This window comes from Acanthaster planci, linkage group LG19, assembly GCF_054643075.1.
Source record: "Acanthaster planci isolate LZ-2023a linkage group LG19, COTS_SCS, whole genome shotgun sequence".
Lineage (NCBI taxonomy): Eukaryota > Metazoa > Echinodermata > Asteroidea > Valvatida > Acanthasteridae > Acanthaster > Acanthaster planci.
In genome coordinates this window covers 9,539,911-9,600,858 of record NC_141795.1, presented here as the reverse complement: position 1 = coordinate 9,600,858, position 60,948 = coordinate 9,539,911, and the positions used below count along the sequence as shown (strand labels likewise).

Here is a 60,948-nt window from a genome sequence, read left to right as displayed (position 1 = left end):
TTGGAGGGAAAGCACACACCCGTCGGCCAGACTACTCTGCTGTGCCAAGTCAAAGGCAAGACCAGACTTTACAGTTCCTCATCTTGGCTCAGGGGGAACCTGCCATAGGCAAGCATGCCTGTGAATCACTTGGCCTGGTGGAACTTGTCTATATTTTGCTCAGCCATGAAAGTGTTCTTGAAGGAGGGTGGTGTCTTCATGGACAAACAGTCAACATCAAAATAGATGAAGCAGCCACTCCGTACTGTGTCACAACCCCTCGTCATATCTTCATCTCTGATGCCACAATTGAAGGAGATAGAGAAGATACAGAAACAAGGCATCACTGAGCGTATCACAAAACCTACTGATTGTTGCTCGCCAATCGTGATTGCACTGAAAAAGAATGGTCAGTCTGCCTGTGTCTAGACCTCAGACGGCTGAATATAGCCATAGTCAGGGAGAGACTCACCATACCTACCGTTTAGGGGAAATCCTGGGAAAGGTCTCTGGTGCCCAGATATTCTCCCTGTTTGATGCCAAACATTGCTTCTGGCAAGTACCCCTGGCAGAGGCCAGCCAGGAGCTAACTACCTTCATTACGCCATTCGGGCGTTTTTGCTTCACGCGTCTGCCATTTGGCATCACGTCGGCTCCATAAATTACCAACAAATAATGAGTGACTTTTTGACCGAAATCCAGGGGACGTGGTATGGACGACGTGCTAGTCACTGGCCGCACAAAAGAAGAACATGACAAGCGACTCGAACGCGTTCTTGGAATCGTAGAGTGCTGGGCTAAAGCTTAACCGAGAAAAATGCAAGATAGCCCAAACAAAGGTGAACTTCCTTGGCATGAAGCTGGACAAGGAAGACATCCAAGCTGACCCTGAGAACATAGCAGCCATTATCCAGATTATACCGCCAATCAACAAAACCAAAGTGAAACGTCTGGTGGGCATGGTAAATTGGTTGGCCAGATTCTATCCTCAGTTGCTGCACCAATCAATGAGTGATGTCAGCTGGATGTGGGGACCACAGCAGCAGACAGCTTTCCGCAAGATAAAGACACTCCTGACATCAGCACCTGCCCTCGCCTTTTATGACCCGACAAAGCCAACCCTGATCAGTGAAGATGCCTGGACGACTGTATTATGCAGCAACAAGATGATTAATACAGGAAAACAGTGGCCCACTGCTCAAGAAGCCTCAACAAACCAGAAAGCCAGTACGCCCAGATAGAGGAAGAGCTGTTGGCTTCGGTTTGGACATGCGAAAGGTTACACGTGTACTTACGAGTCCTCCGTGTCAGCATTCAGACTGATCACAAACCACTGGTTCCACTCATCAACAATAAAGACCTCTACGATTCTCCATTGAAGTATCAAAGGCTCCTCATGTGCCTCGTGAAGTACAATTACACTGCTGTGTACACACCTGGGAAACTTCTCTTAGTGGCTGATATCCTGTCTCGGGCTCCTCTGAAGACAACAGCCACTGACGACGATTACCTTACTAACGAAGTAGACACACATGTCTGTATGGTCACTACTCTCTGGACAGTTTCCCAGAACAAGTTAGAGGAGATCAAACAAAAAACTGTTTGCAATGATATCATACGTAAGTAATGGTTTGCCAAAGTACTCCAAAGACGACTTCAGCTTTGTTCACGGACTCCTCACCTTTGGAGACTGCACTGTAATCCCAGCAAAGAGGCAAAAAGAGATGCTGTCAAGAATCCACGAAGGTCACCAGGTAATGTTCAAGTGCAGAGCTTGAGCTGCTCAAGGTATTAGCATGGATGTTGCCCAATACGTGGAGAATGTATATATTGTGAATCCAGGCACCTGGCCCAAAGTGCAGAACCGCGGATCTCTACCCCTCATCCAGACAGACCTTGGCAGCGACTTGCATGTGACTTCGCAGAAGTCAAGCGTAGACACTATTTAGTAGTACATGTAGTGGATTACTACTCCAGATGGATTGAGGTACACCAACTTCACAAGCCATTATCACTGGCAGTGATCAATATTATTGGAAGGCTATCTTTGCCCGATTTGGAGTACTTGATGATCACTGATAATGGCCCACAACTCCTCATTAAGTTTGAAGAATTCACGAGAGAATATGACATTCAGCACTGCACTTCCAGCCCTCACTATCCTCAGTCAAACGGAATGGCTGAGAAAACAGTGCAAATTGCTAAAGCAATGCTGCACCAACCTGATCCACTGGGAGCATTGCTGACATACCATCCACACCAATTCCAGGCCTTAATCTGAGTCCTGCAAGCCGACTCATGGGTCGAGAACTACGTACCACATTGCAGACGCTTCCTCAAAATCTTCAACCCAAGACCGGCAACACACACCAGTTGAAGCCCGCAGACAGACTTCGGCTTACTTCGACCAGAAGCATGGGGCTCGACAGCTGTGTGAACTGAAACCAGGTGACCCAGTGCGAATCCGTAACAAAGCGCACTTGAGTTCGGTGGAAGAGGTGGATCGAAAGGCAGGCCTTCCTCGCTCCTACATTGTCAACATCCAAGGAATGGAGCATCGCCGCAACCGTTGCCACTTGGTGCTCATTCCAGAACCAGAGCCAGTCCTTGAGGTCCAAACACCACCTGACCAAGCCAACCAACCTGAACAGACCACGTCACACTATGAAAACCCCACAGTGGCTCCAGGATTATGTGATGTACTAAAACTTGGAACTGCAGCACTCATCTAAGAAGTCAAATATCAAACCCAATTCTTGAAAGAACTGGAATTTCAATTAATCACAAATCTGGACATTGGCTTGACTTTGTATTTCGACAATTTATTCAGTTTCAAAACATGAGCCAACTTTCATTTTGAGCTGAACAGTTGAGGACATGAAAAAAATGAAAGATAACTTTGATTAACAAACCAACACGCACAGCGTAAGTGAAGAATCCCCAAACCGCTTACAATACAACACCACTTGAGAGAATGCATCAGGGAATTAAGGCTGCGAACAAGAGCTCACCAGGTAAAAGGGGAGAATTGCACAAGGCTGGCCCTGCCTTTTATATTGGCAGGCCGCGCGCAGGACAAGGCTGGCACTAGGTCTATCCAATGTTTGGTTACACCGCCTGACCTTAAGTTTGGTCTGTATTTAAAGTGTCACAATTCCTCGACAAGAATACTCCTAATTACTGTAGACTTCTATTTGTGGATTACAGTTCGATTTTTAATACTATCACACCTTGTAAACGTTATGATAAGCTTAGACATTAGAATCTTAATCCTTCTGTTTGTCAGTGGATTTTAGATTTTTTATTGGACCGCTCACAAAGGGTAAGGATAGGACGTCATCTTTTTAAATCACTTGTCTTGAATACAGGAACACCACAAGGCTGCATTCTCTCACCTATGCTGTACTCACTGTTAACGCATGACTGCGCTACCCACTCTGATAACAATTTTATGGTGATATATGCAGATGATACAACACTTGGTGGCTGCATTTTAAATGACGAATTTTCTTATCATGATGGAGTTAACCATTTAGTTCAATGGTGTTACGACAATCAGATGAATTGTTGAAAAGACCAAGGAGATCATTATTGACTTCAGAAGAAATCTCAGTAATATTCAGCCACTGTGTATCCATGCATCTGAGGTAGAAAGGGTTGACTCCTTTAGATTTTTAGGCGAACATATGACTAACGATCTAAAATGGACAACCCACTGTGATTTCTTGGTAAGGAAAGCCCACCAACGTCTGTTTTGTCTCAGAAGACTGAGGAGTTTCCGGGTCAGCCAAGGTCTACTTGTGAAGTTCTATCGGGCAGTGGTTGAGAGTGTCCTGACATTCTCAATCGCTGTCTGGTACGTTTATTGAATGTACAGGTACAGGTGCAATCAAAGTCCTAATCATTGATCCATCAGATTTTATTGTTATCTTAATCTCATTTAATTTATCAATCGTTATTTTGCTCATGCTGTCTGAAGTTAGCTGTTGTCATTTTGGTGTAAATTTTTGTAGCGTCGTTTATTATTGTTTTGTATTTATATTTAATTTTGATTATCAAGTTTTCAACGCTCGCAAAACCACAACGAATTTTCAATAATATAACCCAAGTTATATGGATCGACACAAGAGGATGACTTGGGACAAAGTTGTACTGTAGTTGATGTGATTTATTCGGCTGGCTCGATGTGCGGCTCTCTGCCCGATTGCCAGAGCTCATAGGGATTTTATACATTTGCTGGATATTCCATTTTTCATCCATCCTACAAGTTTCCTTGCCTTATTAGGTATTGGCTACTAGTCTTTGAATATTAATACAGCGTGCATGAATATGTTTGGTTCATTCGGATTTGAGGGTAGGGTTAGTCGAATTAATGAACACTGACTTTTCCTTATAAGGCAGGTGGGCTGCCTCATGGCCCATCCGGTCCAGCCCTGCTTTCCTCCCCAAGACCCTTGTGGTTCAACTAGTCATTCCTTAAGTGAGTCTCATTACTTGGAAAGCAGTTCTACTCTTGAAGGTCAATCCGAGCAACTTAAGTAGCAATACTACATGTGCTATTGTAACATGGTGACAGTTCACTGGAAGGTCGTGTTGTGGCAGAATCGCGGAGAACGCTGTGTACCGTCCTGTGCTGTGACTGTGGGGTAGCGTGGACGCTGCACCGGGAGCGCTGCGTGTGGATAGTGAGCTGCATTGGGTCTAGATCAGTTAATGGTAGAGCTGAGTGTACGTAGTGAACCAGGGCTGCAAACTAGTGGTCTTTGCTGTTGGATTGCTTATCGTCTGTAAGCACCGTTAGTGGGGTTACGGCTGGAACGCAATCCTGTTATCATTGTGCTAGCTGGCCTTGAGGTTTACTTGATGTGTTAAGATCGCTGTGAGGATAATTATCCTTTCGTTTCGTTTATTACTCGGGTGGGGCTCGAACCCACGACCTCCTGCTTACTAGTGCAGACATCTAGTAAGCTTGTGACTTTTTTCGCAAGCTCTCGGACAAGCACTGAGCATACAGTGTTTATTAATATATACGTTGGGTAAGGGCAAAACCGTTATATAAATTAACATCTTCCCAACGCAAAAATACATTTTGTAAATAAGCCTTGTCATTTATATACCTCATTAATTTATTATTGCAATAAAAAGTTACTTGAATAATTGGCCTTGGAAAGCCTGTGTCGCTGATTTAGGTTTCCTTTCATTGTCTTAATTGCTCTATTGTCTTTTCTAACTTAGTGGTAAACTTCCACCCAACGAACTTCACCTAGGCTTAGTCCGCCGTTCGTTAGCTGATATCCTCCCTTGTGTCTGGATAGACATTCATCTTTGCGCACGGTTAATAAATATATTTGTGGGGTTAGGCCAGGCATGGATCTCCGATCAAGCCGGTCTGCTGGGTCCGCCACAAGAGGTGACAGTTGTCCCGCCCCAGTAAGCAGTGTAGCATAGTAGTCTGACAGGCACAGTTCTGCTCTATACACACCAGACTACACTCCAGTGCATCTAATCAAAGACCAATAAGCCTTTTGCGAGTTAAATTTGAATAGAATCTTGTACACTGACTTCTTTAAATTCACGCGAACATAACAATTTGAATTCTCTATACTAAAAGCACTTGCTATACCTCGTTATTCGGGGCAAGCCTTTGCTTAGTTACATAAGAGACGCCTTGAAACAATAAACTGTTTTCAATGGATAAGAAGGGCACATAAGAAGGGCTATGCAAAAGCTTGCCCCGAATCACAAGATATATATAGCAACCTTGGAATTCGAATTGCTACTTTTATGTCCAATCTCATAACTCAGTGTACTAGATTTTATTCAAATTTAACTCGCAAATGGCTTATTGAAAGATTCCAGCTGGGTGTACTTGCCACAGAGGTGCAAAATTTACAACCTAAAGCCTCAAATACCTTGTGTTAAATGCAAATTAATGACATCAGAGGCTAAAATAAGTAGATCAAGATCAATTGCGCAAGTTTTCAGAAACAACCAAAACTGGGAAACCAATGAAACACATGCACGTTTGGGAAAATAAACCTTTAATTTATCAACAATAAAACAGGCTGAAGTCTGACACTGACGTAACGCCAGTTCCTTGCATTTGTCAGAGACTGTATCTCTGCTATTTGTGTCCCGACAAACACCTTGTATCTGTGTCGGATTTAAGCCAGCAAAGTACATGCACTGAAGCTGAATTGGGTGGTGTGCAACACTTTGGCAGACGAAGCTGTGGTAGGTCAGCCAGTTCGCGTTCCCATTTTGCCATCTGTTGAGGATATTTCCAGACTCTATCAGGTCATCCCAGATTCTCTTTGACATCCACAGATCCTGGACACTTGGCTCTTGCAGTGAAGGGTTCAAAGAAACCAATTGGATCATTTTAGCTGGCCATGATTTTGTAGACGGTTCTGAGGTTGAGCATTTTCTAAGTAACGGGTCGATGCTTATAGCCAAGGTCATCTGTATCACACTTTCACCGTAGCCCAAGTGTGGCCTCTGCTGTGTCACTCTGGCCAAAAACATTAAGTCTCATCCGTCTGCTCTGGTAGCAGGTGGTACCTGCCACCACTGAGAGGATGTTGCTTGCCCACTGACGAATGTTGAAGCCACTTCTTGCAAGCATTGTGGGTATCTTCAGGACCATTTTTTTTAGCACAGAGAGACTGTCCAGGCAGTTGTCAATATAGAAGGATTGCTGGACAGCACACGCAACTTCTTTGTTTCCCTTCTGGTGTTCAAGTACATGCCTTAGTGGGGTAAAGAAGGCGCAACAGGGGCTAGAGGTTGCGAAAGAACCTGCCACTCATGGACATCAGGGTTAGATTCTCTGTCCCTGTTCCGCCAGATGAATCTCAAGAGAGACTTATCAGCTGGAAGAAGTCGTAACTGGTAAAACATCGGATGGATATCCCAGAAATTGCTGCCATCGGGGGCTACCTAAATCTGAGGAGGACTCCAAGGAGGGATACTCCATACTCGGGTCCGGGTGGAAGATGTTCAATCAAAACCTTTCCATCATGTTTAAATAAGCAGTTGAACACCAAACGTAGTTTACTGCAGGTTTCAACTATGTGATGTGGAAAGTACCATGACTTCTCAGCCTGCTGTTCATCACTGAGGACTCTCACATTGCCTGCATCAAATAGCTTCTGAATCTGTTTGTGGATCCTAGCGAGGTCAGGCTGTTTCTGGAGTCGTCTCTCGGTGCGCTTCAGGTTGGGAGAACTGCTTCTTTGTCAGCTTGGAACTGGTAGCCATCATTACTACGCAAGAGGAATAGCGTAGAGCTCCCTCGGTGCAAACTGATTTGCTTCAAACAGTTCCTCTGCATACTGGTTCTGCTTGGAACGGGTTACAATCACATCAGCTTTCCACAACATTTCGACTTACTGTATGAGGTCATATGGTTCTCTTCGGAAATGGTAATCTTCAAATACTTCTGCTCACTCAATTGCTCCTTTAGGACTCTGGCAGTTCCTTGGAGTCTCCTACCCAGTTTGGTGCAGACAGCCACTGGCGCTCCACTGGAGCCAAATTTCACAAGTTGCTGGAGGGTTATGAGATCGGAGTAGTTGGAGCCAATCAGCGTCAAAGGAACTTCATTATTGATCAGAGGCAGTGCAACTCCACGTAGGTGTGGTCAATGCTTCTACAGAGCTTTAACTGGCTATAGTTATAATCTGACAGGCAATAAATTATCGGCGATGAAAGCTCCTTTAACCCTCAAAGAGCCGGGTTGTTTTAACCCATCTCACAGCCAGGGACGGATCCCGCCCCCCCCGGAACTCGACTGTGCCATGCCCAATTTTGGACACTTCGTATGCATGCATAGACACTCCTTATCATTACAAAGGTGAAGTTTCAACTCAATCGGACCTATACTTTTGTTGTTACGGTCATTTGAAGTTCGTGGCTACATGCGTGCCAGTGCGTGTGCATTGAGCACCGCAGTGGAAAAAGTATAAATTTTTGGCTGACCAGTCTCGGAAAAATGCGCGCTGCGCGAGAACGGTATGTTCGATTTTTGCAAAAATGGTGTCAAAATGACTGCAAAGGCTCAACTCCTGAAAAAATGCACTGCTGCGATATTGGAAAAATGTTGAGGGGGGCGGATTCCGCTCTTTAAGCGTTAATGGTGTCAGGAAAATCCCTTGCGGACAATTGAAGATTGACTGATTGACGGTCACATCGGAAAGGCAGATGTTGAACGGTTAATAGGAGAATACTGTCTTTCTCCCCGGTGAGGTTGAGTTGCTGTTCAGCTGTTCTCTCCGGCGCTGGGCCTCTCCGTCAATTTTTCTCTGTCCGTCTTCAAGCTGCAAGTGCTTCTTCCTCAGCAGCTATCCGTACCTCATGGTGCATCATCAAATCACCTCAACTCGTCGTCAAGTTGGCTCTCTTCCTCAAACTGACGGTTTATCTCCTCCAGATGTTGTCTTTTCTTCTATTCTTGCAGCCTGGCCTCCTGGGCACTGCTCAGTGTCATTAACAAATGGCAACGCTATAGAGCCTTTATCTGAACAGGAATCAGATTGTTGGTCATTCTCGTCTACTCTGGACTGGAAATGGGTATTGTAACTGACAGCAAAGTCATCGAAATGCCCTGAGATCATCCTTTCCTCATGGGACGGACATCATATGTGGATGCCACCTCTTGCGGTTCTTGGTTTTCTCACTCTGGGTCATCCATAGGTCGCTGGTTTGAGTCCGGCCCGAAGGAAGTGACTGGGTTCACTTGGAAAGGGAGGCGTGGCCCAAAAGGGTAACACAACTTCCTTACAGTAGCGATTAAACTGATGAGGACGGGGTATTAAAAATAACCTTCTGCATATGATGCCCAGATAATCAGAAAACCCAGTGATTGACGACTTGCAATAAGCCTTTTGAATAAAATCGGGTACACTGAGTTCTTTAAATTCACGTGAACCTAAAAATTTGAATTCTCCATACTAAAGACACTGTTTCTATACCTCGTGTTTCTGGAGGTTTTGCTCAAATACATAAGAGACGCCTTACCCCAATCCAGGTTTTCCAATAGATAAGAGGGGCACAAAGGAACCAGTCCATTCCAGAGATGGTGGTCGCTATGCGAAAGCTTGCCCCGAATCACACGGTATAGAAACAGCGTCTTTATTAGTCTGAAGAATTCAAATTGTTATGTTTATGTGCAATCACGTCACTCAGTGTACAAGATTTTACTCAAATTTAACTCACAAAAGGCTTATTGACCAGAGTAATGTGGCGGTCTCCGTCGACGGAGCCTCTGGCTTGCCCTCGGCCGACCCAACGAGCGGCTGAAGAGGCGACGAGGGGGACAGGTCCGTTTGGAGGCAGTCTGCTGCAGGTGCCAAAGCTGCCTGGTACACTAGAGGCTCGCTACTCGGCAGATTAGCGATGGGGCTTCAACCTATAGGTTAGGCCTTCTGAGGGAAACTCTGACACAAAGTGCAACAATGACATGGGCCGGATTCTTCTGATTAGTGAAAGTGCTCCCCTATTCAGGTGATTCGGCTTATAATTTATGATATACAACTGGTCAATAAGTAATCACTCGAAATACTGGCAACTAACGATTAAAATGCTGAAAATTTATAGTGGTGGGGATGCTCAACCGAAGCTGACTGGGTCTTGCTTCACTCTAACGGACAGACGTTGCCATGAAACTAACCTACGGCGCTGTCAATCTCCTAGCCTGTTCCCGCGCCGGACGATCTTTTACAGAGACACCGATCTGCCCGTGCGTGGTTCTTAGCAGTCAACCAACGGAAGAGACCGATCTGGCAGCGCAGCGTGAGCTGGCAGCGTGAGCCTTTTATAACCACTTCAGCCACAGGGTGCTAACAAGGCCAGCGCTCTAAATCGTGCAAAGACGTCAAGCAATAAGACTCATTGGCATAATTTTTGCAGAACAATTATGGGATGTAAAAAAACCACTAAAGGGGGTGCATGGTTTGGCTTTCAGAGATCCTGCACGTTTGGCTATTTGGGGGTTACAAGCCTAATCACTGAATCAAGACGATTACGTCATTGGTAAACATCCTCTAGTAATTAACATATTCCGTTCAGGAAGAAGTAATCATGTTATCGGTCTTGATCTAGAAACTGCATTTATGGTTGTATAATTAATAACTGTTTTTGTGAGAATGTATTTGGTGGTTTTTAAAGGCAGTTGAGAAACCAAACTTTATAATTAAACTTTTCCGTTGCCGCGCGATACTATCTGTGATGCACCGTCTTGGTATGTGTGTACGTGCAGTTTCTTCCCCTTTCTAGACCGATCTTCAAACTGTGAGTGCTGTGGATATTTTCCTCGCACAAAATGCATAATTTTAATAGCTAAATAGGGCATTTCCTGCCTAACCATCGGCTCACATTCTCGCAGCATTACCAATTTAGTCTCTGTGTGAATCTTGAGTACATATTTTGGTTATAAAAATGTGAATTTTATCGTTGATTTGTCGACTGAATTCGCGGCGAACTTTTACGTTCACTCACTTGGTCGAATGTAGTGCACTCCCACATGATATGCATACAGCACTGTACTATCGTTGTAGAACTAAACCCTGGGTTGGTCTCTTGGTTATATTGCTTCATTAGAGTGTTTGGTGTGCTTGACAGATTTAGCTTGGCGTTTGGGGAACTGAACTGACCCGAATGGAACTGAATGGAACTGAACTGAGTCAATCAGATTAAGAACTTACACGTAGGCTAACTAAACTACATGCATAATAAATTATACGTATAAATTCAGATATTCATAGGGGTTTTTAATTCATGTCTATCATCTGGTATTGAAAATGTGAAAGTCATTGCATATTATCACTGTTCACAGTGCCAGACTGTTTGTCAGATTCGGTATTCATTCATTTCTCTGTCAATCGTCAAGTTTTTGAGAGCCAATCAATAATTAAATTATTTTGATTATATTCTTGTATGGTGGGATATATCTGACTCCTGTTTCAAAGTTTGTATTGTCTGTTGTCCAACCCGGCCTTTGCTATCCGTAACTAATTACTTGGCGGGCCTTCCTACCCAACATGTGGTGTATATAACATTATCCCATGGTAATTCCCATGGACCGCAGATGTCGCACCATTGCTAGGTTTGACTCAAGTCGGGATCCTCCGTGACGTTGTCTGCGTTTATGCTTTTGATATGGAGGGTGGGCGGCGTTACTTGCTTTGCGCCCTCTTGTGTCTACTGGTTACTGTGAGTTGAGAAACCTTGACTTGACGAATCTGCAAACCGTATGCAGACAGCGAATCAGCTCATCTACCAAAAAGTAGCAGCCAATCAAATTGCAAGACTTGTTTTCACATCGTTCATACCTCCCTTATTATTTTGATTGGAGGAAATTCAAAGTCAGACTACTTTGATTTGTGGGAATTCCATATACATTATGCGAGATCATGTCGTTCATTTGCAATCATGAGGAGGATGGAAGGAAACTGACTGGTTCTTGTTGAGAAACCCAAGCGTTGGGATGAGACGAATACCATGGGGTTCCCATCGACTGTGGCCATCTGTGATGGACAATGCTTTCAGTTCACTGCCAAGCCGTGAGGTGGTAACTGCTAGTAGGAATGCCAGTTTCACTGATAAGTTGATCAACGATGCGTCGCTGAGAAGCTAAAAGGGGGGCAGCAAGCAGTTGGAGAACAGCCGACAAGTCCCATGACGGGATTAGTCTCTTAGTTGGGGGACGCTCAAGAAACATTCCTCGGAGTAGATGTGTCAGAGCAGTATTGTCGGACACGGTCGAACCATCTGGGAAGCCTTCGTGTATAGCCGCAATGGCTGACCGGTATAGTTAAGGAGAGTTGAAACCTGGAGATCTGATTTGAACAGGTGCACGAAGAAGTCAGCTTTAGAAGTCACAGAAACTTCGGTCGGAGAAAGACCTCGCTCTGAACACCACAAAGGAAAATATCGTAGTCTGGAGTCGTTGATGCTGCGAGTAGACTGGCGTTGACACTTCGGGACCATTTCGGCAGCTTCATCAGAAAGTCCTGCTGATCTGAAGGACTGTTTGACAGTAGCCAACAGGTCAGGTGCAGTGACGTTAGATGAGGGTAAAGCACGCCTGACTTCGGTTGATGTAGCAGATGCAGTTTATTGGGTAGGATCACCGGTACCTGGACGAGAAGTCTGGTCAGATGCGGGAACCATGGGGGCGATGAGAAGGACATGGCAGCGTTCCCGCTCAATCTTGGAGAGAACTGCCCGTATTAGGGATACTGGAGGGAAAGCGTAGGCCAACATCCCTTCCCAGTTTATTTGAAGAGCGTTTGTTGCCCAGGCTTGTGGGTGGTAAAATCTGGTGCAGAACACTGGCAGTTGGGCATTCTCTGCCAAGGCGAAAAGATCGATGTACGGTTTCTCTATTATGGCGAAGATCTGTTCGACTAAACTGGTAAGCAGAGTCCACTCCATGAGATGTACCTTTCCCCGAGAGACAGCATCTGCGATGGAGTTGTCGACACCAGGAATGTGAGTCGCCTGGAGGCAGATGCCACAATCCTGGGCCCAAAGGAATATGTCTCGTCAGGAGGCACAAACGAGGGGAATGCGTGCCTCCCTGGCAATTGATGTATGACACTATTGTGGAGTTGTCCGAGCGTTTGCCTATGATGCTTCGGTGGAAAGCTTTCAGTGCGTTAAATACAGCCCGAAGTTCCAGTATATTGATGTGACTCCCTTGGAGCTGGAGGTCCCATGTTCCCGATGCTTGAAGCGGCGGTAGGGAGGCTCCCCAGCCCAGATGAGCAGCGTCCGAGGTTATAGTTATTTCCAGGTTCACCTTGGGGAAGGGAACTCCCAGAGCGAGGTGTTCCTTCACTAACCACCACTGGAAATGGGGGCGGATGAAGTCCAAAACGGGGACATGGAGATTGAGTCCCAATTTTGCTTGTAGAGCGCTAAGAGATGAAGTTGTAGTGGACGCATGTACAGCCTGCAGAGGGGGATGAGGTCCACCATGCTGGCCATCAAGCCTAGGAGACGGAGCCTGGCGTGGGCCGCAGCAGACTGCTCGGTAGAAAAGACTTTCACACAGTCGAGAAGATTGTCGATGAAGTCACTCGTTGGTGAGATTATGCCTTGTTGAAGGTCAATAGATGTCCCCAGATACGTCGGGTATTGCGTTGGGGTGAGATTCGACTTCATGTGGTAGATGATGAAGCCCAGGCGATTCGTGATGTCGAAAGTAAGGCAGGTAGAAACCTCTGCTTTGTTGAACGATCTGCTGACAATCAGCCAGTCGTCAAGGTACTGGAACAGCATGACGTCCCACTTTGGAAGGTGAGTGGCAACAATCTTTGCAACCCTTGAGAACACTCTCGGTGAAGTGGAGAGGCCGAAGGGGAGAGATGTGAATTCGAAGAGGTCCCAGTTGTATAGGAAGCGTAGGTATTTGTAGCTTCGTGAGTAAATCGGAATGTGGAGTTGGGCATCTTTCAAGTCTATGGAAATGACCGAACATGGAATCTGTAGAGATTGGGAGACCGTCTGAAGGGTCTCCATGCGGAATCTGGTATTCTTGTTTCTATATGTTGTAATTATGATGTATAGAAATAAAAACCAAACCGAACCAAGCGGGATTTTCAGTGCTCTGTAAAACGACTTTACAATTGTAATTTTTCCCGTGCGCATGAGATTGCCCTATCTAATCCATTCTCTTTTCGTGCTGTTTTATTGCAAAAACGATGAATGGGATTTTCTGAAGAAAAAACTGAACAAAGCCAGAAAACCTGAGAGAAAATGATCAAAATCGCACCCCTTTACGTTTTCAATGACCCGCTCACATTTGTTGCCGCCAAGGCCATTTGTGCACGAGTGCATAATTATACATTTATAAATGAAAAGGTCTTTTGGTCGCGAGGGTTATTTCATAGTCAGTCAATTTTTGTTATAGCGTAGGTTTGTATTACATTACCGGTCGAGTATAACATTCTCGGTCCAACCAAGGACGAGATGCGCCTATGCTTGACTGACCCTTAATAGAATGTCCTACATGACAAGCAATGCCAGCCGGCCAAGTCAGTGCAAACCCTAACCCCATACACAGGGAGGGTTGCAAAAAAAGAACCATAAACTACAGGAAAATTAGAAAACCCGACACGAAAATAATGGTTTGGCAGGATCTATCATCAATACAGAATTTAATGGAATAGAATCTATAATTATATAAAAGTTGACTGCAACAAAAATTTAACTTACTCCGGAGCTCAAACGAAGTGTGTATGAAGGACAAGACATGACCAACCGACAGATGACTACTGAAGCCATTTGGGGCTCCCCAAAGCACTGATTCAGTTCCATTTCCAACTTCACCTGATTTGCAACTCTTGATTTTGGAGATTTTAGTTCAGTAAAAAAAAAATCATGAATTACTAGAGAATGAACCTTCTGCTACAACCCAGAGAGAGAAGTATGCACATGCGGCGTAGTAACCGATGCCCTTATATTCACACACATGCAGAATTACACATACAATGTACATGTACGTTTGTAATACACATGTATATATAATTTTAAAAAACAGTTTTGACAGACTGTGCACAAAATGTGCCATCTTGGTGAAAGAGGATGCAGTAAAAAATGGGCAGACAGCAACAGTAAGTGGAAAACTCTCAATGACTTCAAAGAACCGTATTTATTAGGGCTATGTATTGTACATAATTTAAATGAAGGTCCTTACAGGGTCGGGTGATGCTAAATATTGGCATATAGTGCACTGACCCTTGAAATCATAAACCTGAACTCCACAGCCAAACTTGACACAAAACTGGCAGGATATATAATCTATTTTTGTTTGGCAACCTACAGATCATATTTCTTGTCAGACGAATTATTCCAAACTTTAAGCAACTATATTCCCAAGGCGGAGACAAAAACGTCAATCTTCAACTACAATAAAATGAACATGCATGAGCTGTTTCAACGAAATTCAGTCAATCAGGTTTTGATAATTCATGCACTGATTGCAGCTTTGGCACAAACACATGTCTATGCTCACAGCAGACAAAGAACTGATATTATCAAATTCTTATTTCCTCCCTACTTCTAAGTGTCACACTATGAGTAAAGGGATAATGATAACATTTAGGGCTTTTGATTTATGTGAGTTATGGCCAGAATTGAAGCAGAATGGGAGGCGTTTACCAGTAACACTTTTTCAGACATGTACATGCCTGTGATCAGTACATCCTGATCACAAAGACATATGGAGCACAGACGAATTCAGAGAGTTAAAACAAAAGTTAGCAGGAGCACAGAGGGTAATGTAAAGAATGATGCACTTACTCTACGGGACACTGTGAATCACAAGAGGGTAAATTCTTATGGAAAAGGTCATAGGAAATTAATGGAGATGAGAAGGACGTGTGGTAAGAATCAGTGACCACAAATGGACCAAGTAACTCTAAGAATGGCAGAGAATATGAGAGATGATAAAACAACATCTATGAAGACAGCATCAGGGGCAAAAGAAGCAACAAAAAGAGAACACTGGGGCTTGAGGAAGTTTTTGTCCCACAGTGGATTAACTTTAACCTATTAGATTTGACCTATTGTTTAAATGTGCATGTGCGTGCAACTGGCGAACTATAACTTCAGGACTGAAACATTCAGCAGATGGGTTGCGACAATGGCAATAACATTTCATGACTCTTCACAGCTTTCAATTGCTAAAACGGTATGAGATCTCTCTAAAATGCCTATGGTAACATGAATCCTGCACTTACAGTTTTATAGAAAGCACAAAGTAGTAAAAGTCAAATGATAAAACTTGAAAAATCATACTAAAAATTAAGTAAAAACGTTTTGCTTCCTATAATGTCAAGAAGAAAATCCCCAGTTATAAACTGACATAATTGTATCATCCAGTCATTTAATTGTTGGATGTAGGCCTCAGGTAATCCTTGCTTACAACTTCAAATTCACCAGAAGGACCTTGGAATGATTGCACAGGAGAAAATGCACCCCTTTTCCAAAAGCCACTGTGCACAAAACGATACTTTCCAAGTTCAGCATCTTCCGGGATCATCCACTGCACCGTCGCACGGCTCTCTTTTTCTTCCTTTCGCCAAAAGATTCTCAAGATAAAAATGCAAACAATAAAAACATGAGTGCATCTGCAATCTTAGAGGTTCAAAACCTTTCCTAAAATTACTACTTTCTGACAGAAAAAAACTCAAAGATAGCCATCCCCCATCTTTATAAACTCTGCATAACTGGAGGGGTACAAGTTATAGTAATGTCTCTCGTAGTTGGATATGTCATGTCAAAGTTTAAACCAACATGCTACAAACTATAGCAGCCAAAATTAGAAATATGTGACAATCTCATCTTTTGCAAATTCAATCTTTGGTTTCTAGGGAGCTTCCTTTTGTTTAGTGAAAGGTGGAGATTTTTCAAATCAAATACAGTACGATGCTATTACAACAAAATGCTGTACCAAATGATTGGGTTTACCAAATATAATTGGCTCTCAAATATTCTGTGAGCTCTTAAACATTGAAAAACTGCTTCAAATTTTCATTGAACTTTTAACAAACAATGAAAATTTGCTTCAACTAAAAGAAACATATTTAGAAGTGATGACAATGAATCAAAGTCCAAAGTATAAATCTTAACTGCGAATTAATGACCAATGATCAGCAGGCGGCACGGTCTGTATTGTTGGTGGGTACATGTGTGTATGAATCGACAGCACTGTAGAACTAGCCCCCTTGTATGTGTGTGCAATTATGGCCAAAAATCCTGCATGTACTCACTGCGAAGGTAAGTGTTTTTGCCTTGCAAAACTCAAAACAGAGAATACATATGTAAATTGACATGTTTGCTTTCACAAATAGCTCCTAGAAATCTTTTTCAATATTTTGCTAGTTTTGATCATTTTCAACAACACTTGACAACCTTGGTCCTGTGCCACTAAGACTACAGTGCTACTGAATGGTTCCCATGATATCTATTATAGTTCCATGTTTGCAATGAGAACCAGTACACTCGTACTACATGTCACATGTAATTTTTAAATGAAGACTCAATGAAAAATTCCTGGGAAACTTTATTTAATTTTGTGATTTGACTTCACTTGAGCACTACCCGAAAGGAGAAAAGATGGAAAGAAATGAACATAAAGTGAAAGAAATACATGAATTTCGGTGTTATTTCTTTTCAATTAGATTTTTACTTTGGAACTTGGGATGGATTGCCTGTTGTCTTGCTGGAAGACAGTGTTTCGGGTAACGTGAACACCTTATGCAATAGGCTTTCGTTTTTGTTGAGGCAATAGGGCGATGCATTGGTAAAAGTATTCACAAGTGAAATAACAGTAAGCAGTATGATCCAGCTTACCATTGAACAGAGTGTTTGTAGTGACTAAATATTATCTTATAGTAATCTTTTTCCTATGTTTTACAAGGTGAAATTTTCCTTGGGCCTTATGTTAGATGTGATCATAATGTTTTAATGTGAAGTGTCTCACATGGTTTTTTTTAACATACCATTTTCAGACCAATGGTGCTTAAAGAAGCATGACAGGAGGAACATCGGCAATTCATTACTGGAGATCATTTTGCTCCTACTTCATGGTAAACACATAGTTCCAATAATAAAGCGCACAACTTGGCCAAAGAAACCCTTTATTTGGGGATTCGGTTTATTTTTTGTTGGATTTCATTGGAGGCACACCCTTGAGAGAAATGATTTTCCAGTCCTATTGTTTTTACACGAGTAATATCTTTGAATTTTGTACATAAAGTGTACTTTTTATGACAGAAGAATAATGACCTACATGCAGTTCAAGGAAATATCTCAATTAAAAGAAATGTGGAAAGTGAGCGAATGGGAGAGGTTCACAAAGTAATTCATGACCATACAAAGGCCAAGTTTAGCATACCGTGGGAAAAACTCAAAAAGTATTCCTTCCACTAGCTTTTTAAAAAACATTTGAAAAAAAGATCTATCTGCATGTAACACCGAAGAATGGATGACCATTAAATTGTGCACATTACACCGAAGAATGGATGACCATTAAATGTAGAATTATGAAAGCAAGGATGAAGCCCGTGAAGTCAAATCTGACATTGTCCCTAGTGTAGTGTTTTTCATGTTTTTTTTGTCACTTAATTACCAGGGGTCTCGTACCTGACAAGAGTTGCTTTTTACAAGACCCCTCTTCTTTCTATTGTTACGGTCCACTGTACATGTTACATGTAGTTATTTATTTTTGTGTTAACGGAGTGCATATAAAGCGAAACTGCAAAACTGAAACTTGGTAAGTGGCCTCTTTGAAGCCAATTTTCTAACGATAAACATACCACGAAATTCCTGCCATTCATAAACCTCCTCAACTGGAAATGTTAATGGGTATTGGTAGAAGCTCTTTGGTATCCATGTAAACAGACTTTATCTGAACAATCTTAACTTACTTTGTGTCCCAGGCAGCATCGTTAGCAATCTCATTCCAGTTGGTGCCATTTAGTTTCTCCACAGAAAAAAAGGAAGTACCCAGCTGAAATGGAATGATACAAGATCTCATGGTGTCCTTCCACCTCATCTACTGAAATATGCTTTTCCAAAATGGGCAGGAAGATTTGTTTCGCTGAGAATGATTTGTTGTTCAGTTCCGAAAACAGTGTAAACTTCACAGTTAAGGGCCTTTTTAACAAAATTTAATAACTGATAAGATTATGAAGTATGTTGAAAAGAACTTCATCAGCATTTATGTACAGTTCCAGTTTTTTCATCAGAATCCTTGCTTATCTTTAATTTCTTTTGCCAACAATACACCATCAAAACGTTATTCTGATGTCAAATGCAACATTCATGAGCAAAAATCTGACTCCATTCTGGTCAGAAACCTCTATGTTAGTCATTTCAGCACAAAAAAGTGACTCGAATTTTACTGTTTTCAAGAGCTCTTTATTGAGTGTGTACAAGTAGGTTAGTCAATAAGCAACCCTTTCTCATATGTTTTCCACGAGTAAATTTGGGTTAACAATTTGAAAAGCGTCTTCCCCAAATAACATCACGGCAACAGCACTCTTGAGATATCCAGAAAAAAAACATTTTAAATGTTTCAAGCAGAGCACTCCTCCTCAAAAATAAAACTAGCCAAAAGGACTGTCAAAGTTTCATACATATAAGAAAAAAGACTACCGTTAAAACGGTTTCTCAGAGAAATTCATCGCATGGACCTTAAAAAGACATAACATATGTCGTTTTGTCATCAATTTCAGCTTCGTCCAATGGTGACAGTATCAACACTTAGCACAATTGGTAAAAACATGACTGACATTCTTATTCCTTTTGGAGGCAAATTTCATTAATAAAAGATGTCATTACCGACTTGGTCGAACCCCGTTTGGGATCAGCAGACCAGAAGATTGCCTCTGCCAAAGAGCCCTATGAAAAACAAAGAAATCAACCAGAAAGAGGTACTATGGGGCATCCCAATAAAGCACAAGCCCAAGTTAACCTCCATTTTCTCCCATCAAATTTGGCATCAAATTAAAGCTCAAAGTCCTTTCTTCTTACACCAAAAGTTGAAGTTTAAGTTTCATTGCAAAAAAGTGCCCCAGCACTCCAGTGATGACTAGTGATACAATACCACTGCATGCTAATCTGGCCACATTTGAAAAGACACCACTGCCATTCAGCAATGTACTGGGCCAATTTCAGGAACAAAGGAAATTACACAACACCGAACAGTGCTCTCGGCAGCAGGCCCGGCTGCAATACTCGGGCGTCAATGGAGATTGCCTGTCAGATTCGAGTAGCCACTAGACAGTCATTGGTGTGGGTGTAAGCGTCCAGTAAAGACGTTATGAATTTTTGAAGAATTTTGAAAATCACCCGGGAACTCGTCCCACATATGCTAATTCCACACAGCAGGAAATGTTAGTGAAACTGACACTTATCTCAGAAATCAATGGCTGTTTAAGAAATTGTGCAGTTTTATAGTTTAATGAGTATGTCTCAGAGGCAACAACTGGAGTTGAAGTAGTGCAACTGTAATATGCAAATGGCAAACAAATGAAAAGATTGATTCCGAATTGTCTACAATGGCCCTAGGTGCGAATGTTAAAACGAGGCATTCTTCCAGACTGTCATTCTGCAATGTTGCTACCTGGAAACGTTGTCCTTCAAGTCCAACACCCTGTTCTTGGTACATATTTACATACAAGTGAGGAGGAGAATTCATGATACAATGTTTGTTTAAATGGCAAACCTGCAGAGTTTTCACATTCACAAGGTGCCTCTGGGCCAAGTTTGTTTCACGGGGATCAGGACCGCGATCAGTGATCCGTCGCTGGTTCACTTACGCCAAAACCCACCTAATGGATGAAGCGAGCCAGCGATGGGATCACTGATCCAGATCCCTGTGAAACAAGCTGGCCTAGCGTCAGCCTGACCGCTTGGTTCCACGAGGAAACAAAATGGCAGATACCATGCCCAAGTACACAGTGGAAATGAAATGGCAGGTACCATGCCCAAGTACACAGTGGAAATGAAATGGCAGATACCATGCCCAAGTACACAGTGGAAATGAAATGGCAGGTACCATGCACCTGTGCACACTGTTGACGGCTATTTCAGTTCTGAAGTCTGATGTTGGTACTACTTTTCTAACAAAACAAACCCCCTCATACCTGCCGATATTTAGCATCAACTTTCTGGTTTACATCTCCGACACTTTTGCCGGAAGGAAACGCATCACTGTCAAGATCGAGATTCACAGGAAGGCCTTTTGATGGTGGGTCTGGGCCAGGGTTTTCCACACCAGTACCCTGAACAATTTTGGAAATAAAATTACAGACAGATATTAACTTAAATTACGAACACATGAATACATGGTGAATTTATTTAAGCTTCAACTCTATCAAAAGGGACTGTGTCTTTTAATTTCTACCTTGAACTGAAACCGTGTTTGCCTGCGGACAAAGCTACATCAAACACACCGTGGTCTATTGCAAGTGTGCGATACTGCATGTACTGTGCGCTATGTACATTGTACATGCATCGTTCTGGCGATGACGTCATCCAATCAGCCTGGGAGTGCAAATGGCCAGAAGGGGATTTTTGTGGGCGGGGAAACGCAGGATCTTTTTATTTGTTTTGTGGTCACAATTAATGGGGTGAACATTAAATTAATGATGTTTTTGAAATGATTACGTATTTATTGTTATTTTGAAATACTTCATGCGAACTAAATGTTTTCTATTTCTGTAACCCTTTAAAGGATGAGAATCTAAGGAAAATCTAGGTTTGGAACTCGAGCCCTTACTCGAGCCCTTACTCGAGCCCTTACTTGAGCCAGTTTCTCTGCTAGCATTGAGTACTGTTGGAGGTAGGCATCTAATGTATGTGGACCATACATGGTTGACGCCCCTTCATATCGCTGAGCCTACGAGAAAAATAGTCATCAAGTAAGAAATAATGTTGAGATTTTAAGGTGAATTTATCAATTTGTTTTCCCTATCATTTAAATTTAATGGCAGGGAAAAACTGAACTTTCTTTGTCAAGATCTGAGTATCAGGCATGTGCTTTATTGCCAGAGATTTTAAATGGTGTCATCAGCACTATACATTCCTGCAAAATAAATGATATCCCTTAGTGATAGAATTTTATGATGTACACCAATATCATTATTGGTAATTACCAATCATGAAATTGGCTTATATCACAAAATTCTGCCAGTTTGAAAGCTACTGCAAAAAAAAAGTGAATTCATTCTTGCCAAAGACTCATTGCACACACTTAGAAAAATCAGTAACATACCCGGTATTCTTCAAAGGTGGTCACATAGTTTGTATAGGTGTTTGAAAGACTCGTGATCATGGTCACCACATTACTACTCATTCCGCTGTCCATCAGTTTCTGTTGAGAAAGAAAGGTGAAGCAGAAAGAAAATATTATCTCGTCACTAGATACCAAAGTTGTCACCTCATTTAACAGACCTTGGCTGTAAACAACATTCCACACAAAAAGGAATGTCAATCATATCCGCCCCGAGCTGAAAATTTGGTTCCAACACCAAATTCCAGGGTTGGCGATTTTTTTCAATTTTTGTTTATGGTTAAAAATCAGATTTTTTTATTTTTGTGAAAATTGGAGACAAGTCGGCTCAATCATCTATTCAAAAGCAAGTTTTTTTATTCATCTCTTTTGTTACAAAATTAAACAAATCTGGATTTGAATTGAGACATTTCGTGGTGTGCCTGGCAAAAGGTCGTAAGCACTTATGTCCTTGCTTCCAGGCACCCGACAATTTAAAACATGTAATTTTTGATTAAATTCACAAACCACGTTGAATATTGTCTAAGTTCAGGTGTAACACATGCAGTATAGCACCTAGCAGTACGTGTACAATGTGCCTGCTGAAGACTTCCTTCCTAGACAAGTACTGGTACATACATTGTACAGTACCGAGGATGAAGTGCATACCCAATTTTAAACCGAACTTTACAGTTTTGACAAAACTAGAGTTCATAAGAATTTGTTAACAGATTGCTCATACATATGTCTGATAACCAAAGATCATATAGCGCCGAAGGCACAAGATGGATAACTCTGCCCAAAAGGTGTAATTACCATGGGCACCATTTGAGCAAGCGATACGCCTGCGCAGTTTACCGTAATGCTTGGGTGCAGGCTCACCAGGTGCACGTGCCTGCCACAGCGCCTGCGCCTATGCAGTAATGTGTACTGCCCAGGCATATCGCTTGCTCAAATGGCGCCTATGCGATTACAACGTTTTACATGTATTCGTGGTGAAGTTCTCCATCTTGCGCCGGTACTCGGCGCTATACGATCTTAGCTGATAACTAATGAGTAATGAACATGCTACCAACCACACGTACATGTATTGATTTGAAACGGTACATGAAGTGTATGCACAAAATTTCACCTCAGGTGCTCTAATGTGCGCAAAAAGCGGTTTTGTTTTGTCTGTAATCCATCTCCTTTGTGATTAATATTATTAACATTTTGATATTAATATTAAAACTCACTTCATCAAGAGCATGTTGTTATTGGTTTTAGTTTCACCGCCTGATGACCAACATTTCTAATCTCAATAAAACACCTGTATTTGCAGAAGGTTAACGGCTGCTGATACTTTATCATGTCAGACTCTGAAGTGGGTAACTTAAACATGAAGTGAAATTAAATCAGGATTATAAATCCTTCACATCAAATTTATACACTGAATCCAAAAAGCTGATTTGAATGCAAACAAGCGGTTTGAATTGAGGAAAAAAAATCCTACTAACCAAACTGTAACACTTGTGCATTCATCCTTCTTATCAATACTACAAACTCAAAGGCTCACAGACAGGGGGATTTTAAAATGTGCAAAACTTGTAAAAATTACTAATCGGTTGAACAGAATTGAAAACTTGAAACATTTTTGCCTGTTTTCCAAAAGAATTTAACGGAAATTTAAATCAGTGATTTTTTTCTAATCAGTTGATTTCATTGTGATTTAAATCAGTGATTTAAATAAAGGTGGTTTACATATAAATCCGCCAATTCTGCCAAATTTTAAACGGCTTATAGCTTATCCTCAGAGGCAACTGAACAAATTGAAATGTGCACTGTACCTCTTTAACTTTATCCATCATTCGTCTTCCTGACATTGTTCTGCATGGACAAAAATTCAAATTAAATTCATGTCATTCATTGACGGTAATTTGTACTTCATGCAGAAACTTCCAGCTAGGTTATCGTTAAGAATTACATCAATGCTTACGAACCAATATCACTTCCAAGTACCTGTACTTATCTTGTGTATCACCATGATATCACCTACCAATCATCACACTAATTGGATCAAGGCCTCAGCAATGCAGACTGTACGATGCAAAGCTGTACCTTCTGGCGGCAATGTTATGTTATGTTCAGAAAATTTTAATTTCCCTCAACCCAAGGCCTAGATATGCTATTGTACTTCTGTGAATGAGTGCGTTGTCAGCAGCACATTAGGTTTATTAGGAACAGCATTTTTTTTGTTCATTTTAATGGAGAGGGAGGGGAAGATAATTATGGTGTTCATTAAAATATGACAGAAAACTCACGTGATCTCTGCTGGGGCTGGAATGATGACAAATTGGCCGATGCGCAAAAGCTGCGTTTCTACAATGTCTGGCGCCATTGGATCACTAGCCACTAGATTAACAATTAGCTTAATTGCTTCAGGCATATTCTGTCAAAGAACACGATCAACATCACATGGAACTGTTAACACTGGTTTATTCTTTCACAGAAATGCACGATTGCAATACAAGAAATTCAATTTTAAAACGCATTTTTATCTGAAATGTTAATAACCTAATAACTGCATCAGTAACCGACAATATCATATCAAATATATGTACAACATACACCTACAAAGGGTCCTGAGATAAGATTCAAGCAAACCCCTTGTTTAATTGTTTCATAAAACTTGAAAACCTGCTTAAATTGCACTAATGAGCCAGTTCCTTTGTTCATAAAATGCACGGTCATTTGAGGACAAGGCCCACCAACTTGACCAGTAGATGTTCAGTGCATGTGAGCCTGTATACAGCCTCACTGATAGGTCTTGTGCATGAACATCATTGCTGTTAATGATCTACCATTATGACACTGCACTTCATTCCAGCATGCACGGTTGAATACCAAACTGACTCACAGAAATCTGGCTGTTTGCTTCATATGCAAAGTTGATACTGTAATACTGCCTACAAATCTGTCCAGTAACAGACCATTCAGCAATCTGTTCATTCACAACAATATGTGAATAGTTTTACCACACTAGCTTTCTCACACCTACATACAACAGGGTGATATTGCTGTTGGACATCAGTGTCCAATCAGTTTAATACATCAATGCCTGAACATGAGTACAATTTGTAAAATTGTGCAAAGGGAATGTAAAGTGAAGCATTTGACAACCAGTTCTACTTCTCACACTGTTCTTAAGAGCGTGCAACCAGCACTGGCATGACCAGCATGTTTTTTCCAAGAGGGGTGCAGGGGTCAAAGCACTCATCAGCCTCAAACTGACAAACTATGGAATGTGTGGAAGGGGGTCAGTTTCGAGGTATTTTCAAGCAAATTGTTATTTTCTTTTGCATTTTTTTCTATTTCCCATTTTTCATTTTTTTCGGAGAGGGGGTCAACCATCTCTTTTCATGTACATTGAGCCTAAACCCCTAGGGTGTAAATGCACGTAAAATCATATTGAATTGGAGGAATGAGGATTGTTAGGACTAATGATTAACCACTTCCTGCCGGGGACTCCGGAATCGGAGACGTATGCTTTATATGCATGGCCGGGGTCTCCGAACTCGGACAAAGGAAACAGGGCCCTGTAACAAAAAAACGTACTCCGAACAAAAGACCAGGCTGCTGGGCATTATCGACATTTTCACTCTCAAAAGTGGTGATAATCTAGCCTTGTTTTGAAACCGTATACCAGGGTTTGGGGCATTTATGGCAAGGGGATTACCACCGGGGACAAAAGCACTCCCCCACGCTAATCTGGCCCCTATTGAAAAGAGGTCAGCATTGCCTTGAGCAAGGTTCATGAACATGAGAAAGTTACATAACACCGCACACTCTGGGCTCTTTTTACAAGGCTACAGGCCTGGCTGAAATACTTCGGCGTCAATAAAGGTTACCTATCAACTTAGAGTAGTGCCTAAAGATTACTTTGTGCGGCTATAAACGTCCGTTAAATGAAATGATAAATTTTTGAACAATTTTGAAAACGGAAAAAATGATAATTATGCCGGCCCAGCATCATCGACATTGAAAAATGCCCCGGCATGAAGTGGTTAAAACAATTCACTTACAGTTGTGTTGAGATAGTCCCCGACAGGAAGAAGCACAGGTTTTGGTTGTTGGCAGTCTTGGGTTTCTTCGTAATCATTGAAGAGTGAACGAACAAGACCATCCCAAAAGGGTGAACCTTCCGTCATCCCTGGGTCCCCAAATCAATAATCAAACAGAAAAGCTTGGGTTAAAAGGTTGTTTCTACATATCCCGTCACAGTTTCATCCGTTACCAATATTTCAGGAAAACAGTTTGGAGAGCTGAAGACGAGAGAAAGTTGTGGAATATGAGCACGATGAGTTTACATGTACTTACCATTGATGAATGATTCTGCCAGCAGAGCATGAATATGCACAAATTTGATGAGTCATCTGATTGGCTGATGGAATGAGCCATGATTTGAATGTTGTCATGACAGCTTTGAGCTTGAATCAGTGACATGAGAAGACATCTTTTGAAAAGAAATAAATACATATATTTGACATTTTCTAGAAGGGATACAGTTGTTAATAACAGTTTCAATTTATTTAACTTCAAAAAAGGTCTACGCACACAAAGAAAGTGTATTACTAAGGGAGGAACTGCAAATCTACGGAGTCGTGCGACTTGGTCGCTTTAAATTAAGTTTTCATCCAACACCCGGAAGGGAATTCTCCTGTTTTTTCCCAAAAAAATTTCCCAAAATGTTTTGTTTTTTGTAGGATTTTCGCTCTCCCCCATTTGGCATGAGTGTCATGGTTGCAGTAAACTACTTGTCGTTTTTTGTTTATTGTGCATTTTGCGTGTGCTTTGTCTTTCTAGCAAATATTAGCATGTTGATATCCGTGTGTTTTGGTGTACCCTGTTAGAGATGATGGAGTTGGTGTTTGCATATAATTGTGAAGGTGTCTAATTTTCAAGTTTTTATTGTATATGTATCCTTTTTATGAGTGTTTGCAAGGCCCCAATGGAAATCAGTTTTGGTAAACTGTTTGGGCTTACCCTGGATAAATGAAATAAATAAATGACTGAAAAAAAAAATGGTACGAATGTAGAGACTGTGTATAAAATACTAAATGCTTCCTATATATGATTTAAAGATCAAATTTTGACACACACATCTACGGTTTGAATGTTTGAAATGCGAATGGTTGACACGAAACTGCATTACGGTCTCTCCATGCTCTACACACATTGGAACCCTAGTGCAAATCTTTGCAGTCATGTTAATTATTTGTGATGGGATGGCACCCCGGTCAACAATTTCAACTGCGTAGAATGTTTCTTGGCATCTAACACATTTTAGTGTAAAGAGCTAGCCTCATTTCACGACTCAGGTAACAACAGAATTAGGCTCTCAGGTTACTTTGAACTTGAAACATCAACAAAGAAATTTGACACTAACTATGAAAGCACAGTCCTTAGTTTGGATAGAATCCAACCAATCTACTCTGACTTTAACCCCCCCCAACACACACAAGTGGGTATTTGCCTGCAACTGGGGACCCCCTATTGTTCCTCTTTTGTTTGTACTTCAACTTTTTTAGAAAGCCCACCCATATGTTTTGTACACAGTTGTCATTGGGGACCCTATGTGAATCGGGGACTTTATTGTCCTCTATTGTTCAGGGTTCCCAATTGAATGCAAAAGCAAACTCATGCACACAAAAGGTTGGGAATTGATTCAATTTCACACCGTGCGCACATGCAAAAACTGTACATTCCAATGTAAATTGGTCTTGCATTCTCAGCACATCTGACGCCAAACTTGTACGTGTATAAACCTGTGCACATAAAGTCCCCATCAAAGACCCATTACGCTACATGTATGTGAATGCATGCGATCTCCAGTTCCAGCACAGAGTGGATAGTAAACAGAGATTCTTTCTTTGTGGCAAAAAGCACAGTGCAATTTGTCCCTGGCATTTACCTTGTGAGAAGCTAGAAATACCAGGACCATCTGTGGTGCCAGCAGCAAAGCTGTACCCAAGAGCAGGTGTGCAGGTTGTAAACTGCAAGATACCAACAATTATTCATGTTTAATACGGTGTCAGTGAAGAACAGCAACACATGCATCCTAATTTCTCCATGCACTCTCTTTATGAAGTCTCAAAAAGTACCACTAAAAGCTAACCACTCCTGGCTCAGCCTTCAAAAACAGTTCAAACAAGGATTTCAAAGTTCCGCATCTTCAGTGAGATTTTCCATAATGTGATCTGATGTCAGTGAAAATCCATCACCCCAGAAGCAAGGAGAATAAAGATATTGACTTCAGTGCATGAAATGTACAATCTGTGTACGGTAGTGTCATTCAATGACCAGAATTAGAAGCCATAAATGTAGTAGCACAACGCTCGTGGACAGGTGGCACAATGCTCATGGACAGGTGATACGCACATGTTACATGCCTCCTTGACCAATAGGGTGCCTTGATTTGCCAAATACGCTTGTCAAGCTAAAGAATGTGAGTGTAAGTGTAGCGCCACCACATTTCTGGCATCTCCTCAGATTAATCTATAGCTCTACCCACTTCACGGAAAAAGGAGGCAATTGTGAAATTTTTCATTTGATAATTTCACAATTTGCTGAATAAACAACTGTACTGTCAGTTCATCTGTAAGGTAAGGTCAAAACAATTTTGCATATTTTAATCCTGGAGCAATAAACCATTTAAAAGCCAATATGTGACCTGTCACGACAAAATGAGCGTAAAAGTATATCCTGTTCTAGCCTATTTTTAGGCTTCAAAGTCATATTGAAGTGGAGATCAATATGGGGGGGTGGAAATATTTGGAAAGAGTAAACCGTTTTTCAATGTAATTCCAAATGTTTTGCAGGATAATATATTTCATTTTATAAATGTCATTTTCTCAGCAATTTTTCTGATAGCATTATTCATGCCCGGTCAGAAATGTTGAAACAATGTCAGAAACAAAGACGCAAAGCAGCCAGAATAATGTCACATTGTCACCTTATACTTCTACCCTAAGTGTTCCATGTACATGCCACTTGAAAAGCTCTGTTTCTGCGGAAGTAAAAGACACCAATACCTCAACATTTCAAAAGACTGACTTTCAGCTCATTTTGTAGTGACAGGTCACATATTTCACAAGAACAAAATTTAAACTCTGATCAAAATAATTTCACTGAAAAAAATACACATTGAAAAAATAATTGAAATATTGAAACACTATTAAAATGAATGAGCATACCGTTTCATTGCCCTTTGTAACCCTGAAATTAGACATATTCACATACTGGTGAATGGAGGATACTGGTCCGTTGAGTGGTGTGCCTGGAGCATCATACAATTCCTGCAAGAAAAATCAACGATATGATTTTGATCAATATTCTGTAAAATGATCTTTTGCAAATGTCCTGTGCCGTAACAGTGCACTTCCAGTTTTCTGACTAATCCAGCGTACATGTATAGTTTGTATATATATGAACGGCAACTAGAAGCGTTTAAACTGCCTGTCAGTCATCCCATATGAAGTATCACTGAAAATCACAAACCGTTATTGTCTAGCCCTGTTTTAGAAGTCTATTGTAAGCCAAAATATTTAGAAGTGAAGCTCACGCGCATGTGAGCTGCAGGAATACATGAATCATGTATGTTCTTTCTCAAAGAAATAACTACTGTATGAATGGTCCCTACAAAATAAAATTACCAGTAAACAATGAGACGATAAATGCCAAGACTACCTTTGCTTTTTCATAAAGCCTCTGGCCAATCATTCTAGTGTTCTCATACATGTCATTGCCTGGTCCTCTCCCAAGACAGTTAGCCACCTGTGAAACCCCAAAAAATGAGCATTATCAAAGCACACAGAAATAAGACCGATTCACAAGGCACATTGCACCCCTGAGCAATTGCCACAAATGTCAGGGTCAATATCTTGATATATCCCCCTACATTTGACTATCCCCTTTGCCTTATCCACAATAAACTCCAGCTGAGTAAGCCTTTTGCAAGTTCAATTTAAATTAAATCTGGCACACTGAGATGTCTGATTGCAGATAAACATAACAATTTGAACTCCCCAGACTAAAGACACTGTTGCTATACCTCATGATTTGGGGCAAGCTTTTGCATAGTGACCCACCATCTCTGAAATGGACTGGTTCCTTTGTGCCCTTCTCATCCATTGAAAGCAGTATATTGAGGCAAGGCGTCTCTTATGTAACTAAGGAAAACCTTGCCCCAAATCACGAGATGTAGCAACATTGTCTTTAGTGTGGAGAATTGAAATTGTTATGTTTGAGTGAATTTGAAGAACTCAGTGTACTAGATTTATTCAGGCTTATTGCTTGTGACAAAAAAATTCTCGTGCAATAGGATTGCCTTTTTGTTTTGGGGGATCGGTTGAGTTGGGCTTATATGCACTAAGAATTAGTTTCTTCATGGTCACCTTTCGGTGCTGCAATGTCTCGCGACTCATTGTAGTACATGTACATGTATCCTGCACCATCTCATAGCACACCATTTGCGATACACCATCTTATTAAAAACCCACAGATGCATTATGGGAAAACACATGACAGGTGTTAACCATGGCCAATACAGAGTTGATACAAAAACCATAAAGTGATTAAGATTCAGTAAGTTAAGTGCTTAGGAAGGACAATACAGTCACAATCATTCGTTTTGGAACACTGAATGCACCTCTTAAAGGTGAACTTGATCTGAAACAGGAATTTTCAAAACAACCCAAAGACAATAAAAAAAAACTTAACAACTGCATTACTGTCAGCCTATCCATCAAAATGGTACAGGCTGCATTTCTGATGAACCAGTGATAATTTCCTTCTAAACAATAATCAAATACAACCCAAGAATTACATGTAGTTTCAGTTTTATTCCCCGTTCATTTTTCATTTATTGTTAAGATGCCACAATTCCTGCAAAATCGTCATTTCAGAGATTGTCTGTTCCTGCATTATTAGCAATTGTTATGACAAAAGGGGAAAATGGGAGTATGTAATGAATACCCTCAACAATGGGGCAGCAATTAAATTTCCGTCACTGTCCAAAATAAATGATGATGATGACTTTTTCAAAGATGGTCCTTTGTTGGTCTCGCTTGTTCGTGGTATATTTGTATTTTGAAATTTATGTCTGCAAATGAGCAGTGACAGAAATTTGGGGCTCACTACTAGATCTGCTTCTGGTAGACAGTTCATTCAGAGGACAAGGATATCATGATGTCGTGTAGGCCATCATCAGTTTTTTGAGGAGACAGTAATTGCATTCACTGGAAGGAAATTGACATCGGAGTGGAACTTCAGGGAGAGGATGCATGTGACAGCTACAACGTTTAGCTAAGCATACTCGTCTGTATTTCATCCAGTATCCAATCCTGTTTCCATATTCTTCAAGATGTTCTTCATCCAAGGTTGGGGAGTGCTGCTTCTAGTGAGCTCAGCGATGATTTCCTCATGGGGTTCTGATTCTTGTATCTTGAATGCCAACATCTGTAAGCAATCTTGGCAGAGCTGGAATGGGTCCTGTTACTTTAGCACAGACACTTCTCAGACCTGGAATGAGAGCCATGAAGTTTGCGATGCCCAGGGAGGCAAGATGGCTGCTCCTCGGTCACATGAAGAGGCCGAGTTCATGAATACTTTAAAACCCCAATGGCATCACCACCTGTGGATTGCCTGTAGTAAGCTCAACCAAGAGCACATACTAGAGTGTGAGGGTCAAAAGAAAGGTCATGCCTTCATCAACAACTTGTATAGAAATCCCTCCTATAATGGAGACTGCGCTGCCCTCAAGACATCCAGTGAATGGCATTTACATCAATGCACTTACAAGTACAAAGCTGTTTGTGTTCAGCCAGTAAGGCCGCCTTGCGTACGTCAGCAAACCTACTCTATTAACAAGGACACCGACACTCTCAACCACTGCCTCGTCAACCACATCATCAGAGAAATCTCCATCAAGGCCACACCCAAATGTGCTGCTGCCTGCACCAAGATGTCAACATGCCGCTCCTTCAATGTCAACACTAACAACCAAGGAGACAAAGTATGCCAACTGAATGATGCTACTCGTCTGGATGACCCAGCCAGTTTCCAACTGACAGGCACCAAATGTTTGTACTACTCCAGCAATGAATAGCCTTGCACACGTGTACATACGGTAACACTAAAAGCACTTGGACTGCTTTTATAATTTGAATTACTCTAGCATCAGACTGTATATTACTTTATCCCTTAAGCTATAGCATTTATGCCCACCTGCACAGACACTATAATAGTTTGACCCTTATCAGACATTTTATGCCCACCTGCACGAACTATATATTTCAGCCTTTATGAGACATGTTATGCTCATGTGCAGACTGTATAATATTTTAACACTTATGAGGCATTTTATGCTCACCTGCACAGACTGTATATTTTAACCCTTATGAGACAATTTATGCTCACCTGCACTGACTGTATATTTTAACCCTTATGAGACATTTTATGCTCATGTGCAGACTGTATATTTTAACCCTTATGAGACATTTTATGCCCACCTGCACTGACTGTATAATATTTTAACCCTTATGAGACAATTTATGCTCACCTGACTGACTGTATAATATTTTAACCCTTATGAGACAATTTATGCTCACCTGACAGACTGTATAATATTTTAACCCTTATGAGACATTTTATGCCCACCTGCACAGACCGTTTAATATTTTAATCCTTATGAGACATTTTATGCCCACCTGCTCAAAATATTGCACTGATGGATGATTACATGTACATGTACATGGATCAGGTTGTCAACACATCAGCCTACCACAAATATTCAAGCCATACTAATATCCTATGCTGTCAACACCAAGTACTTTTTTCTGAAAAACATACATGTACCATGCCTTCATTCAGTGGCCTTAGATCAAATTAAATGTACATGTAATATGGTCAAAAGGTAGGACACTGAGTTAGACAGTTACTGGTTTTTCTCACAAACCCTCAGGTGAGTACGGTACTCACTATTAACTATTTTTATGAAAGGCAAACCTGATATACGGAAGTAAATTCAAGCAGTAGAATTTCCTCAGAGAAGAGTTTAAAACAGGAAAGCATCGCTATAATGAACAACGCTACCCAAAACATTGGGGTATATCGGATATCCCCCATGGCTTCCAAAATTTCTGCTCGCCGTTACTGAACATTGCAAATTTGCTTTAGATAGAAGAAACAGATTTCAGTGTGATGTTAGCAACTCCAAAGTTGAGGAAAAATCGTACTTGCGATGGAACAACAGCCAACACATGGCGTGGTGTATATTGTTTATGAGTACACTGCATACATGTACGCCACAGGTGATCATGTGGACAGGCTGCTGAGCATGTGTATGTAATAGTGCCAATACTAGTGTGGAAAACTTTGCATGATAATCACCACAACGCCAAAGGATTTGCCCACAAAAAAATCACCAGAATTCTAGAAATTAAATATGCAGATAGACAACTCACAGAAATCTTTGATAAATATCTTGATAATACATGTATCAATACATATCAATCAATGGACTATTATTTTCAAAAATGCTTGCCTAACATTTTTGGGCCGACTTGAGATACATATGTGTATGTGCCTCCACTGCTACTGTCTTAGAGTGGTTCCTGTCCTGCCCGATTTATTAGAGTGCCATTTTATCCAAATCCACAAGCACAACTGTACTCCATGTCGCATGCTTTGTTTAAATGATGACCCAAGGAAAACTTGATTTCTTCTGTAATTCTACCGTACATGTACATCCAGCGAGCAGTACATGAAAGGTGAAATGAGATAAACATGCATTTAACAAAATGCAGGAATTTAATTGTTTGTCATCTTTAACTTTGTATTTTGCGTGTAAGTGTTGGCCCAAAGTCCTCATACCCAAATATTTGTGGCCCACGCCATCACACATTTCAATGGGCTTGAAACTATGACTGAAAATCACTAAACGGAACATGATGACTGTAATATCAAACACTTTGAGAGGACCTCGTCATGTTCGTTACAAGAATATTTATGAAAAGGAAACAAACTCCGACAGTAAAATTTTCTCTGAGAAGTTTTAAATATAAATGAGGATTATGTATACCTTACAACACTCCCCCCCAAAAAAAATTACATGGTAACTGAATAAATGCAGATGGAAGAACAATTTTACTTCTCAATCCTGGAGTGACAGTTTGAATTTTACATGGAAACTGCTTCACCAACAGGTTTTATATGCTCTGGTTACTAATGATCTCCCTGAATGCATTTCCTTGTGTTCAGTCAGGGTAAGATGAAGAATCCTTACAAATGGGGTAAATCAGTTTATTTCACGAAACGCCACGCAACGGTTTAACTTCACTTCTGTCATATAATTTGACTGTGTAAGTTGAGCAACAAATTATGGCACATTACCTGAGAGTTGAACATTGCGTAGGTCTGCAACTTGTGTAACAAATTATGGCATAACTGACCGGTACACAGTCAGTAAGAGATTTGCCGCCCAGTTCCAACAAAGAAGAAAACTTTTTCAAAATGGTAGGCAGAGCTCATTTGACAACTGTTCAATCATTGCTGTAGTTTTACACAGTAACTGCAAAAGTGGTGGTCTTCCTCATCTAATATACTTTTTAAAAAAAATTTAAAAATTGGTTAAATTTTGTGAACTGAACCGTATTATATTGGTCAGCCACACCACAAACGCTACATGAAATCGGTTACTGACGCCATGTTCAACTTGGAAGAAGTTGCCAGGTAATCATTTGAATGGTTAATCCATCAGGCCAACTACTGCCAGCAATGTGCATGTCATAAACATATTCAATAACCACACGAGGCAATGATGCTACCAACAACATTCTGATCTGCTGTCAACATGCATTGCATCTCTTCAATTCACATAACAGTCCGTTAACCCTAACCCTCCTCAATCCTTCACCTGTTGGAGGACTGAGGAGTGTTAGGGTTAATGGTTACCTCTCCTCCACACGTGCTTGTCTCTACATCGCAAGGTTTTCCCGTATCTATGCAGATTGTTCCATTGACATGAGGGGTTGTATCACCGTGATTGCTATTTGGGAAGGCAGCTACAAAGGAGCCCTGGGATGGAAATTCAGGAAATATCAAAGAAGACAACTGTCTTTCCGCACACATAAAAATCAGAAATGTTTTCACTATCCCAAAATTGAAAGATTATTACAACAAATGCATGGTCGGATTTAGGTCAACATCAACCAAGTGAGTCACGCTTTTTCAAAGTGGCAATGCAAACTGATTAAAGATAAACACAAGAGTCAACGAGCTGTTCTATGTCTGTTTGCGACTCAACACAGGGCTTTTCCACATTTCGAAGATAATTAGAAAAATGCACTTGCCACACACGTACATGCATGTACTGCAAAACATATTGAGTAACACACGTGTACAAAATCTGTAGGATGAGCACATGTACATGTAGGATGGTTTCATCATGGCATCAATACAGTGAAAACACACTTTATGAATCTCAACTTCATATCTGTACAAAGTCTGAAGTGGATTGGATATGAGATCTTTTCCTCGGTCACATTTTATTGTAATATGAACTTGTTTTTAGTCGAGAGACCAGTCAAGAGGAGACATACACAAAGCAAATAGGTTTGGTGAAGAACAAGGAGAAGAAAACCGATCTGGACAAAAAGAAAGACTCTTCCAAACTTTGGAAAGCTAATAATGATACATTACCTGGCCCATCTTTGAACCTGGGTTCATGTCCTTCTCAAAGAGGTAGGAAGCATAACCTTTGTTGTCACTGCTGATAAGCTTGTTGGTGTTTTCCATGCTCACTGGATGAACAGGAAACCAGCTAAGAACAGAGCACCATGCAAGAATTAGGTTCAGGACAGGTGGACACAAATGGACGATTCAAAACCTACACACATTGTCCCAATATCCAATCCATCATTGAATTTCTAAGCATCTTCAGACTGAAGTTTACAAACATAAATCTTTCAAATGGTTTAGCCCTCCTTTGGTTTTACAGCACAAATATGCAAGAGTGCCTGCAGTCACTCTCTTGCACAGGTTCGGTGTGCACGCAGTTGGTTGCCAGCACAAAATGACCCAGGGTCCTTTGTGCAGTCCTCTTCACTGCATTTGGTTTACTGCACAATTATGCACATGAAACAGTGAAGCACAGTTGTTGGGCGGCACAAAAGTGCAATCTCATATTCCTGTGAGGGACAGTTGGTGCAGTGCACAACACAACACAGCTGTGCTTCTTTGAGGTGTTTACCAAGTGACCCAAAGAGTGACTTCAGCATAGGAGGGTTAATCTTAATTTCTTACTTATACAGTTCAATAAAAAGGGAACCCAACATCTGGATATCAATGGAAAACAACAGTCGGTCATTTTGCACTGAAGTATCACTTGTTTGGTTTGAAATCTTCTTATGGATGAGTGAAGATTTCCCAGTTTCAAAATCTACTGACTTGTCAATCATTAGAATATGGTTCTTTGAACATATTTTTTTCACAGCCTCCATGACACTTTGAGTTGGGCAAATCTTTCAAATTTAGCATCCATTTTGTGCATGCAAAAAATCAAGCCCATCTCACCAAATGGCTCCTAATCCACTGCCGTCTTTATCTTCAAACTTCAGCACCGTCATGTCTTTGTCCACATCATATTTGTACCTGCAACACCGAAAGAACTGATTGCCTTTAAGAACCGTTCAGAAATTTATACTTGAGACAGTTTAGCCATTCCTTATTGGTCGGTTGATAACGCACTGGCTGGCACTGCGCCAGCCAACACATATTACATCATGCATTTGCCATTCCCAGTGTCCTTTAAGGGCGATGGTACGAGTGAATTACGCAGCTTGACCAAATTGGGGCCAGAGCTTCTCCTGGTGAATGCTTCAACTTGTTGAGGTTGGAATGTCCAATGAACAATTTACTTGCATGTGATGAAGTGCACCGTTATTTTCCTAAATGGCCACCGCCAGGCATGTGCGCATGGTGGCTGGTCAACATGGCGTCCGTGCACGGTAGCCTCACACGTGCCGCCGTGCATGTGCGGATACGGACTTCTGTGATTTTGTCTACGGTGTCATGAGTGCATGGTTATCACTAAGCGCTGTTTTCTTACTGTTTTTCAAGAGAAATAACAAGTATTATTATATTTACTGGGGAAAAAGGACAAGCTCGCATAATACAGGTACTAAACTTGCATAATACGGGTACTAAACTTGCATAATACGGGTACTAAACTTGCATAATATGGGTACTCAGTTCCTCCACTTATTTAGGGAGTACAGTACTCTCCCTCTCATGAAGAAGAACATTACAACACTAAACAATACCGAGGGCAAAAGAGTACTTTACGCTAAGCAAGGAAGTGGGTATTGTGCTCATGGCTTGAAGAAATTTATCTAAAATCCCCGAGCATGGCTGATTAACTGCTACCAATATACATGGGGAACCAACCTCTTCAAGGTAATCACTTGGTCGCAGAGTTCACCACAAATTATTCTCATTCACTTACTTATTTCTCTCTTCCTGGGGATTTTGCAAGTAGGCTGTTGGGCTCCTGTTGATGTTGGCACCCAATAATTCACCCGTGCTATACAAGATGTTTCCCTCCTGTAGGTTGCCATGGGCATTTTTGATGCTCTGAGGGAGTTACAAATGTAAAAAAGACACAGACAAGCCACTGTTACTTGGAGCTCATTTCAGAAAGCTGGAAGTGAAGAACACGCAGCAATTTTGAGAGTTTGACAAGGCATGGTGATACAGAGCCATACATCCGGAAGACAGAAATAAGTCAAGGTCATTTCTACAGCTTTCCAAAAAAGGAAAAACACAACAGATTTTTCAAACATAACTTCTCTGGAGAACTGACACAGAAAACTGCCATATTGGGTGGCCACCACCTTCGGCAGTTACTATGCCATCAACCAGTCTTGATCACAAGTAAGTACCAGTGATTATTACAACTGCATATAAATAAGGACAGTGGTTGACTGGGGAGGATAATCAGAAACAAACACAGATGTCACACTGAGATATGAAACAAAACATGATACTGAGACTGTAAGTTACACACGGGTTAGGTTGACCAATGACAAAAATAGCTGAAAAAAGGTCTAAAGAAGCTGAACTGTGAACATCTCCTATACTTTTGTAGACAGCCAGTGAAGGAAAAAAGCTGCAATCCAAAACAAAAAACCTGAGATCAGCTAAAAAGCTGAGAAATCTCACCCCTGGTTACATGAGCAGCATTTCTGCACTGGTCATAAATTTCCGCCATTACTTCAAGACATTTCATACACGTGAATTAGTGCAAAGTGTATCATTTGAGGGAAGCAATGGTGCGGTTTTTATTTTTAGAAAACTGTTGTTCCGTTTTGACATCAAAAATGGATGGAACAAACTTTACCTGCAAGCATTTAACTCACACTGCATATTGATAGGTGATGAAAATCCAGTGGCATAAATTTGTGCTGGAAATTGGAGGGGTGGGGATTTGTGGGGGGGGCGCTTGCCTGGACATGGAAATTTGAATGGGGAGGGGGGAACATCACATGACAGGACACGAGGGGCAATGTCCATAATACACTGGTAATATGCATTTCATTCATGCCAAATCTTACGTCAGAATGGCTTATTTGTGGATTTTTTATTGTTTGCCCTTTTTTGAGTGATATTGAATCCATCTTAGTCACTGGGAAGTCCATAAAATTCTTCACAATCCACTTACTTTCTGTTGCTCCCTCAAAAAAGCGGGCGGGGATGAATCAAAAGCCCATCGGCCCTCAAAATGTGGGGGGGATACATACCCCCCCATCCCCCAGGGATTAGCCTATGTGAAAAACACTCTTTCCTTTCATGCCAATCATAGCTTGTTTTTGATTCACAACAGGTTGTGGAGTTACCAAGTCCAGGTGAAAATGTAGGACCATCAGAGGAACACTGTTACCACTGATGGATTTGGTATCACATACACAAAACTGAAAGGATTTATCATTCTCTCAAATACATACCTGGACAATGCCTTCAAGGATGGCATCGATGCTGGAGCGTTTCATGCCAAAAGCAGTAATGGTATATAAGCTGTACTGAAAGTAGCCACCTGGGCCAGAGTGGGTGTGTGTGCCACTGATAGCAACGTTCTCCTCAGTGTAGCGACCGCTGTATTCCTTTTGCAGTTCTTCAATCACCTGTGCAAATTAAGAAGAAAGCGATCCAATTATGAACAATGAATTAAAGTGACAAAATGCAACATACATGTACATGTACAGTGATACACTCCAATCCAGAAAGAGCAACTTCTTCGGTACTGAAATATTTTTTTATGAGCTCAAAATAAAGGTCTAGTTTATAATTTGGTTGTTGGTGATCATGTGTATAAAAATTTTCAACTTTATCCAGCCTTATGGCCAAAATAATACCAACTACAAACCATGATCAATAAAGACTCTGAGTTCAAGAAACAGTAACGACAGTTGTTCCAGGATTTGGAAATACTTTACCATGCAACAAAATGCATGGGGGCTGCTCATCCCATCTCCCAAGATGTTCTTGACGACAAGACATCATACTGTGGCAAGGGGTGATTCTATCACCTTAACAATTTCAAAATACATGTACATACACACGTACGTGTACATCCACTAAGTTCAAAAAACAAACACACACAAACAGAGATCTGTTTCAAAACTACAACTTCTTTACAGGAAAAACCTTTTACGGTCACCCCTCAAGTCCCATCAGTTAGACACAGCTTGATCTCCGTATTATTTCAGTTTAACACTAAGTTGCATTGGAAACACTAGTGTGATGATGATGATTTTCATTTGCAGATTACGTCCCAACCTGATTCTGTGGGTTTTTCCTGGGAGTATTATTTGGGGGTTTTTCCTCCTGCTTCTTAAACTGAAAATATCTTCCTTGTTGTCTCTCCAGGTTTCTTAAGCCTTCAGGGTGCTGTGCCTACGGACTTTTGAGGAACCCTTGGTTTCATTTCCACAAAGAATAAAATCCATAAAATGTGTATGGTGGGTTTGCATGGCCGCCATCTTGTAGGCCGGTGCTTTTGTTCCACAGGGTGTACAAAAAAGAGGTTTCCTGTCACTGCCTGTGGAACAAAAGAAATGCCCTGCAAGATGGCTACTATGCAAAACCTGTATACCAGCATACTTTTAATTTCAAGAGTGTGGATGTCATTCCAATGTCGCGCTGACAAACACATTGCATTCCGTCTCATTCAGATCACAAGTGATGAATGCCCGGCTGAAAAGTCTCAGATGAATTCCCTCGGAATTCTGGCTAAAACTTGCATAACCCATCTGTTGAAGGAGAAAGTGGAGAACGGTACAAAAGGAAAGTGACTGAGAGACTGAAGGCTAAAAGTCTGCCACAAAAAGATGAAAGCAAAACCTTTCCTCAGTGGCACCACAAACAGACAAATCATGGTTATCATGAACCGTCATGTCGTGTGTACAAAGTCAAAAGATGGCAAATCACTTAATGGTAAACTCAAATAATTGCATTCATGTACGTCAGTACGTGATGCAGCCGATGATTTGTAAGACTAGAAAACAAACATGAATATGAATCAATGTCATTTTCTATTTCCTCAGTACTTTCCTGGGCATTTTTTATGAGTAGCCTCATTAAATCCTAGAAAGTCCACCACCCTGTAGATTCTTAGACTATGACACAGCATTAGTCTTAAGTCACCTGTCATTAATGGTTACCATGCTCTACCAGCCTAAATCCTTCAAAATCCCCCAAATCATCTTAGAGAATTTAAACAACATTGAAGGGCTAGGATTAGTACATGTATATCTGAAATACATGTAATTCCATAGGGCATTGTATAAAATGAATGTCCCTAGTTAAATTCTCTAGACCAACCCATCTAGCCAAGGAGATTGGCTGTTAATGTACATGTAAAAGTTTGTATATTACCCTTACCACCTGGGCCCTTTTTCCTTTAAAATCCCCCAACTGCCCCCCTGAAAAATTGGGGGTAATCTGAGTCCTCTAAAATCCTCCAATATTTCTTGTTCTGTGGAAGGGTGCCCATCACTGCCTCAATAGTTCCAAATCCTCTGCCAATTCCTTTCATTATGTTGAGGCAGAGCGAATGGCATCCTGGAGCAGTAAGGAGGATTTCCAATATAATGTGGGTATGAATTTATGCATGGCTGAATATAAACAACACAAGGTCTAATCCACAACCTTGAGGCAATGCATCCTTCATAATCAGCAACGCAATTTCGCCATGTAGCCTCAATCCTCCAAAATCCTCCAAACCACCTGGAGGCTTTTGAAGGATTTGGGATGGTTAGGGTTAAAGGTAATGTGCAGTTGCTCACCCTCTGATAACTTTATTCCCACAAAATATTTAAGCCAGCAATGCAAAACTGTAAAAATGTACTGCTTCTGTTGACTCATTTATTTTTTAAAAGAGGTTCGATTACTGGTATATTAGGGATTTGTTTATCAACTCATAACCTGGACACTCATTAAAACCCGGTTTTAATGATGCACCGTATTTTTGAAGCTTGTGCATGTTAGGGCCTGCAAGTTTGCTCTATCTGAAGCTTGCATTGGCCTTGTGGCTTTATAACAGAGGACAATGAACTGAATATTTATGTACACTGTATTTGCATATTTCTTCTTCTAAAATATTGTCATTATGTCCCCCCCTGTAAAATAAATATTTATAATATAAAAATATGTAGACATAATGTAAATGTATATTAATATATCAAAAAGTACATGTAGCAAAAGGAGGGGGTTACATGTACATGTATGTGAACATGTACGTCTACATGTACTTCAATTAGCTTAATGTACATGTGTACATGTACATTACAGAAATCTAAGTATTTAATGATTCTGGGAGTTAGTCAACATGAGGAGCTCCACGGTTAACACAAACACTGAGTCACTACTGGCAACGAACAAGTGCTGAGAACACCGATGTGCACAATATTCACTTTGGACCATAATTTGCATTGCTGATGGCCTCTGAGCGATATCACTAAGATAAGACTAGGCTATCTGAGCATGTTGCAAAGTCTGCCGACAACCCCAAGGCATAGCAACTGTACCAACATGATAACGTTTGACAACACCAAGGAAAACACAGTGTTACTGTTGCCTTTATGTTTCCCTATGACAGCCCATCCATAATCTACAAAGTGCAACCTGCAACATTTTGTTCAAATGACCCCGCTTTTTTAGTCTTGGCTTTCAAATTTAATTGCCATGTACTATTTCTCCATTAATCACAATGATCCAGAGTTGAAGGGTAACAGAAATTGAAAACATTTAGTTCAAGTAAAGTATTTCAAAATAACAACAAATACATGTATGGAAGCATTTCAAAAACATTGTAAATTTAATGTTTACCCCATTAATTGTGACCCCAAAATGAATAAAAAGATCCTGCATTTCCCTGCCCACAATAAATCCCCTTTTGGCTGTTTGTGCTCCCAGGCTGATTGGATGGCGTCATCACCAGAACGCTGACATGTACAATGTACATGTACATCGCGCACAGCACATGCAGTATCACACGCTTGCAATAGACCACATCGTGTTTGATGTTGCTCGGCCCACAGGCAAACACTGTCTCAGGTCAAGGTAGAAATTAAAAGACACAGTCCTACCGTGTATTTCTTGAATGATATATCCGAAAAAGTCAAAGAGCAGGGAAAACATTGAAGCATTTTGGCCTACTTATATGCCTTCAGACCAGTCTCAGGAGGTTTGTGCAGGGGGTTTCAAGCAATGTCCACCTTCGTGTAGGCCTATCCAGAGCTCTTCATCAGTTTTTTGCAGTTTGGTTTCAGCAAGAAAGTTTACGAAGCTCCCAGATGTCATGAAGAGTTTTAGTGGCATCCTTCAATATTTATAAGTCCATGTAAAAAAATTAGTTGGTTAACATCCCCGCCCGCCTGCCCATTTTTTTTTAGACACACCTGTGAAACTGAGGTGAAAAGAACGTGACATGTCACAGTAGCCATCATACACAAAAAATCTTTGTGATATGTGCAGATCGCACCGCTTATTATTTTAATACAAACGTTTTCATGAAAATGCCGTCAAAAAACAAGGGAGCGCACAGTTAGTTCACCGTAGCTGGCTATCAAGAAACCTCACCAATTATTTCACATTGGTCTAACATTCGTTGTACACATACAGTACATGTATTTCGCCTTCATGTTGACCGTTCCTTTGGAAACAACCTCGTCGCCTTGGTTCCTTCAGTCAATACTATGCTTTACAGTTCTCAGGATCAATCCAAGGGACGTAGCAGGACAGAGCGTGGCCATGTCCGACACAAGGGCTACATGTATGTGCTAAAGCTAGGACTACTTTCCACAGTGTGTCAATCGGAAGCAGCCATAGCTCTAGTACGCAGCCCTTCTTATTACTCGGCCGAGTGCACCATGCATTGCACATGCGCTTTGTCACGGTGCACGTGGACATGGAGGACGATCGCGATCGTTAAATTTTTCCAGCATTTTATTTTATTATTTTCATTAATAAACTGCGTCATTTGAAACTAAATCTCTCAAATGAGAAAGGAATAGGGAAAAAAAACCTCCCGCCCACCCCTGAAAAATGAAAGGCCATGGATGCTAAAACAATTGACTTTTTTATATGGCCTAATGGAGGAATTAGCCTACAAATACAAAACATCAAATCATGAAAAACGCATGAATTTTTGTTTCGAATAGCTAACAAAACAAAACATCCCCCCCAAAAAAGGTAGAAAATCACACTGATACAACATTCATTCTGCAGACCACATTGATTGTCAAAGTTCAGTGCTGCTATCCCTAGGGGCTAGAACTTTGGAGATTGTATACTTGGGGACCCCAGTTTTTTGACATTTTAATCTTGCAACACTGGTAAGTCCCCCCAAAATACAAAGGCAACACGCTCTTTATTGCACTAATTGTACTTTTTGGAAATTACAAATTGTAAATTGTGAGAAAGTGTAGTCCAAGCATGTGTGTTTTATTCCTCCATGGTCCGAGTAACTTGGACCCTACAAATCGCCTTTTTTAACATTTGGATAGGGCCTATGGTCAGGCTAGAGAAAATGTGACTTTCTTAATGATAAACTATCTACATGATGTAGCCATACAAACTTTGAATCCACTAATGTGTCATGTGTTACAAACTACAAATCAACACAGTTTCCCCTCGTAATTTCCCTCAAAACTCAAAACCCTGCCCTTTTTAACAACATTAACGCTACACTTACTGAGAATGATTTCACAGTCATCTCCCAAGGTGAATTCAAAAGCTGACACACCTAGCTCTCCATCTATTATTTTAAGGACAAGGTCCCAAAATTTACAATCCATAGAACTTAAACTTTGCGGTTCGACTTCCCACGGTCGTCCGCCGCGCGGTCGCAGACGATGAACCAATACTGCATGCCTGTGGCCTGTCCTTGCCTCTGGGCAGGGGTGGGTACGGCAGGCCTTGCTTTTTAAGTTTTAGCCCGTAATTGAATCTAGAATCTTACCATGTTGACATCCAACACGCCAGTTTAGTAGTAATAAACGAATGGCCCAAATCGAAACCAAAATTTTAAGGACTTCTACAAATTGGAAATCGCCCAAAGTATTACATCCAAGTATTGATGGGGTGAGTGATCCATACACGTAAAGGGGGTTTCATACTTTAAAGACGACATTTTCGCTGATAAGCAACGTAAGTGCGACTTGATTCAAGTCTAACATGTCTAAACTCCAAGTTACTCAGACTAACCATGCTAACGTTAGGCCAATTAAGCTCGCGCTAGCCTGCAAGGCTAGAGACAAAATTTGCCTTTTATTTTTCTTATCAATGGATTATAAAGTCATGTGCAACTTACTGTGCTCTGATAATCTGACAATTAGCATGCGAAGTCTGTCATCCACTATTTTGTCTGGATTACCGCTGCCCACGAAGTTAGCCAAGCTTGCAAAAGTTGCAGCCAAATTAAAAGTTGCGTACGTGTACAGTACATGTACGTGTCTTTTTTTTCTAGGGTCATGGAGTCGGCACCCCTGGCAGAGACGACATATGCTGAATTCCTTAAGAAGTCAGGGAGCCAGAGAGATCAGATTTCAGCGGCTAGCATTTGCTCAATTTCGTCTCCGTCTCAGGCTGTGTCTCCAAAATCAATCCCCGATTGTGGCCCTGAAGCATGCAAGTTAAATTGAAATATTGGAACCTTTTTCTCTTTGCATCTTATTTTATGTTTCTGTGGCACTAGTGGGTTTGCTTTGGGGATATCAGTCTCAAAGTTTGGTGGTGTAAAAAAATTATGCCTGAGCCACGAGTTAGAGTCCTGGAAGCATGGACATTTAAAAGCGCTCGCGCGGCTAGCTGGCACTGCATGCAGAGCGAGCGCGCGACTAGCACGGTACGACTTGACAAGTGCAGATAGGGAGTAGCGCCGCCAGCGCTGGAATGTACTAGATTGGGTCACTGACTCATAATCATGTAGTGATGTACATGGGCGCATCTGTCTTTGTGCACGAACCTATGGAAAAGTCCCAGTTTTTTACGACTTTTGTACGGCTCTTTGCATACCTGCGTCTATATTCCAAAACAATGGTCAACAAAGCCGATGCGCAAAAAAATGAACACACAATAAGATAAATTAAGAGCACTGATCGACTGTGTATATACAAACGCAAACGCCAGCCTGAGCGCGTTTCCGCAGTTTTTTTAATCAGATTCTATCGGTACCCAATGCACGTTGCATTTAAAGTACATGATATTCATTCTGTCTGATTTCGAATGTTCTACAAGTACGCACACGGATTCAAATTGTCGGCAAATTTCTTCTTCGCGTGGAAAATGAGAAGTTAGCGCTCTAGTATAGCTCTATGCATATATCTCATTTCCTCCGTGGACCTCTATCATGGGGCAGCCATCTTACTTTTTTTACCAGTTCAAAGTAATAACTAAACTGAGGCAGGAGGGGAAAAGTCTGTTCCCTTTATCAATATGTTACTTGCCAATAGGTCTAAAGGGAACAGGACAAACAAGGGCACTGCAGCATTCATCAAGGTCGGCGCTTATTAATCACCGTCGTCGGCCGAGCAAACGCAACAACAATGTGAACTGGCGTAACATTCACGTATGCAGTGCCATTAATATAAATTGTGCGGTGTTGATTTGAGTGTTGAATGTATTAAAGGTTTTCCGGACCAATTCAGCAAAAAGTCGTCTAGTTCCTTCACACGAGCAATCGATAATCAAAAGCAGGCATTCGAATTCGTTATTGAGCATTCTTTCTAGAAATACCTTCAGTCAAATTTTAAAAGTTGTTTGGTTCATTCACATTCGTCAATCGGACTTAGAAAGAAGCCAATAGGGCATTCAAGTCTATACGCAATCACATTTCACTTGTGGGAATTCAAATTCGTTCCAGTGATGAGCGCTTTCTGGATCCTATTGAAATCTGATTTTCTGAGGGAAAAAAGGTTTAACGGTGGATCTTGAGAAAACTTGTTTTTTTCATGGATTACGTTTATCATACTTTTATATCATACTTTTATCCAAAATTTTTGCGGTCGCGAAGAGGTTGGCCTCCATTTTTTCCGCTTGAAATTCAAGATTATGGCCAGATTGATCACTTTTCGTTTCAATTTTATGAACTTTTTTATTCGCCTTTTCCCGAAGATACCCCCCTAATAGTAGTAAAACTATGCGCTCATATGAATGTAGCCGCCTGCCTCTATCCAAGTAGGCCCGCATTGTGGGGCTTTTTGTGAAAGAAACACTCTGAACCGAAAACTATCAATCCCGAATTCGGGATTTATATAAATAATTCCATGATCCCTCGTGATTATGCCACGTGTTATTGTAGAAAATAAGAAACCGTGGGATCACAAAATATTAATAATGAGCTCGCGAGCAGACATACGACGCTTCAAAACCGTCTCCAGGTTTAAGCCAACCGGAAATATTCCACATTTTTATTTTAAAATGATTTGATTTGTGCTGTTCGAAATTACCAACCTATTGCGTTATTTGGACAGTCAGTTAAGGCCTGTATGGATGAATTCCTCCATCTGCCTAAATCTTGCCGGTATTGGGGGGGGAGGGAATGGCCAAAAAAATTGAAAAGTGAGGTGGAGGATAACACCATTAGACACTGTTAAAAAAGGTCAATGTTTGTGACATGGATGTATATCTGCAGTATCTGTTGTACGTGTGAAGCATCTCTTATGTACATCAGAAGGGCCTATCTGTGGCTTGATATGTCACATGATCTGTCCATTGACTCGTGATTTACCCGATGAATTGTAAGGACGAAAATCTCTCTCTTTCTTCCTTCTGAATTTTTTCCGAAGTGCAGCTACAGAGGCAATGGCGGGCCATATTGTGCTTTTGACTTTTTTAGTGTTACTTGTCACCGCACGCGGCATTCCGGGTCCAAGAGAAGATCTGTCCAACGATGGAATCGCGAAAGTGGAGGCTGTTAATACGCCGAACTACAAAATTGGTGTTGGAATAGCAGACATCACGGGACCAGCAGCTGAAGTCAACATGGTATCTGCCTTCTTGGCTGAAAAAATCGACAAATATATCAGTCTGTGATCACCCTTAGACATGTTAAATGTTTGACCTTGTTATAGTCTGACTTGGGAAAGAGTTCCATACACGGGCAACACTTGATGCCCCTGTGCCCCGTGTACAAACTCGAGACTTGTCTGAAAAACTATAGCTATAGTAAATACATGTACTTAAGAATTTTCCCGGCTAAATTTCATTTTTAAGGACATATTATCACTTGCTATTGGCTGTTGAAATATTTTAAGGGAAAATCAATGTTGTCTGTATATGTTCTGCTCCCGCTTACATATCTTAGTGACGTGTACATGTCCTTAGATCTCGGCAAGCATTTCTTATTTTCTTTGGATGTTGGACATGTTGCCAATTGTTGGACTAGGGAGGCCAGCGAATGGCAAGTTTCTGTGTTTGTATCTGCCATTTTTGTATGTTTTGTTTGTATTTGGCCAATTTCATCAATCCTTTTTCCACAAATACCATCATCAGTGCGGTAAAATAAAGCCACTCTGAATGGAAGGAACCTTCTTGTACATGTAGGGCCTAAATAATAATATTTTAATCTTATTTGAGATTTGGTGAGGGAAAAAGGACTTTTAGTTTATCTGTCAATTGTCAACTTGACTAGTTGACCTGTCTTAATGGATGACTTGTCTTTCCGTTTCCCTTTCCGTACTGGTTATTTTGTTGTAACAGTGGAGTTGTCCCAAGTCGAGTTGGCAAACATTTGAGTTGTCTGAGCCCATGTGTACAAGTTCATGCGTATGTTTCAGTCATCTTGGTCTGATTTCATGGCGCTGCTAGGCGTACATTTTTTATGATTGCAGAGGCTCCAAATTATTTCATTGAGACTGTAAGCAGGAAGCACAGCAGAGGGCACACTTACCTTGGATACGAAAAATTTGTTTAACTTAGTGAAGCAATGCCATGAAAAAGTGCGCAAATTAAGCAAAATCTGCAGTATGGTAGTACATTTAAACACAGCTTTTTGGCTATAAGCTCCATGAAATTAGGTCCTGGTCACATGTTGTTCTTTGATGAACAGCCTGCAGGAAATTGATACCACTCAATTGTGCAGTTCACTCAGTTTCATGGTACAGTGGTTCTTGAATTGGCCATGAAAACCGCACAATCGCAATCTCAAATCCCAGCCAGGCTACACTAACAAACTGCAGTTGTTGTTGTTTTGTTTGTTTCATCCCAAAAAGTTCTGATATCTTCATTTAATGTTTTAAATCTAATTGGAAGTTAAATTGCAGAATATGTTATTTTTTTTTTTTTTGTGATCTTTGGTTCTGGAGCACTTGTGTCACAATGTGAGAAGTTTATAAATCATGTTTATATTACATTAACATCACAAGTTGGGAAATGTGTGAAAACTGTGGTTATATAAATATTGGTAGAAAGAAAAATTATTGGGCTAAGAGTTACTTTCAGATTTGAGTTGGTCCCCACACACCCACTGCAGAGTGTAGATGGCTATTCAAAACCAAATTTGTCAGAGAATACATAGTGGCAAGGAATGTTATGCAAATTAATCATGCTTGAGTAACTTTAGTCCAAGGCACTCCCCTGTGTGTGTGCTGTTAGGCACTTCCAATGCAGCCTTAGTGGTGTATGGAAGGGTAGTCCACCTGTGTGGTGAGGTACATGTCCTGCATGTACTGTACATAGGGCGTGGCCCTGAAGAAAAGCCAGTTTGGAAATCAAACTGTAAGTTAATTTTACTTGGTTTCTATTTATGTTTATGCTTATTTTGTATAAGATAATTGTAAGCTCATTTAAAAGATGTGTTTAAATGGCCAAAAATTATTGAAGGTTATTTGGATTCTTTTTCAAAGGGTTTTCCCTGAGGGGAACTTAAAACCTTGCTGGTTCTGAGTGAACCATTTGTTCGGAGTGAACCACCTTCATTCTGAGGGAGTCATTTGTTCTGAGTGAACAACCGTCACTCCGAAGGGATCATTATATTTGTTCTGAGTGAACAAACATCTTTATGAATAAACGAGCACCGGTATCGCTCCACAGTTCTTAGTGAACTAGCCACCCCACCCAGCTCGAGGTGAAACAGTACAGAGAGGTTTAAGGCCGACCATCAGGCCAGCAGGGAGAACCATCCTTCGACCTTCCTGGAAGATCAGCCCAGGCGCTGATGTTCATCCGTGCACCCACCTGGAGACAGCTTTACTCCAAGGAGCTGGCAGACATATTGCAGAGAACTGCATGGTACACGGGCGTGGGCATTCTTCCACCCATGCAAACTGTTGACTGTTATGAAGGTGGCCTGGTGGGGCTTGAATAATTAACTAATTAGTGGTAAAGATTTGTTTATTTATTTTCACGAAACGGCCGTAGGGGGGATATAATTAGGTATTTACACATTTTACTAATTCGATTAGAAAGTGGTTTTGGGTACAAGTGTTTTTTTTGGTAGGGGGGTTGGTAGAATAAATGTTCCTTGTCTAATGAAAAAAATAATCGGTTGATCGATTTTGAAGTATGATTGTTTGACCTCCAAATACTTGTGTACCTACTACCATACTGGTTAGTTATTTTTTTGGTCCACTGAGGGGAAAGTCGGACCCCTGGTGTGACAACTTGTAAGGAAAAAAGACTGAGACTTGTCATTGTAAACTGTTAAATTCCCCCTCCCCCAAACACTCACGGTGGCAACTTACAGTTGCTACCATATGCCAGCAAAACCAGCAAAAGCTGGAAATAAAGACCTAATCTGCATTTATACATCTAAATGTAAATGTAGGGTTGATTTCCATCTTTGAATGTACGTTTAAGCATAGAACCAGATGCAGCTTTTTCTTGACAGAATTCCCCCCCCCCAAAAAGCACTGTTATAAAGGCTAACATTCTTTGGACTTGTTAATTGTAGGATTTTATCACTGTCTGCCGGTGTTTTCATTCTGACATGATGTATTTTTATACATGCACTTCATCATCTGAAAGTGTATTTTCCCTCCTATACCGGCAGTTATCTTTGCAGACTATTTCTCACAGCAGATCCTCCAGCTTCTGCAGATTTACTGATACTTGTCTTCCTCTGTTCAACAAGTTTAATATTAGATTTAATTCTATTTTATTGGTAATTTTTTTTTATTTTGTGTAACATTTTAATGATGAGATTTTCATATATACAGATAATGTAGATAATGGAAGTGATGTACTGAACAACCAGTAGATGGTATGCACTGGTACGTTTTGGGCAGCTACAAGTATTTTGAAAATAATGAGGACACCACAAATACCAAATGCCTAAAATGTCAAAATGACGTTTTTCCCCCAGATAGGATACGCCCAACCTTTGCAAGTAACTGGTGGTATCTACGTTTGTCAGTTCAGCCGAGCTTTTATCATTGCTGATATCAATAAACCAGATCACAGGGCTGTCTTTGTCAGCATTGATGCTGGAATGCAAGATCAGCTGGTAACGCTTGAGGTATGACAGATTTAACATGCTTGTGGGTGTCATTTGTGCTTGATTTGTAGGATGATTGGTACATGTACATGCAGGGGCAGAGTAGGAGATGGACGGGATGATGGGGTAGAGGCTGAGGATATGGGCTATATGATGGGATGGAGGCTGAGGAGATGGATGGGATGATGGGATGGAGGCTGAGGAGATGGATGGGATGATGGGATGGAGGCTGAGGAGATGGATGGGATGATAGGATGGAGGCTGAGGAGATGGATGGGATGGAGGCTGAGGAGATGGATGGGATGATAGGATTGAGGCTGAGGAGATGGATGGGATGATGGGATGGATGTTAAGGAAAAGGATGGGATGATGGGATAGAGGCTGAGGAGATGGATGGGATGATGGGATGGAGGCTAAGAAGATGGATGGGATGATAGGATGGAGGCTGAGGAGATGGATGGGATGATAGGATTGAGGCTGAGGAGATGGATGGGATGATGGGATGGATGTTAAGGAGATGGATGGGATGGAGGCTGAGGAGATGGATGGGATGATGGGATGGAGGCTAAGAAGATGGATGGGATGATAGGATGGAGGCTGAGGAGATGGATGGGATGATGGGATACAGGCTAAGGAGATGGATGGGATGATAGGATGGAGGCTGAGGAGATGGACGGTATGATGGGATGGAGGCTGAGGAGATGGACGGTATGATGGGATGGAGGCTGAGGAGATGGATGGGATGACGGGATAGAGGCTGAGGAGATGGGCGATATGAAGGGATGGAGGCTGAGGAGATGGACGGTATGATGGGATGGAGGCTCGGGAGTTGGATGGGATGATTGGATGGAGGTTGAGGAGATGGACGGTATGGTGGGATGGAGGCTGAGGAGATGGACGGTATGATGGGATAGAGGCTGAGGAAATGGGCGATATGATGGGATGGAGGCTGAGGAGATGGATGGGATGATAGGATGGACGCTGAGGAGATGGATGGGATGGAGGTTGAGGAGATGGACGGTATAATGGGATAGAGGCTGAGGAGATGGACGTTATGATGGGATGGAGGCTGAGGAAATGGATGGGATGGAGGCTGAGGAGATGGATGGGATGGAGGCTGAGGAGATGGACGGTATGATGGGATAGAGGCTGAGGAGATGGATGGGATGATGGGATGGAGGCTGAGGAGATGGACGGTATGATGGGATGGAGGCTGAGGAGATGGACGGTATGATGGGATGGAGGCTGAGGAGATGGATGGGATGATGGGATGGAGGCTGAGGAGATGGATGGGATGGAGGCTGAGGAAATGGATGGGATGATAGGATCGAGGCAGAGGAGATGGACGGTATGATGGGATGGAGGCTGAGGAGATGGATTGTATGATGGGATGGAGGCTGAGGAGATGAATGGTATGATGGGATGGAGGCTGAGGAGATGGACGGTATGATGGGATAGAGGCTGAGGAGATGGATGGGATGATGGGATGGAGGCTGAGGAGATGGACGGTATGATGGGATGGAGGCTGAGGAGATGGACGGTATGATGGGATGGAGGCTGAGGAGATGGATGGGATGATGGGATGGAGGCTGAGGAGATGGATGGGATGATGGGATGCAGGCTAAGAAGATGGATGGGATGACGGGATAGAGGCTGAGGAGATGGATGGGATGATGGGATGGAGGCTGAGGAGATGACGGTATGATGGGATGGAGGCTCGGGAGTTGGATGGGATGATGGGATGGAGGTTGAGGAGATGGACGGTATGATGGGATGGAGGCTGAGGAGATGGACGGTTTGATGGAATGGAGGCTGAGGAGATGGACGGTATGATGGGATGGAGGCTGAGGAGATGGATGGGATGATGGGATGGAGGCTGAGGAGATGGATGGGATGATGGGATGGAGGCTAAGAAGATGGATGGGATGATGGGATAGAGGCTGAGGAGATGGGCGATATGATGGGATGGAGGCTGAGAGGATGGGATGATGGGATGGAGGCTGAGGAGATGGATGGGATGATGGGATGGAGGCTGAGGAGATCGATGGGATGAGGAGATGGGGCAGAAAATAAATGATAGGATGGGGTGGGTGGAGTTGGGAAAAGTAGGAGATTGGTGGGATGGTGGTACACGTAAATGTACCTGTATGTAGGCAGAGTATGAGACGGATGGAATGATGGGATTGGGGCAGAGTAGGAGATGGATTAAGATGATGCAATGAGGGCAGAGTAGGATATGGATAGGATGATGGGGGGTGGTACCAGATTGATGGGATGATGGGATAGGGTGAAGTACCTGTAATTGTAGGAGATGGGTGGGGTGATGGGATGGAGGCTGAGGAGATGGACGGTATGATAGGATGGAGGCTGAGGAGATGGACGGTATGATGAGATGGAGGCTGAGGAGATGGATGGGATGATGGGATAGAGGCTGAAAAGATGGGCGATATGATGGGATGGAGGCTGAGGAGATGGATGGGATGATGGGATGGAGACTAAGGAGATAGACGGGATGATTGGATGGGGCTGAGGAGATGGATGGGATGATAGGATGGAGGCTGAGGAGATTGATGGGATGATAGGATGGAGGCTGAGGAGATGGACGGGATGATGGGATGGAGGCTGAGGAGATGGGTGGGATGATGGGATGGGGCTGAGGAGATGGACGGTATGATGGGATGGAGGCTGAGGAGATGGATTGTATGATGGGATGGAGGCTGAGGAGATGGATGGGATGATAGGATGGAGGCTGAGGAGATGGACGTGATGATGGGATGGAGGCTGAAGAGATGGATGGGATGATGGGATGCAGGCTAAGAAGATGGATGGGATGACGGGATAGAGGCTGAGCAGATGGGCGATATGATGGGATGGAGGCTGAGGAGATGGACGGTATGATAGGATGGAGGCTCGGGAGTTGGATGGGATGATGGGATGGAGGTTGAGGAGATGGATGGGATGATGGGATGGAGGTTGAGGAGATGGACGGTATGATGGAATGGAGGCTGAGGAGATGGGCGATATGATGGGATGGAGGCTGAGAGGATGGACGTTATGATGGGATGGAGGCTGAGGAGATGGGTGGGATGATAGGATGGAGGCTGAGGAGATCGATGGGATGAGGAGATGGGGCAGAAAATAAATGATAGGATGGGGTGGGTGGAGTTGGGAAAAGTAGGAGATTGAAGGGATGGTGGTACACGTAAATGTACCTGTATGTAGGCAGAGTATGAGACGGATGGAATGATGGGATTGGGGCAGAGTAGGAGATGGATTGGGATGATGCGATGAGGGCAGAGTAGGATATGGATAGGATGATGGGGGGTGGTACCAGATTGATGGGATGATGGGATAGGGTGAAGTACCTGTACTTGTAGGAGATGGGTGGGGTGATGGGATGGAGGCTGAGGAGATGGACGGTATGATAGGATGGAGGCTGAGGAGATGGACGGTATGACGGGATGGAGGCTGAGGAGATGGATGGGATGATGGGGTTGAGGCTGAAGAGATGGGCGATATGATGGGATGGAGGCTGAGGAGATGGATGGGATGATGGGAGGGAGGCTGAGGAGATGGATGGGATGATAGGATGGAGGCTGAGGAGATAGACGGGATGATTGGATGGGGCTGAGGAGATGGATGGGATGATAGGATGGAGGCTGAGGAGATTGATGGGATGATAGGATGGAGGCTGAGGAGATGGACGGGATGATGGAATGGAGGCTGAGGAGATGGATGGGATGATAGAATGGAGGCTGAGGAGATGGATGGGATGATGGGATGGAGGCTGAAGAGATGGGCGATATGATGGGATGGAGGCCGAGGAGATGGATGGGATGATACGATGGAGGCTGAGGAGATAGACGGGATGATTGGATGGAGGCTGAGGAGATGGATGGGATGATAGGATGGAGGCTGAGTAGATCGATGGGATGAAGAGATGGAGCAGAAAATAAATGATAGATTCACTCCCATCCCAATAAATGGGATTGGAGTGAAGAACACATACGTGTAACAGATGGGTGGGTTTTGGGTTGGGGGTAAAGTAGGAGATAGATGGAATGATGCAATGAGGGCAGAGTAGGATATGGATAGGATGATGGGGGTGGTACCAGATTGATGGGATGATGGGATAGGGTGAAGTACCTGTACTTGTAGGAGATGGGTGGGATGATGGGATGGAGGCTGAGGAGATGGATGGGATGATAGGATGGAGGCTGAGGAGATGGATGGGATGATAGGATGGAGGATGAAGAGATGGATGGTATGGAGGCTGAGGGGATGGATGGGATGATAGGATGGAGGCTGAGGACATGGAAGGGATTATGGGATTGAGGCTGAGGAGATGGATGGGATGGAGAATGAGGAGATGGATGGGATGATGGGATTTAGGCTGAGGAGATGGATCGGATGATGGGATGGAGGCTGAGGAGATGGATGGGATGATGGGATGGAGGCTGAAGAGATGGATGGGATGATGGGATGGAGGCTGAGGAGATAGACGGGATGATTGGATGGAGGCTGAGGAGATGGATGGGATGATAGGATGGAGGCTGAGTAGATCGATGGGATGAAGAGATGGAGCAGAAAATAAATGATAGATTCACTCCCATCCCAATAAATGGGATTGGAGTGAAGAACACATACGTGTAACAGATGGGTGGGTTTTGGGTTGGGGGTAAAGTAGGAGATAGATGGAATGAAGCGATGAGGGCAGAGTAGGATATGGATAGGATGATGGGGGGTGGTACCAGATTGATGGGATGATGGGATAGGGTGAAGTACCTGTACTTGTAGGAGATGGGTGGGATGATGGGATGGAGGCTGAGGAGATGGATGGGATGATAGGATGGAGGCTGAGGAGATGGATGGGATGGAGGCTGAGGAGATGGATGAGATGATAGGATGGACGCTGAGGAGGTGGATGGGATGATAGGATGGAGGCTGAGGACATGGAAGGGATTATGGGATTGAGGCTGAGGAGATGGATGGGATGGAGAATGAGGAGATGGATGGGATGATGGGATTTAGGCTGAGGAGATGGATTGGATGATGGGATGGAGGCTGAGGAGATGGATGGGATGATGGGATGGAGGCTGAGGAGATGGATGGGATGATGGGATGGAGGCTGAAGAGATGGGCGATATGATGGGATGGAGGCTGAGGAGATGGATGGGATGATAGGATTGAGGCTGAGGAGATGGACGGGATGAGTGGATGGGGCTAAGGAGATGGATGGGATGATGGGATGGAGGCTGAGGAGATGGACGGTATGATACGATGGAGGTTGAGGAGATGGACGGTATGATGGGATGGAGGCTGAGGAGATGGACGGTATGAAAGGATGGAGGCTGAGGAGATCGACGGTACCATAGGAGGGAGGCTGAGGAGATGGATGGGGTGATGGGATAGAGGCTGAGGAGATGGGCGATATGATTGGATGGAGGCTGGGGAAATGGACGGTATGATGGGATGGAGTCTGAGGAGATGGATAGGATGGAGGCTGAGGAGATGGATGGGATGGAAGCTGAGGATATGGATGGGATGATAGGATGAAGGCTGAGGAGATGGATGGGATGATGGAATGGGGGCTGAGGAGATGGGTGGGATGTAGGGATGGAGGCTGAGGAGATGGATGGGATGATGGGATGGAGGCTGAAGAGATGGGCGATATGATGGGATGGAGGCTGAGGAGATGGATGGGATGATAGGATTGAGGCTGAGGAGATGGACGGGATGATTGGATGGGGCTAAGGAGATGGATGGGATGATGGGATGGAGGCTGAGGAGATGGACGGTATGATACGATGGAGGTTGAGGAGATGGACGGTATGATGGGATGGAGGCTGAGGAGATGGACGGTATGAAAGGATGGAGGCTGAGGAGATCGACGGTACCATAGGAGGGAGGCTGAGGAGATGGATGGGGTGATGGGAGAGAGGCTGAGGAGATGGGCGTTATGATTGGAAGGAGGCTGGGGAAATGGACGGTATGATGGGGTGGAGTCTGAGGAGATGGATAGGATGGAGGCTGAGGAGATGGATGGGATGGAAGCTGAGGATATGGATGGGATGATAGGATGAAGGCTGAGGAGATGGATGGGATGATGGAATGAAGGCTGACGAGATGGGCGGTATGATAGGATGGAGGCTGAGGAGATGGATGGGATGGAGGCTGAGGAGATGGATGGGATGATGGGATTTAGGCTGAGGAGATGGATGGGATGATGGGATGGAGGCTGAGGAGATGGATGGGATGATGGGATGGAGGCTGAGGAGATGGATGGGATGATGGGATGGAGGCTGAGGAGATGGATGGGATGATAGAATGGAGGCTGAGGAGATGGATGGGATGATGGGATGGAGGCTGAAGAGATGGGCGATATGATGGGATGGAGGCTGAGGAGATGGATGGGATGATAGGATGGAGGCTGAGGAGATAGACGGGATGATTGGATGGAGGCTGAGGAGATGGATGGGATGATAGGATGGAGGCTGAGTAGATCGATGGGATGAAGAGATGGAGCAGAAAATAAATGATAGATTCACTCCCATCCCAATAAATGGGATTGGAGTGAAGAACACATACGTGTAACAGATGGGTGGGTTTTGGGTTTGGGGTAAAGTAGGAGATAGATGGAATGAAGCGATGAGGGCAGAGTAGGATATGGATAGGATGATGGGGGGAGGTACCAGATTGATGGGATGATGGGATAGGGTGAAGTACCTGTACTTGTAGGAGATGGGTGGGATGACGGGATGGAGGCTGAGGAGATGGATGGGATGATAGGATGGAGGCTGAGGAGATGGATGGGATGATAGGGTGGAGGATGAAGAGATGGATGGTATGGAGGCTGAGGAGCTGGATGGGATGATGGGATGGAGCCTGAGGAGATGGACGGTATAAAAGGATGGAGGCTGAGGAGATGGATGGGATGGAGGCTGAGGAGATGGATGGGATGGAGGCTGAGGAGATGGATGAGATGATAGGATGGACACTGAGGAGATGGATGGGATGGAGGCTGAGGAGATGGATGGGATGATGGGATGGAGGCTGAGGAGATGGACGGTATGATAGGATGGAGGTTGAGGAGATGGACGGTATGATAGGATGGAGGCTGAGGAGATGGACGGTATGATAGGATGGAGGCAGAGGAGATCGACGGTACCATAGGAGGGAGGCTGAGGAGATGGACGGTATGATAGGATGGAGGTTGAGGAGATGGACGGTATGATGGGATGGAGGCTGAGGAGATGGACGGTATGATAGGATGGAGGCTGAGGAGATCGACGGTACCATAGGAGGGAGGCTGAGGAGATGGATGGGGTGATGGGATAGAGGCTGAGGAGATGGGCGATATGATTGGATGGAGGCTTGGGAAATGGACGGTATGATGGGATGGAGGCTGAAGAGATGGATGGGATGATGGGATTGAGGCTGAGGAGATGGATGGGATGATGGGATGGGGCTCAGGAAATGGGCGATGTGATAGGATGTAGGCTGAGGAGATGGATGGGATGATAGGATGGAGGCTGAGGAGATGGATGGGATGATTGGATGGGGCTGAGGAGATGGATGGGATGATGGGATGGGGCTGAGGAGATTGATGGGATGAAGAGATGGGGCAGAAATTAAATGATAGGATGGGGTGGGTGGAGTTGGGAAATGGATGGAATGATGGCTGGGGGATGATGGGATGAGGGCAAAGAAGGATATTGGTGGGATGGTGGTACACGTACATGTACCTGTATGTAGGCAGAGTATGAGACGGATGGATTGATGGGATTGGGGCAGAGTAGGAGATGGATTGGGATGATTGGGTTGGGGTGGAGTACCAGAATGATGGGATTGGAGTGAAGAACACATACGTGTAACAGATGGGTGGGGGTTTGGGTTTGGGGGAAAGTAGGAGATAGATGGAAAGATGCGAGGAGGGCAGAGTAGGATATGGATAGGATGATGGGGGGTGGTACCAGATTGATGGGATGATGGGATAGGGTGAAGTACCTGTACTTGTAGGTATGATAGGATGGAGGCCGAGGAGATGGACGGTATGATGGGATGGAGGCTGAGGAGATGGACGGTATGATAGGATGGAGGCTGAGGAGATGGACGGTATGATAGGATGGAGGCTGAGGAGATGGACGGTATGATAGGATGGAGGCTGAGGAGATGGACGGTATGATGGGATGGAGGCTGAGGAGATGGACGGTATGATGGGATGGAGCCTGAGGAGATGGACAGTATGATAGGATGGAGGCTGAGGAGATCGACGGTATGATAGGATGGAGGCTGAGGAGATGGATGGGGTGATGGTATAGAGGCTGAGGAGATGGGCGATATGATGGGATGGAGGCTGAGGAGATGGACGGTATGATGGGATGGAGGCTGAGGAGATGGATGGGATGATGGGATGGAGGCTGAGGAGAGGGATGAGATGATGAGATGGAGGCTGAGGAGATGGACGGTATAATAGGATGGAGGCTGAGGAGATTGATGGGATGGAGGCTGAGGAGATGGATGGGATGGAAGCTGAGGATATGGATGGATGATAGGATGGAGGCTGAGGACATGGACGGTATGATAGGATGGAGGCTGAGGAGATGGACGGTATGATAGGATGGGAGCTGAGGAGATGGACGGTATGATGGGATGGAGGCTGAGGAGATGGATGGTATGATAAGATGGAGGCTGAGGAGATCTACGGTACGATAGGATGGAGGCTGAGGAGATGGATGGGGTGATGGGATAGAGGCTGAGGAGATGGGCGATATGATGAGATGGAGGCTGAGGAGATGGATGGGATGATGGAATGGAGGCTGAGGAGATGGATGGGATGGAGGCTGAGGAAATGGATGGGATGATAGGATCGAGGCGGAGGAGATGGACGGTATGATGGGATGGAGGCTGAGGAGATGGATCGGGTGATAGGATGGAGGCTGAGGAGATGGATGGGATGATTGGATGGGGCTGAGGAGATGGACGGGATGATGGGATGGAGGCTGAGGAGATGGATGGGATGAAGAGATGGGGCAGAAATTAAATGATAGGATGGGGTGGGTGGAGTTGGGAAATGGATGGAATGATGGCTGGGGGATGATGGGATGAGGGCAAAGTAGGATATTGGTGGGATGGTGGTACACGTACATGTACCTGTATGTAGGCAGAGTATGAGACGGATGGATTGATGGGATTGGGGCAGAGTAGGAGATGTATTGGGATGATTGGGTTGGGGTGGAGTACCAGAATGATGGGATTGGAGTGAAGAACACATACGTGTAACAGATGGGTGGGGTTTTGGGTTTGGGGTAAAGTAGGAGATAGATGGAATGATGCGATGAGGGCAGAGTAGGATATGGATAGGATGATGGGGGGTGGTACCAGATTGATGGGATGATGGGATAGGGTGAAGTACCTGTACTTGTAGGTATGATAGGATGGAGGCCGAGGAGATGGGCGATATGATGGGATGGAGGCTGAGGAGATGGACGGTATGATAGGATGGAGGCTGAGGAGATGGATGGTATGATAAGATGGAGGCTGAGGAGATCTACGGTACGATAGGATGGAGGCTGAGGAGATGGATGGGGTGATGGGATAGAGGCTGAGGAGATTGGCGATATGATGGGATGGACGCTGAGGAGATGGATCGGTGATAGGATGGAGGCTGAGGAGATGGATGGGATGGAGGCTGAGGAGATGGATGGGATGATGGGATGAAGGCTGAGGAGATGGATGGGATGATTGGATGGAGGCTGAGGAGATGGATGGGATGATGGGATAGGGGCTGAGGAGATGGATGGGATGATGGGATGGAAGCTGAGGAGATGGATGGGATGGAAGCTGAGGATATGGATGGGATGATAGGATGGAGGCTGAGGAGATGGACGGTATGATAGGATGGAGGCTGAGGAGATGGACGGTATGATAGGATGGGAGCTGAGGAGATGGACGGTATGATGGGATGGAGGCTGAGGAGATAGATGGTATGATAAGATGGAGGCTGAGGAGATCTACGGTACGATAGGATGGAGGCTGAGGAGATGGATGGGGTGATGGGATAGAGGCTGAGGAGATTGGCGATATGAGGGGATGGACGCTGAGGAGATGGATCGGGTGATAGGATGGAGGCTGAGGAGATGGATGGGATGGA

General features: G+C 42.9%; 1 pseudogene across 1 annotated transcript; it reads right to left on the bottom strand.

The window, feature by feature from the left end:
* Positions 1-13,653: 13,653 nt before the first annotated feature.
* LOC147796008 (neutral ceramidase-like) lies at positions 13,654-44,345 on the bottom strand (annotated as a pseudogene). The gene is made up of 19 exons (XR_015423378.1): positions 44,322-44,345; positions 39,962-40,110; positions 38,806-38,982; positions 37,308-37,435; positions 36,377-36,454; positions 35,504-35,624; positions 34,757-34,879; positions 29,492-29,578; positions 28,999-29,100; positions 27,717-27,798; positions 25,828-25,955; positions 24,067-24,194; positions 23,593-23,632; positions 21,770-21,868; positions 21,299-21,394; positions 20,640-20,777; positions 19,333-19,392; positions 18,417-18,499; positions 13,654-16,076 (listed from the first exon to the last, which is right to left on the bottom strand). The product of XR_015423378.1 is annotated as a neutral ceramidase-like (transcript).
* Positions 44,346-60,948: the final 16,603 nt, after the last annotated feature.